The sequence below is a fragment of the Dendrobates tinctorius genome, unplaced genomic scaffold, assembly GCF_039654945.1.
Source record: "Dendrobates tinctorius isolate UK_male_01 unplaced genomic scaffold, ASM3965494v1 ptg000019l, whole genome shotgun sequence".
NCBI classification, from domain to species: domain Eukaryota; kingdom Metazoa; phylum Chordata; class Amphibia; order Anura; family Dendrobatidae; genus Dendrobates; species Dendrobates tinctorius.
Window position 1 is genome coordinate 33,532,863 of NW_027361687.1, and position 72,089 is coordinate 33,604,951.

The following is a 72,089-nucleotide window of genomic DNA, read 5'->3' on the forward strand; positions in this document are numbered from 1 at the left end:
ATTTCTGTCTCCCTTTCTGTCTCCCTATGATGAGGACCATGTTTGTGCTTTGGGTAGTTAAGGAGGGAGGACAAGTAAGGGAGGGAGGGAGGAAGGAAGGAGTGAGGGAAGAAGGGAGAAAGGAAGGAAGAAAGGTATGGAGAGAGAGGGAGTGAAGGAGGAAGGAAGCAGGGAAGGAGGAAGAAGTGAGTGAGGTTATCAGAATAGTATAACCTGGTATTTTGAGTCACCATCTCCTAACTGGGGAGTAAGGAAGGAGAGATGAAGGAGTGAGGGAAGGGGTCATAGGAAGGAAGGAGGGAGGGGGTTGGAAGAAGGATGTCATCAGAATAGAATAACGTGAGTGAGGGAGGAAGGCAGAAAGAAGGAGGGAGGGAGGAGGAGGTCATCAGAAGAGTATAACTTTTCTGGGATTTTGAGTCACTCTGGTTACTTGCCAGGAAGGAAAAAGGGAGTGAGGAAGGTGGGAAGAGGTAGGGAGGAATAAAAGAGGGAAGATGGAGGGAGGAAGGAAGGAAAGAGGTAAGAGGGAGGGAGAGGAGTGAGGGAGGAAGAAAGGTGGGAGTGACAGAGGGAGGGGAGAGAGGGAAGATGGAGGGGAGGTAGTCAACACCTGACCATTTCCTTCAGCATTCGGAGAGATATTTAACCCTGTTCTCAGTTCAGACCTTTCCTGTCTATTGCAGTTGTGTTGTGGAGGAGAGTGGTGCTTGCAGTCTTGATTGCTCTCTATCAGGCTTGGACTTAGGGTTCATTTCCCTCTCTCTTCGTGCTACACTCGCAAGGTTTCACGCAGATTTACTGTACCTACCTGATCTCGGCTAGGCTCCGACCATATCAACAGATGCCCGGCGACAGCGGAACTGAGAAGAGCTCTGCTAAAGTCCCACTCCCATTTTCTGGGAGCTGGGTGAAGACTATCCTGGAACCAAAGAAAAGATAGACCCTTAAAATATAACTTTTAATGACATATTAAAGTGAAAATTACATTTTATACTTAAAAATGGAGCTCAGGACAAATAAGGGCCTTCAGATAAGGCAGGAATATGTAAGAATTCCAAATATAGGGATCAAATGTGGAAATATAAACTAGTCTCTCCCTAAAATGCCCTGAGAGTCACCCTACCTATCAGCGGCGGTCGGCACCGTAGTTATTGTCGTGATGGCGCCCCCGCTCAACGTCAGTAGCCCTGAGGACCCTAGTGCACCCTTAACATCCCTTCATTTATCTATAACCTACGTTTTTTTCAGGAAATGGGCACATTGTAGAGGATACAAACTTATGCTTTGATATTCATACTGCTGTACACCTCGGATCTATTATACACTGGGTATAGAGCATCATATTATTCTTTAGATATCTGGGACTACAGTCTTTGACCTCCTTCCCCCATGAGACTGTTTTGTCTCCCAATAGAGGTATCTTGACTGTTTTTTTCTGTGTATGTGTTTGTTTTTTTTCTACTTGGAAGAAGCGATAAAGCAAAACGCGCGTAGGGGTTTCTCCTCTCCCTGCAACCACAGCATACAGGTACTGTCTGCATTAGCAGTGCTCTCTTCTCCTATGGTCCTTGGATGTCATTATCTGGCTTATGGGGTGTCACTAATTAACATATTATAGCACTTTGACACATTGTACTTTTTCCATGTGGATTATCCCTTATTGACCCTATATATGAAATTCATCACTCCTTGGTTTTTTTTTTTTGAATCAGATCTTTTTTATTAAACATTCAGGAATCAATACAGAAAGAATATGACATCTTATATAGCTAGTAAAAATTACATTGAGAGCAGATATTATTTAAAGGGTAAAACTCTTCCTGTGTAAGAATAAATAAAAAGAAGAAATCTCAAAACACAGATATTTGCATAAAATTGAGCCTATAAACAACATGGCTCCACAAATAAACAAAAATCAAAATTATACATCAGTGCCTCATTTCAGCGGGAAAACCATCCCCGCCAGCCGCGCCACTCCGCATCATATTTCGCCCCCCCCGCCCCCCACGGATATCAGGTCCAATCCACCCCAGCCCCCTCCCACCGCGCCACTCAAAATCTACTTCGCCACAAAGGGCACTAGACTTTATTTTCACCCCCCAAGCATCCCCTCATCGCAAGCACAACAGCAACTGGTCCAACATCGCATCCCGTACCAGTGCGCCCGAGGGGAGACCCGGTGACTCCATCCATGGCTGCCAAATTTTGTAAAACTTTCTTATTGCATTTCTTTTTAAATAAGCCCCCCTTTCCAATCTGATGACTTTAGTTTATTTTTAAGCTCTGACAATGTTGGTGGCATAGGATCCAACCAATGATATGCAAGTATCTTTCTTGCCTGATACAGGATGCGTGCTATTCCCAGGGCCACTGCAGAGTCCGGGTCAACCCCCTCCTCCCACAAATTCAACAAACATAGACGAGGTGACGGTCGTATTGTAATATGGTATACCTGGGCTATGAGTCCCAGGGTCTGCCTCCAGAAATCCCCAATGTGCCCGCACTCCCACATAACATGCATCAAGTGGGCATCATCCTGCCCACACCTAACACATTGTGTATTGGGCCTAAGTCCCATTTTAAATAATAAGCTGGGTGTTTTATATACCCTGTGAATGATATATTTGCGAAAGCCGCTGGCACTCAGAAACCGCCATTTTAGGGACCTGTTCTAGAATATCGGACCACTGGTCCTCCGTCAGGGGGCCAACGTCCCGTTCCCACTTATTCTTAGCAGCAGTCAGTGGATATGTCTCCAGATGGGCAGGCAATAATCTTTTGTATAATTCAGAGATAAGTCCCCTAGAAGACTCAGATGTAAGCAGCATATGTAGTGTTTGATTATGTGTCACTATCACCGGATTTGTCCTTCTCTGTTTTTCCAATGCATGTCTTAGCTGTAAGTACTGATAAAAGAAGACGTGCGGGAGGTGAAATTCTGTTCTCAATTGTTCAAAACTCTTAAGAGTATTATTTTGCAAAATTTGTGACACCAGATAAATCCCTTTATCTTCCCATCTTCCGAACCCCACCAGTTTTTTGATCTCTTGCAAATCCGGATTCCGCCACAATGGCCAGAACTCCGTAGGCCCATTTATCTTCAAAAGAGACTTACCCCTATCCCACACCTTGAAAATCATAGCCAACGTGGGGTATCGTGCCCCATTTATCTGCCGTCTTCCCACCTCCAACCGGCACCCTGGATATTTCCATACCGATCCTTCCCTCACAATATCACCACCATTGTCACACGCCCCGTCTCTACCCCAACCCTTAAGATGTTGCATCTGGGAGGCTATAAAGTATATGAATGGGTTTGGCACCGCCAATCCTCCCTCCTCCTTCCCCCGCTGCAGTATCTCCAAGCGAATCCTAGCCTGTTTTTTCTTCCAAATTAATTCCCGGAATAATGTATTTATTTTTGCAAAAAAGTCCCCACAGATCCACACCGGAGAATTATGTATCAAATATAATAATTGTGGCATCATTACCATTTTGATTACGTTAGATCTACCAATATTCGACAACGGCAGGCGACACCAAGTATGTACTTTTGCTCTAAATCGCTGCAACAGGGGCTCCAGATTCAGAGCCCGAAAATCCTTCGGGGCAGGACTAACAATTATACCCAGATACTTAAACCTCCGAACTACAGGGACCGGTATCTGCAAATCTGAGAAATCCGCCGGGAGAGGGTCTATCGGCATTAAAGCTGATTTGGACCAATTAATCCGAAGACCAGACCTCAGCCCAAATTCTCGAATGACCTCCATTGCCGGCAAAATCGAGGAATGTACCTTATCTAAATATAGAAGTAAATCATCCGCGTACAATGATATCCTCAACTCCACAGTTCCACACCTGAATCCCATTATTTCTCTGGACTTCCGAATTACAACTGCCAATGGCTCCACCGCAGTAGCAAATAGCAAGGGCGAGAGCGGGCACCCCTGTCTAGTACCTCTCCCAAGAGGAAAAGACTCAGAGACCCTGCCATTAGCCCCAACCTTCGCCACCGGCAAGCCATACAACAGCCTCACCCAATTTATAAATGTGTCCAAAGCCCATTTTCCGAAGTACCGCCCACAAAAAACCCCACTCCAGACTATCGAACGCCTTAGCGGCGTCTAAGGACAAAATTGCTCTTCCCCCCTACTCCCCAGAACTAAGTTGAATCCCCAAGTATAGTTTCCTAAGGTTCATAGATGTGGCTCTGCCTGGGATAAATCCCGTCTGATCCTTCTGTATAACAGATGAGATAACTCGGGACATCCTATTGGCGAGTACCTTGGCCAATAATTTAACATCTGTTGATAATAGGGAAATCGGGCGATATGAATCCGGAACCCCTGGATCCTTTCCGGGCTTTTAATATTAAAACTATCAAAGCTTCCCTCATAGATGGCGGGAGGACCCTCTGCCTTTCAGCCTCTTCAAATACCTTAAGTAGCTTAGGTAGCAGTAAGGGTGCATAGGTTTTGTAAAACTCGCCAGGCAGGCCATCCATTCCTGGAGCCTTTTCATTTTGCATCTGACCAAGCGCCTCCTCCAACTCCTCCAACAGGATGTCCCGATCCAATGAATCCCTATCGCTATCAGCCAATGCAGGGAGAGAGAGAGCATCCAGGTACTGCTCAATCTCATTCTCTGTGAGACTGCAATCTGATGTGTATAGTCGCATATAATACCTCCTTATCTCACTCACTATGTCCGCACTGTCCGTCACAAGACCACCCGAGTCCGTTTTTAGCCTATTGATATATGAAGATCTGTCCTGTGCTCTAATGGCTAATAAATGTCCTACTCCCTCCCCCTCTATAAAATATTTTTGTTTGAGGAAATAACGTTTATTTGCTGCCGCCGACATGAGGTTTTCCCTGAGCGACCCCTGTGCCTTCTCCAAAGCTTTTTTAGTTTCCTCTGTCGGGTTGAGTATCACCGCAGCCTCCGCAACAGACACCTCCTGGATCAGGCCCCGGGTGTAGCGTCTATTTTGGCTTTTTCGTGTGCATATTTCTCTAATATATAAGCCCCTGACATAGGCTTTCATGGAATCCCAGACTATGTGTGATGATGCAGAGTACTCATTAAGTTGAAAATATTCTAGAATGGCATCATGCAAACATCCCCCTATAAGCTGGATCCAGAAGGGATTAAGCTTCCAGATAGGTCTAGACAGGGTGAGGGGGTGTCCCCATGAAAGTGTGACATGTAGCGGCGAGTGATCAGATACACTTCTAGGCAGGTAGGCCACCCCTCGTACATATGGGGTCATGAGTGTATTCCCAATGGCCAGGTCTATCCGTGACATAGCGTGGTGGGAGCTAGAGTAGCAGGAAAACTGTCTGGCTGTGGGGTTTCGGACACGCCAAAGATCTACCATACCCAGCTCCACTAACGTTCTAGCAAATGAGGTTGAGGCTGCATCTTCTGATATGTTTCCCGAATGCAACTTATCCAAATAGGGATGCAAATATGTATTAAAATCTCCTATTAGAAGAGTCAGCGCAGGGGGAAAGGAACCCAAAATAGACAAGATTCTTTTTACTGGTTCGACTGAATAGGGCGGGGGGATGTACATGGCAACCAAACTAAATTGTATACCGTATAACGTGCAAAGCAAACATACAAATCTGCCCCCAGGGTCAACCACTGATTTAGTACATGAGAAGGGGATGGACCTGTGCACCAGCACACTGACACCCCGCGCATGGGTCGAGTACGTGGAATGATATTCATGTGAAACCCATCCCTTTCTTATCCAATGAATATTATCTTTCACCATGTGGGTCTCAGACATACACAGGATAGCCGGGAGAAATTTCTGCATATTAGTAAATATAGCACATCTCTTATTTGCATCCCCGAGCCCCCTAACATTCCACTCTACAATATTAAGTGATATCGCCATAAGAGCAGACTAAAAAATGAGAAATCGGAGCATACTCCACCATCCCTCGGTACAATGAATTGGGTGACACGGCCGACGCACATCACATCCCACAGAACAATTAGGGAATACAACAACAAACGAAAAAAACAAAGGAGGGAGAGGGAGCACTGCACACCAGTGCACAGCGCCCCTACCCCCAAACACAAGTGTAATTTGCACATTTCTCTCAAATAGAGAGAATCAGGGCTAGAAAACTCGCCCAGAGTCCATGCAGGGAGAAGGGTCCACAGCTTGTCACTGTAACGAGTGTCCACAGCAATCCGGTCAGCTCCCGCCCTGAATCCGAAATGGAATGAATAGTAATTATACCAGCATAGCGTCCTAGACAAAAAGGAGTAACAACACCTGGTGGCGAAAAAAGGGAGAACTTCAAGTATTCTTCCTCCTCATGGACCTCTCATTAATATCCAGCCAGGACAGCGCCATTCCCGCCCACTCCTTGGTTTTTACTATGTCCAAATACTTCACTGTGTATTCCTACCTTATATTATACCCACATGGTTGATACGTTTGAGCAGACCTAGGCAAAGTGCAGCCCGTGGGCTAGACTGAGACAGCCAGAGGGCCGGATGTGGACTGAGGCAGCCGTGGGGCTGGAAACCTGAGGTCCGCCAGCCGCACCGTGCCCACCCGCTGTCTCCCTCCTAGACACAGAAAGCATTGGTGGAGGAGGGGCCTTCGGCCACTTCCTCCACCAATCAACGTGTGAAACAGCTGACGCGATGACGTCATTTCATCGCGTCAGCTGTGTACGCGCGGAGAGACAGCACATCGGAGACAGCAACAGAAGCAGGGCGCCTGGGAACGGGACCGAGGTGAGTATGTGGTGTTTTTTTTTTTCCATGTGTATGAACATGGGGATTCTATGGAAGTGAACATGGGGATTCTATGGGGTGAACATGGGGATTATATGTAAGTGAACATGGGGATTCTTTGGGGCTGACGTGCAGCACATGGGGATTTTATGGGGAGGCTATGGGGGTGACATGCAGCACATGGGGAGGCTATGGGAAAGCTGTATACTGTCATGCAGTATATAGGGAGGCTGTGTGGGGCTCATGCCGTATATGGGGAGGCTGTGTGGGGCTCATGCTGTATATAAGGGGCAGTGGGGGGTTTAAAGATATATAGGGGGGTGTCGGCATACTTAATTCTGCTCAATATTAAGTGATACAATTAATATTAATAAAATAATATTGAGTAGAATTAATTTCAAGCTAGTGGTTTGGCCCTCCACAACAGTCATGGTCTCTCATGTGGCCCCTCAGAAAAATTAATTGCCCACCCTGCTTCTGAGTATAGTTTCCTCTATTATATTTGGCCTTTGATCATTTTTGCAACATGTATTTGTCTCACTTGATTTCATTTTAATTCTGGGCGCTTGGAATTCACTCTGCCTTGTTCTAAATTGTATTACTTTTCACAACTCCTTCCTGGAGTAATTTTTAATTACATGTACTAATAAATTACTTATGTTATCTTGGTTGTTCACTTCCCTTTTTTGGGGTATATAATTTCTTTTGGAAGTCACCAAATATTATTTATGGTCTTTTTTGGATTTCTGTCATATTGTGAAGGGACTACGTCCTGGTCGGCCACTCACTTTGGCTAGTCTATGCTTTCCTCAGTCACTTCCAGGACTTTAAAGTCTGGTACTGAGACAGGCAATCATGATCAGGTTGTAACCTGTGGGACGATGATTGTCCAGACTGACACATTGTAACAAGCCCATCAGCTGTGTGAGCAGACTCAAAGTTTTCATCCTCCGAATGTAAATAATAAGAGGGGGTGCAGGGAAAGTGTTAACAATGATAAGGATCAAAACTGCAGCTATAAATGCTGTGTAATCCTATAAACGCACCACACACCCCCGCATCGGGCACATAGTACTGCCACCACTCACCCGTATTTGTCAATTGTGCCCAGGAGCGTCACCTCAGACATCAGGAGACACGATGGATGGATAGGCAGGTTGCAAGGTACATAGATGGACCGCATATAAGAGAGAGAAAAAAAACAAAACTAATAGTGTGCCGCCATATAATGCATTTTTGACTTCTGATTCTTATTTTGTGAGTTTTCTAGGTTTGGTTTATACACTAATGTTCTCCACAGGTTACAGTAGTTAGATTTTCATGATGACTGCACACATTACGAGATGTCACACTACAGAGCCATATACCGGAACACACCTTTATGTTCCTCTCAACAAAAAAAAAAAAAAAGACACATTTCTGATTGATACACTGGATCTGCTGGTCATGTGACAGCTGATGTTTCACCCCCTCAAGTCATCAATGGGTTAATCCTCAGTGATCTGCAATCTCTGGTATTAACTATAAGACCAATGATTTATGAATCTGTGATGTCTGGAAGAGAAAAGGAGTTTATATGAATAAAGAGATTAAAACCCCCAACATCTGCTCAGGATATTAACTACTAGTGTGCCTCATCTATCCACAGCACAAACACAAACCAAGTCTCTTCCTACTAATGGTCAGAAAATAATGTATCTAATCCTATCATGTGATACTGTCCAAGCTCAGAATCTAATCCTATCATATAGTACAAAACTGAAACTATAGACAAGAGTAAAACCACTATAGTACTGCCTCCTTTGTACAAGAAAATAGCTACTATACCACCCCTATGTAAAAGAATATAACTACTGTAATACTGCCCCTTATGTACAAGAAAATAGCTACTATAATACTGCCCCTATGTACAAAAATATAACTACTATAATACTGCCTCTATGTACAGGAATATAACTACTATAATACTGCCCCCTATATACAAGAATATAACAACTATAATACTGCCCCTATGTACAAAAATATAACTACTATAATACTGCTCCTAGATACAAGAGTATAACTACTATAATGCTGCTCTCTATGTACAAGAATATAACTACTATAATACTGCCCCCATGTACAAGAATATAACTACTATAATACTGCTCCTAGATACAAGAATATAACTATAATACTTCCCTCTATGTACAAGAATATAACTACTATAATACTGCCCCTATGTACAAGAATAAAACTACTATAATACTGCCCCCTATGTACAAGAATATAACTACAATACTGCCCCTATGTACAAGAATATAACTACTATAATACTGCCCCTATGTACAAGAATATAACTTCTATAATACTGCCCTGTATGTACAAGAATATAACTACTATAATACTGCCCCCTATATACAAGAATATAACTACTGTAATACTGCCCCTATGTACAAGTATATAACTACTATAATACTGCTCCCTATGTACAAGAATATAAATACTATAATACTGCCCCTATGTACAAGAATATAACTACTATAATACTGCTCCTATGTACAAGAATATAAATACTATAATACTGCCCCTATGTGCAATAATATAATTACTATAATACAATACAATTATGACATCAGGATTCTGTCACCAAAATAAAAATGGCACAGCTCTGTGAGCTCAGGTGGTGTCTCTCTGTATCGTGGGCACTCAGTATCCTTCTCTGCTCATCTAATCTGTGGGAGCTGCCACCATTACATAATCTGTCAGGCGTAACCACAGAGTCCTAGTAGGTAGAGAATAGCGCCCCCTACATTAGACGGTGTATTGTAGTTGTACGAGTGGTCACACATGAGGGATGTAGAAATATAAATAAAAATAAACACAAAGATATGGGCAAAATCTTTGATAAAGGGTTCGTCATCTGTCAGCAGGGTAAGAATCTACACTGTGACTGGAGCCTCATACAGTACATTATGACATTGCTGGTGGTATGATAGCAGTATTATCACGTGCCCATGTGGTGGTCAGTACATGCAGCGTGACACTCAGCCAGAGGTGTATCTAGGTTTTCCAGCACCCGGAAAAAGAATTCAGTTTGGCGCACTACTCAGTCTCTATTCTGTGCCCACTCACACTTTTCTCCCCTTATACTGTCTCCTCACATTATTGTGCTCGATAGTTTCCTCATACATATCCCCTCCCTCCTCACACTGTCCTCTCTCACATCCTCCCTATTAGCCATACTGTCTCCTCACATATTTACCCCCTCACTCTGCATACTGCCTCCTCACATATCTCCTTGATTCCCCATACTGTTTGCACCCATCCTATCACCCTCGCTCCCTATAGTGTGTCCACATATTCTTCCCCTCGCCCCTCATACTATCTCCACACCCATCCACCACTCCCCATACTGTGTCCACATCTTTCCCCCTTCCTCCTCATACTATGTTTGCACCCATGTCCCTCTCAAATATGTCCCACTTCACCCACCCCATATTGTGTCCGCACCCTTCCCGTTCTCATTCTCCAAACTGTATCATCAAATCTTATTTCTTCTCCCTCCCCCCTACTTGTACACTAAATCTTCTGCATCTTCAGTTCCACTGGAGCACTTGCGACCATTATTGTATGTGCCTCTGCAGTGCCGGTGAGTGACATCAGCAGCGTGATCATGCTGCTGACTTCACTCTGATCCGGCAGTCAGAGCTTCACTTTGACAGCTGACTCAGGGGACAGCTCCCAGTCTCGGGAGGCGGCAAAATACAGCTGTTGGGGACACATCTCGGAACCTCCGCATTAGATGGCCCAATGGCACCAGCATGCCAGGTGAGCCCTGGGCAGATTCCCCACCTGATCCCCCCTAGATACGCCTTTGCACTTAACAGCTGTCCTAGTGTTGGATGACAAGCTCTTAGGCAGTGGGCTGTCATGTTGGCCATATTTGTATTAGTTTTTGCCCATCCTTCATCAGAGGTGGACCCCGAGCTCTGATCAGGTAGTCAGAAGACGTGAAGACATGTTATTCTCATTTCTTCATCCCTTATGATAAAAGAGCAGGTAGGTATACCACATAGTGCCACTTACTGTGCCGCGGTAGTCCTGTCAGGAGCTGGCATCTCAGTGTCACTTGTCAGCGTCTGCGCTCAGCTGGTGCCGGAGTTACCGAGAGCTCCAGGAAAGCAGATTACAGGAGATTTAGGAGCGGTGGATCTCTCTACCCTCTCCAGTAACCCCATTAGTACCCATAACAAGTGCGAAGACTGAAGACAAAAGGCACACCCTCATCCTGACCCAGAAACTGCAAGGTGTTAAATACTCATAACCCTCACCGCCAGGGCATATTAAGCACAACTCCTTTATAAGAGGAACAATATCAGTCACACCTTATTTGCACTACAGTAACGTTATCCACCACTATGAATGTCTCAAGCAACGTGATACATAGTACTGATCAAAGAAGGTGGGAAAGTTTCTACACTTCCTCTCACTCACCTGCACATCAAAGTGCACATATTCCCTCCTCTGTTAGAACAGAATCCCTCTCTTGTGGTCTTCAGAATAATATCACCTTCTGGTGGTCACCGTCGCCCTCTGGTGGTCATCAGAATAGTATCTTCTGGGAATTCGCATCACCCTCAGGTAGTCATCACAATATCATTTCCTTGTGGCAGTCAACATTACCCTTTCTTTGGTACTCCGCATCAGCTTTGGAAAGTCATGAGAATAGTATCATTCTCTGGAAGTCTGCATCACCCTATGGCGCTGAATAGAATACTAGGATTTTTTGTCGCCATCTGGTGGTTATAAAAGTGGTATCATCATTTGGGGTATCCTTTGGTGGTCACTGGAGCACCATCAGCCTCTGGCGGTCATTGGACTAACATTACTGTAAAACAGGGGTGCACAACTCCAAGGTGTTGGAATCATCACCTGTGCATCTGACTAAATTATCACCTGTGCAATACTAAGGAAATCCTGAAAACATGATCTGTTGGTGGCCCATGAGGACCCTTGTGCACCCCTCTTGCAAATAAGCTTTCGGACTACAATCTTCCCATAATCGGAGTAGTAGTTGAATCCAATCCTTAAAGAGACAAGAAACTCAAAAATTTAGACCATTGGCTTTTATTTCAAATTGTACAGAAATGAGAAGCTGGGGGGCAGGGGGAGGAGGAAAGGCACTTCAAAAGCTTCTAAGGCACTTGGACGACAACCTCAACAGAAACCTACGCAACGATGGACTCTATCCAGTAGTACCAGCTATCTGGTTCACGTGTTACCGCACCGGAAGAGCCGGTCATCCCTGATCTCCCAATCACAACATTCAGTGCAGCTGGGTCTGACGCCTTTCACTGATGCCTCATCCTAAACCCGGACTGCGATCTAATCTAGAATGACATACAGGACTCCATGATATAACCCCGCTGCCGGGATTAACTCTTCGTGTACCATTATATATATATATATATATATCTCATCATCTACGATAATCAAGGCGTTCCACCCCAGGAAATATGTGCTTAGGGTAAAGCAGACTATGAAAGGCCAGTTTTAAAGGGACACCCCCACCCAAAGAGATGGAGCCTAATATATACGTGGTATTCCTTTAAATGGGCATTTTTTTTTTTTTTATCTTTCAAAAAATATAATTTGGAGTTAATAAAAAATAAATGTTAGCACCCCAAATAATCAAACAGAGCATACAATATATATATATATAGATAGATAGATAGATAAAGCAACATGCACTGTATGAATATGGCTACACGGGTAACTATGGAAAATAAGCGGCATAAAAAAGAAAGCAAGATGGCAGAGAGACCCCAAATGAATCCAAACATGTGGTCCCTGACCATGACACCTGAGTTGGGACCCCAGAAAAAAGTATTAAAGCGATAGAGGCTAGTGTTAAATGTGGGAATGACTCCCTCGCCTTACTCTGCACACACCGATAATAAACATCATCCCTAACCCTGAAAAATATCCTATACTCTGAGATTTGGCGCATAGTAGGCTGCTGCCATTTGTATGGCTACCAGAACAATGGTAGACGGAGTGCAATCATCTCAGGTCAAACCCGAACATGGCAGGACTACAACAAAATGGCGGCTGCTTACAACACTATGACAGAGGGCGTGAAAACTTCTGAAAACTGGCTAGCAATCAATCTTGTAAACACGGCTCTGTGTAACAAGCATCTTCTTTGGTTCTTCAACCTGTGAAGCAAAAGTCGCCAACTTCGTGCCCGTCTTTCGTATTGTGTCCGGGAGTGTTCAGTTTTCTTACTCATAGATTTCTATGAGTATTGAGTGAATACAAAAAAAAAAAGTGTTCAAAAAGTAGAAAAAAAAATCTTTTATCTCTAGAACTATTGAGGGTTCTGCGACAGTGGCATCACAGTGCAAAGTCAACAGGAAGTAGGCGCATCAACAAACGGCGGGGAGGGAAGACATTTTGGTTTTAGCTTTGGTTTCATTTAAGAAAAAAAATGGCTGCCTTCAAAAAGAAAGAAAACATTCTTCCTCTATATAAAATTCCTGATATAAAAAAATTAAAAAATGTAACAAAAAAAAAAATTCCCACAGGAAAAAATAAAGCTTCGCAGGGTGAGCACTGGAGTCATGGTGTTCTTACATGATGCCACAGCTCTCCGGGGATACCTGTGTGTATAAAGAAGGGGCAGAGGTCAGGAAGATCGCGTGTGGCCGACATTTATGACTTGTTACTGGTTATAACTGGAGGGTGACTTACCTTGGTACGTTGGTTGTCCCCCACGATGAAGGATCGAGGTGTCAGGCTCTCGCCCAGGGTGCTGCCCCCGCCAGTTCCTCCAGTGCTACGGAAGGTACGAGTGACCGTGGTGTAGGAGGAAGAGGAGGTGCCCGCACCCTGGGCACCCGCTAACCCCTTGTCAGCCGGCTGTCCGCAGGTGGTGCAAGTGATGTTGCGGGAACGCAGGTTGTACTCGCCAGGGTCTCCGGTAGAGTTCTGCCCGTCCTGCAGTGAATATGAGAAGATGTATTCAGTCCTCCAGAACCAGGGGCAATAGAGATACTAAAGCAGGTGTCATCCTTTACTTACATGATGATGGTGGTGGTGGTGGTGCCCGCTCTCATCATCCTCATCATCATCTTCATCATTCACTATTGCTCGGACAAGCTTACGCATAGCAACTTCCTGCAGGAATGAGGCAAGATCACATTGTTGACAGGAGAAACAGTACACCCCAGCTGAGTACATGTAACCCTGCACCTCTATCCCCCTCAGACTAGTGGGTACTCACCTCATTATTGGAGGTAAGCAGGGCCGTACGGATACTGTCCCCAGTCCCCCAGGAAGCGTGCGACTTATTGACAAAATCAGAGGGCGGGTTATGAGCAACGCCGGCCCCAGAGGACCAAACCTGAGTAGAGAGGAAAGATGTAATTAGCCTAATATTACATCATCCAGCACCAGGGGGTGCTAGGAGGGAAGAGGACACTTCAAATCACAAGACACACTCACCGTTAGAGTCTGCCCCGCCTTCAGCAGGGTCCTGGGGGGGAAGCGGAATATGATCGGCTTGTCATCTCCGATCTGACGTTTTATCTGCCAGTTCCCCATGGCCTGATCCTAGAATACAATAAAAATAGCGTCAAGAGAAACAATACACAACCGCCGCACCGAAGACATTACTTAGTGGTCGTCACCTCGTTGGACTTGTTCTTCAGACGAACAAATTTTCCCTCTGGATCAACCTCCTCAACGGCCACTTTACCGGTGGTCCTGGCGTGCTGTTGGTAGCTGATGACCCTAGAGTCGGCCTCCAGCTTCCTCTTCTTGGAGGTAGAAGAAACGTGCGCCCCGGAATGTCCTGTTCGCGAGACCCTCTTCTGCCCAGTGGGGCTGGGCGACAGCCGCAACCTGCAGGTACAAAACATCTCAGTTTGTCCATTGAGACTCTAGAAGGATCCCACCCTCTGGGTAACCCACCTCTCCTCCTCGCCCTCCAGGAGTTTGCGGTAAGCGTGGATCTCCATGTCCAGGGCCAGCTTGATGTCCAGCAGTTCCTGGTACTCATCCAGTTGTTGCTGCATACGAGCCCTCATCTCTGCCATCTCCCGGTCCTTCTCTGCCAAAACCCTGCGGTTGGAGTCCCTCTCCCTGGTCAGAGCGTCTTCCAGGTCCCGTATCTTCGCCTCCTTAGCAGACAGCTGTAGCAGACACAATGGTAGTTATCAACATCTTGTACCACCGCCATCTTTTCCATATAAATGATAGTCCCACTCACCTGTTTCTGCAGCTGACTAAGCTGAGCACTCAAGCTGTCTATTCGGATCCTACTCTGCTGAATCTCCTCATGAGCCTCACCGACCATCGAACTGTTCCGCTCTGCCGACAACTTGGCATTTTCCAGCTGTTAAAAGATCAAACGGTTATGTTATAATGAGATTCACCTCCACATGACAGCCCACAAACGGAAGTATGATAGTAGTTATATTCTTGTACATAGAAGGCAGTATTAAAGCAGTTATATTCTGGTATATAGGGGCAGTGTTATAGTATTATAGCAATTATAGACGTGTACAAGTCTATAATAAGTATTATAAGTTATATTCTTGTACATAGGGGGCAGTATTATAGTAGTTATATTCTTGTACATAGAAGCAGTATTATACTAATTATATTCTTGTACATAGGAGGCAGTACTATAGCAGTTATATTCCTGTACATAAGGGACAGTATTGTAGCAGTTATATTCCTGTACTTAGGGGCAGTATTATAGTAGTTATATTCTTGTATATAGGAGACAGTATTATAGTAGTTATATACTAGTACATAGGGGGCAGTATTAGGCTGTGTTCAGACACAGCGTTTTTTTCGCGTTTTTCCCGTGGATTTACCAAAAAATCTGCTCAAAAAAACGCTTAAAAGAAGCTTCCCATTCATTTTAATGCATTTTGCACTTTTTTTTCGCAGTAAAACATGGATTTTTGTGAGTACTCACTGTAAAATCCTTTTCTCCGAGACGCTCATTGGGGGACACAGATACTGTGGGTGTATGCTTCTGCCGCTAGGAGGCTGACACTAAGTGAAAAAAAGAGGTTAGCTCCTCCTCCGTCGTATACACCCTCGCCCCTATTGCGGGCGGAAATCAGTTTAGTGCCAAAGCAGTAGGAGGACAACAAAATCAGCCTTAATACAGGTACAACATATCCAAAACACCACCCTTATATCAAATTAGTAAATGCATATAAATTTAAACAAAACAAGAGCCAACTGGCTAATAGGGTGGGTGCTGTGTCCCCCAATGAGCGTCTCGGAGAAAAGGATTTTACGGTGAATACAAACAAAAATCCATGTTTCTCCTTCGCCTCATTGGGGGACACAGATACTGTGGGACGTCCTAAAGCAGTCCCTGGGTGGGAGATTGACTCACCGATCAAAGCTACATGCATCTCTTGTTTAAAGGTGCGCCACCGTTGCTTGGAGAATCCTTCTACCCAGGCTCGCATCCGCCGAGGCCTGAGCATGGATATTATAATATTTGGCAAATGTGTGCAGGCTGGACCAGGTTGCTGCCTTGCAAACCTGTTCCGTCGAAGCCTGGTGCCAAAGAGCCCAAGAGGCGCCCACTGCCCGGGTAGAGTGCGCTCTGATCCCTGCTGGAATCGGCGTGCCTCTAATGCGGTAGGACTCCTGAATAGTCAAATGAATCCATCTGGCTATGGTCGACTTTGAGGCAGTGAGTCCCTACCTGCGCTCTTCAGGGAGCATGAACCTCGTGTCCGTCGACGAAAGGGTGCCGTCCGCGACACGTACCTCCGGAGGGGTCTTACCAGGTCTAACGTGTGAAGAGCCTTTTCCACACGGTGCACCGGTGCTGGACAAAATGAAGGCAAAACAACATCTTCATTAATGTGAAATGAGGACACGACTTTCGGCAGAACAGGAGGGGCTGGTCTGAGGACCGCCTCATCCTTATGGAAAGTGAGGAACGGAGCTCGGCAGGATAGAGCCACCAGCTCTGAAACCCGCCTGATGGAAGTGAAGGCCACTAGGGGAACAACTTTCCAGGAAAGGTACCTCAAAGAGATATCCTGAAGCGGTTCAAAATGGAGCTTCCTGCAGAACACCTAGGACCATGTTAAGGACCCAGGCGTCCATAGGCGCCTTATAGGGAGGTATCCAGTGGGAGACTCAATGGATGAAAAGTCTTCACCTGCAAATTGGTAGTAATTCTGCACTGGAACAGGACGGATAAGGCCGACATTTGTCTCCTGCGGGAACTTGGGGCAAAGCCCGAGTCTAAGCCCAACTGGAGAAAAGCCAAGATGTTGGGGATCGAGAATCTCAGCGGAGAAACACCGCGGCCTCGACATCAAGCACAGAACACCTTCCAGGTGTGGTGGTAAATTCATGCTGAAGCAGGCCTTCGGGCGCTAATCATTGTAGCGACTACCTCGCTCCCGAACCCTGCCTGGGTTAGAACCCAAGATTCAACGGCCATGCCGTCAAACACAGAGTCCCTGAGTTCGGGTGGCAAATCAGCCCTTGAGACGGTAGATCTGGGCGCTCTAGCAGGCGCCCAGGCACGTCGGCGAGCAGCTGCATTAGATCTGCGTACCACGCTCGCCGGGGCCAGTCTGGGGCCAGCAGAATCGCCGGCCCCCCTACCGTCTTGATCCCTTTGCTGACTCTCCGGAGTAGTGGTAGTGGAGGAAATAGATATGGGAGGCGAAACTGGTTCCATGGCAGAACCAACGCGTCCACCGCAAATGCCTGCGGGCCCCTGGTCCGAGCGACATATGTGGGCACCTTGGCATTCACTCTGGAAGCCATAAGGTCCACATCCGGAGCTCCCCACAGTTGACAACTCTGCTGAAGAACTTCGGGATGTAGAGACCACTCTCCGGATGCAAGACCCTGCCGGCTGAGGATGTCTGCCGCCCAATTTTCCACGCCCGGGATGTGGACAGCCGAAATCACCGATTGGTCTGCGTCGGCCCACTGAAGAACGTGCCCCACCTCGTGCATGGTTGCTCTGCTGCGGGTGCCCCCCTGACGAATTATGTAAGCCACCACCGTGGCGTTGTCCGATTGAATCCAGATGGGGCGGCCTGCTAGAAAGTGATGAAACTCCTGCAGAGCCAGCCGAATTGCTTGTCTCTCCAAAAAGTTGATCGGGAGGCGTGCCTCCTGTGGCGACCACCGTTCCTAGGTTGTGTGGTGGTGAAACACCGCTCCCCATCCGAGGAGACTGGCGTCGATTGTCATTCGCAGCCCATGACCTGGGGGGAAAGGTTTCCCCTAGGCCAGAGAGGAACTGGTTATCCACATCCGAGCGACTGCCTGACTTGAGAGGACAGTTGGTACCGCCGATCGAGCATGAAAGGATTCTTATCCCAGGCTGACACGAGGCGTGCTGCAGGGGGCGAAGATGGAACTGGGCGAAAAGGTATCGCTTCCATTGCTGCCACCATTTTCCCTAGGATCCTCATCCCGGATCGGATGGTATGAGGGACTGGTTGGCGTAGTGTCCGGACTCCCTGCCGGAGATTAGCGCCTTTTCCTGAGGAAGAATTACCAACCCTCGGCAAGTGTCGAAGATCATTCCTAGGAAGGAGATCCTCTGAGCTAGCACAAGGGATGACTTCTTCGTATTGACCAACCATCTAGGCAGGCAAGAGTATCTAGCGTGATGTTGACACCTTCCTCGCATGCCCGTATTGACGGGCCCTTGACCAAGAGGTCGTCCAGATAAGGCAAAACGACTATGCCTCGAGAATGCAGTGTGGCCATGATAATTGCCATAACCTTTGTGAACACTCTGGGAGCCATGGCTAGCCCGAAGGGCAGCGCTACGAACTGAAAATGTTGAACGCTGATGGCGAAGCGTAGAAACCTCTGATGAGGAGGAAACATGGGAATATGCAGAAATGCGTCCTGGCTGTCTATTGAGGCAAGTAGTCTCACTGCTCCATGGCCGATATGACTGAACGGAGAGACTCCATCCGGAAATGTCTGATCCTGCTGAATTTGTTCAGAAGCTTCAGGTCCAAAACAGGCCTGACAGACCCGTCCTTTTTGGGGACCGCAAAAAGGTTGGGATAGAACCCTGAGCTCTTCCATGTTCCGGCACTGGAACAATGACTCTGTTGTGCAGGAGCGATTTGATGGATCCTAATAGAGCCCTTGCCTGGGTATCCAACCTGGGAAGCCGGAAAAGAAAAAAAACACCTTGGAGGGTATCAGACAAAATCTATTTTGTAACCTGAGGCCACCAATTTCTTTACCCATGCGTCGTGAGCGACATTGACCCAGATGTGGTGAATCCAGAGTAGGCGGCCAGCCACCTTGCCTGTGTCGTCCGGTAAAGGCCTCGAGTCATTTGGCCGACGATCTTTGGGATCTGGATCCGCACGATCTGAGCCCCTGAGTATGCAACCTCCCCAATGGGTTGGATCTATATGAGACCTGCCGCCCCTATCCTGGCTGGTGCGGCCTGAGGCGGCGGCATTGGCTGCTGTAGTCCACCCGGGGTTGCGAAAGGCCCAAAAACGTGCCTGAAAACGGGTGACGAAAAAACGTTTTGACCCTTTGTTGAGGGAGAAACCCGCTCTTTCCTCCTGTGGAGTCGGAGATAAGTTGATTCAACTTCTCCCCAAATAGATGGCCACACTGATAAGGCAGGGAAGTCAAAGACTTCTTAGAAGTAGAGTCGGCTCGCCATGTCCTTAACCATAGGGCTCTTCTGATAGAAATTGCATTAGCGGCAGCAAGTGCCAAGCAATTGTCCGCATCCAAAGACGCATCGATTACATAGTCTCCGGCCATCGCCATCTGACCTGCGACCTCCGAAATCTCTGCAGGTAGATCCTGCTTCTGCGCGACCTTGTTTAATGCTTCTGACTATGATATCATGGCCTTGGCCACCCAAGTTGCTGCGAATGAGGAAGCGAGCGCTGACCCCGACGCCTCATATACTGAGCGAGCTAGGCTCTCTATAAGGCGATTCGTGGGATCCTTAATCGAGGATACACTAAGGACGGATAGCAGGGCCTTAGTGGCTAGGCGTGAAACCGGAGGATCCACCATCGGGGATTCCATCCATTTTTTACGGAGACCCGGAACAAACGGATACCCTGTTTCAAGTGCCTTTTGACCTGAAAAACACCTGTCTGGACGTTCTCTGTGCCGCTGCACTATGTCCTCAGACTCCGGGTGAGAGGAAAAAAATTCTGTGCGGGCGCTTCACCCGCTTAAATGCCACTTTATGCCCCGTAGCCACTGCGGGACCATCTTCAATCCCCAGGGTCTGATCGACGGCTTCTATGAAGCTGTCCACTGTTTCACGTGATCCTGGAGTGTCCAGGTCAAGGGGCTCGTCTGAGTCGCAATCTGAGGTCTACTCGCTATCAACCACTGGTGACGGGGAACGAGAAGCAGAACTTACGGATGCCTAAGCATCGGATGGACTGGGCGACACCGTGTGGACTCTTTTCCCCCGGGTCTGCCTGGAATGAGAGCGGCCCCTGCAGGCCGAAGGCTCTTGTGAGGTGGAGGTTCCCTCTAAGGCCGGCGAGCCACTGTCCCTGCCCCTATCTGGGGTCCGAAGGGACTCGACTGCCCTCGTCAGCGATGTCATGGACTGTGATAGAGATAGCCCACTCCGGGGGGTCCGGGACCTCAGTCGCGGTCGCAGGGGAGGGCTCCTGGGCACGTTCGGAGTCACAGGCTTCGCATAATTTTGGCTCTGTGCTCGTGGAAACCTAACTCCAGAAGAAATGCATGCGGCATAAAGGAATGTGTGCCCTAATTTAAATGAGGGTTGAGGGGACGGGACGTCTAAACGCCCATAGCGCGTCTCTAGGGTCGAGGTCACACTTACCCCGTCCTGTGTCCCCACGTCCGCTGCCTCTGCGCTGCCATGCGCTGTTTTCCTCTGGGTAGGCCGGGACGTTCCTCTCCTGGACGCGGCCTACCCTGCCTTGAAACCGGGGGGCTCAATTTGCTCGGCGTCCGCCCTAGCCCGGGGGGCGGCGCCGGAAAAAATGACGTCATACCGGGGGCGGGACTTCCGCCCCCCACGGCCTAGTCACAGCCGAAGCCGCGGGCTAAATTTTACATGCCCGCCTGCCGCGAAAAGACGCCACACCGGGGGCGGGACTTCCGCCAGCGACCTAGTCACGACCGAAGCCGCGGGCTAAATTTTGCATGCCCGCCGCGGGGGAGGGAGGGGGTCGCGCTGCTGATCCCTGCCGCCGGAACCCGGCATCCACGCCAGGCGGAAAGAGGCAGGAGGGAGGAGAGGGAAGGAAGAATGCCTTACACTTCCTAAGATGCCTGGAGCTTCAGTGGATTCCCCGGAGCGCTGCCGCAGGGCCCTCCCCAGCCCTCCTTAATTGACTCCGGATCTAGCACACCAGGTAGAGGGGATGGGGTTAATTTCTGGACAGTGCAGGCACCCTAGCTCCGTCTAACCCCTTCAGGGGGTGAGAAGAGGGACCGTCCGCCGCCTTGCAGCACCGCCGTCTAGCGTTGGTGGAGCAGTGGGGGCCGCACAGACTAGTCTTGTGCCTCTGTACAAGCCCATGGTTTCAATACCTAGGGGTAGACAGGGCTAAGTCTGGCATAATGTCCCACGTCGCGGGAAAGGATACGTGGAGGGACACTCGCACGTGCTCGCCCGTTGATGGTTTGGGGAAATCGGATCCTTTCAATAGGATGCGTTGCCCCTGTCTTATCTTCATAAAATAACAAACAAAAATAGAAGTCTGGGGAAAAAGGCTCAGATATGTCCCACATTGCGGGAAAGGATATGCGGAGGCGATACTCAACGCGTGCTCGCCCGTTGATGGTTTGGGGAGATCGGCCCCTTTCAATAGGGTCCGTCGCCCCTGTCTTATCTTCATGGAAAAAAAGAAAAGAAAAAGAAGTCTGGAGAAAACCAAACACGTGTGCCTCCAAAGACACTAAGCATAAAACTGATTTCCGCCCGCAATAGGGGTGAGGGTGTATACGACGGAGGAGGAGCTAACCTCTTTTTTCACTTAGTGTCAGCCTCCTAGCGGCAGAAGCATACACCCACAGTATCTGTGTCCCCCAATGAGGCGAAGGAGAAAAACGCAGCATGCTCATTAATTTCGCGGTAAATTCCGCATTTCTGGCTATTTTCTGTGTGTCTGGGGACGCGCGGAAAAAAAATCGTGGCAAAAACGCACGGGAAAAAAAAAGCGCGCTTTTTGGGAAGGAGTCCTGTTTTTATGCAGAAATTTTCTGCATACGTGTGCACATAGCCTTATAGTAGTTATAATCTTGTACATAGGATGCAGTGTTATAGTAGTTATATTTCAGTACATAAGGGACAGTATTGTAGTAGTTATATTCCTGTACATAGGGGCAGTATTATAGCAGTTATATTCTTGTACATAGGGGCAGTATTATAGTAGTCATATTCTTGTACATAGGGGGCAGTATTTTAGTAGTTATATTCTTGTACATAGGAGGCAGTATTATAGTAGTCATACGCTTGTACATAGGCGCAGTATTATAGTAGTTATATTCTTGTACATAGGGGGCAGTATTATAGTAGTTATATTCTTGTACATAGGAGCAGTATTATAGTAGTTATATTCTTGTACATAGGGGGCAGTATTACAGTAGTCATACGCTTGTACATAGGAGCAGTATTATAGTAGTTATATTCTTGTACCTAGGGGCAGTATTATAGTAGTTATATTCTTGTACATAGGGGCTGTATTATAGTAGTTATAATTTCTTGTACATAGGGGGCAGTATTACAGTAGTCATACTCTTGTACATAGGAGCAGTATTATAGTAGTTATATTCTTGCACACATGGGAAGTACTACAGTATGATATGATTAATAATTTGCCATATATAGGCCACAAGAAGCTATCCACAAGCAGTTCCTCCATGTCACCTTGGCATTGTATGTCTTCTCCAGCTCCTCTTTGTACAAGAAAATCTGCCCCTCATGTTGGGCCCGGAGTTCCTGTAGAGCATCAGCCAGTCTACTTTCAAACTCACGCTGGCGGCCGCTATCAACTTCTACCAGTCGTGTTTCATGTCGACTCCTGGTCTCTCGCAGTTCCTGAAATAAATAGGATGGTGAGGTTAACGTCAACTACGAGGTCAGAGACACTGCATATACAACAGTATACAGCGCGATCGCCAGGTATAAAGTGCTGCAGTGATCATGTACCAACCTCACTGTAGATGTTCTTCTGAAATTCTAGCTCTTCTTTCAGGGTTTGGTTACGGTTTTCGGCATCCACGCGGCGCAGCATCTCATCCTGGAGCTGCTTCTTCGCATCCGTGAGGCTTCCTTCCAGCTGTAGAGATAATTATTCAGTATACAGCACATGGTATAGACAATATCCACCACCCTTAGCAATATGGATGCCTGACCTTGGCGATTTGGCCCCTGAGTTCCCGCACTTCTGCCTCCAAATTTCTCTTCTCCCCGAGAGCGGTGGACAGTGCCGCATCCTTGGAGTTCAGGAGTGCCTCTAGATCCTTCAGCCGGGCCTGAGCCGCCAGGAGATCAGCCTCTTTCTTCTTGTTTCTGGAAAAGACAAATACCACTGTAGATTAGGTCTTGGCTCCACCCTCGCGAAGCTGGCTTTTGACTTTGCTTCTAAGCCACGCATCGTGAAGGTGGCAAATAAACCATATAATAGTGCCATCACCCAACATACATACATAGACCTCAGACCACCCCATAATATACAGAAATGAGAAATTACACACACTGTATACAGCCCCTGGCCACTGTTTACAGGCCCCAGACCAGAACTCTCTGTACGTAGACCATACCCCCTGTAAACAGACCTTCACAGAGTACAGATCTCTGCCCAAACCTCCTCCGTTTACCGCCTGCAACAGACCACCCAGGTCTAAAACTTGCCTATAGTGGAGGGGAAACACAGGGACAAGGAAAATTGAGTATTTAGGCACCCAAGAGATTTGCAGGCTCTACGGGGATCTCCCCATATTGCCTATTACCCAGCTTTCCCAGAGTCAGTTATAACAGGATTGCACAGCAGCTGTTGCACATCAGACTTTACTTGTCAGAAGCACTAAATCCTCTATAAACTTTGGGAGACGCATTTTGGAGGTCCCTGTATAAGTCCTGGACGTGGCGGACGCGGAACATGTCTGGTATTTTTATCTCTAAACTAAAAAATAAAAGGTTTGATCGCAGTAATGCGCTTGATGGCGGCGCTCCAGGAGCAGCAGCCACTTCCATGCACACTCGCTCCAAGTTTCCAGGCTCAGTGTTTATACAGGAGTCTCCCTCGGGTGGGAGGGGGTGCCGTTACCCATTGTCAGCAGGAGCCCCCGTCAATGTCAGGACTTTTATTACATGAAAATGTTAGAAAATCTGTTCTAAATTTCATTTTCACAATTCCAGGATTAATTTGCAGGAATGGTGTTTAAGCTATTTTTGCAGAGAGTTAGATTTTAGCCAAACCACCCCCCCCCCATGGATTGTCTGCCCTCCATTCTTAGCTTTACGAGATGAAGGGAACGCCCGGATCTAAGGTAACATACACTGACAGAAATCCCCTGAGGGCGCAACCAATCCGGGGGGGGGGGGGGGGTTGGGACTTGTCAAACCAGACAGGAAAACACAAGGTGGAGGGGGATCATACACATAGGCCAGTGAAAGGAATCACTACCTGCGCTCTTATATGACAACGGTGAGAAACAGATCACCTAATACCACTTTGGACCCAGCGGCGTCCCTACATGCGCACAATGACCTGGCCCTGGCGGGGTTTCTACACACGTTCAACGACCTAGCGGCATCCCTTCATGCGCAATGACCTGGCCCAGGCGGCATCCCTACAGGTCATCACCTTCCCCTAGGTGGCTTCTCCGAGGCCCAGCGTGCCTCATACCTCAGTGGTATCAGTAACTCTACTAGTCCATATGGATTTCGGTGGAGCTAATGCTGTGCTCCGGCTCTGCATACACAGGGTGTATACACTTGGCACATTATAAGGTTATTACACTCCTGGCCAGGAAAGGCTGACATGTAAAGCTGCCACGTTGCTGCCGCCTGTCATATCCTTTTCTTCCTTACTGTGCATTCGCCAAGTTTTAATTCTTTTAAATGCCAGATTTCCGCCCAGCACTCTAGGGAAACCTAAAAATTGTAAACCAGACCGAAAACACATGCATCTCCTCTATCCAAACACATGGCTCATAGGCTGCATGCAGGCGCCATTTTTGGGGAGTCACAATAGAGCAGCACTTATTTTTTGTGCACCTTGTTTTCCCAAGTGTGGTAGACGGATGGAAAGGAGATCTGACCCCAGGCAGTCACATGTGCGGACTCAGCAGTGGCACGGTTAATGCTCCTGCAGATTCTTCCTCCTCTTAGGCCACATCACATGAGTCATCACTCCAGTATGGAAACCCCACAAGGAGGGGGCACAGTTTGTGTCTGTGTTTCTATGGCAACAGACATGGGCTTTGGTGCGTCCCCGTGCCTATTTCCTCTGCACAATGGATACTAGTCTGACTTGTATCAGGGAGGGGAAATCGCTTACATGACACTCCGGCGACGCATCAGAAGGGGATGACTAAAAATAACAGGCTTAAAGAGACACTCCACCCAAAATTTGATAAATATCTACATCCCCAACCGCTAATATTATTATATACCAGACTCATAAGCAGCGACATCAGGGAAAGACACGCACCGCAAAATATGCAGGACACCCCCAAAACACTCCCCAACTCAGTGTCATGACTAGTGCACATCGTACCTATGAAACAGGTGTGGCCCCCCGCACAGTGTCCAATAGGGCACCCTCACAACTAGAGACAGCCACGGCGCACCCACAGTGCCCCCCCCAACAACAGTGACACCCAGCTTCCCCCCCACAACAGTGACACCCAGTTTCCCTCCCCCACAACAGTGACACCCAGTTTCCCTCCCACACAACAGTGACATCCACAGTCTTCCCCCACAAGTGACACCCAGTGTTCCCCCCCCCGACAGTGACACCCAGTGTTCCCCCCCCCGACAGTGACACCCAGTGTTCCCCCCCCCGACAGTGACACCCAGTGTTCCCCCCCCCGACAGTGACACCCAGTGTTCCCCCCCCCGACAGTGACACCCAGTGTTCCCCCCCCCGACAGTGACACCCAGTGTTCCCCCCCACGACAGTGACACCCAGTGTTCCCCCCCCGACAGTGACACCCAGTGTTCCCCCCCCCGACAGTGACACCCAGTGTTCCCCCCCACGACAGTGACACCCAGTGTTCCCCCCCACGACAGTGACACCCAGTGTTCCCCCCCACGACAGTGACACCCAGTGTTCCCCCCCCACGACAGTGACACCCAGTGTTCCCCCCCACGACAGTGACACCCAGTGTTCCCCCCCACGACAGTGACACCCAGTGTCCCCCCCACAACAGTGACACCCAGTGTCCCCCCCCACAACAGTGACACCCAGTGTCCCCCCCACAACAGTGACACCCAGTGTCCCCCCCACAACAGTGACACCCAGTGTCCCCCCCACAACAGTGACACCCAGTGTCCCCCCCCACAACAGTGACACCCAGTGTCCCCCCCCACAACAGTGACACCCAGTGTCCCCCCCCACAACAGTGACACCCAGTGTCCCCCCCCACAACAGTGACACCCAGTGTCCCCCCCCACAACAGTGACACCCAGTGTCCCCCCCCACAACAGTGACACCCAGTGTCCCCCCCACAACAGTGACACCCAGTGTCCCCCCCACAACAGTGACACCCAGTGTCCCCCCCACAACAGTGACACCCAGTGTCCCCCCCACAACAGTGACACCCAGTGTCCCCCCCCACAACAGTGACACCCAGTGTCCCCCCCACAACAGTGACACCCAGTGTCCCCCCCCACAACAGTGACACCCAGTGTCCCCCCCCACAACAGTGACACTCAGTGTCCCCCCCCACAACAGTGACACCCAGTGTCCCCCCCCACAACAGTGACACCCAGTGTCCCGACATACCAGTGACATCCACAGTGTCCCTTCACCCCCCCCAGCCGTAAGACTGTCTCATTGTTGTATAGAATTAGGCAGGAGGTGTCTCGGATGTGGTGACACATTAGTGCCGCACCCTATTTCTCAATACTTTCCCTGTGAGACAGACTGGGATAATAGGATGAGGACACATGAACTTCAATACAGTAGCTCAGCAGGTGCGCTCTCATCACGGTCCAGCCACCATAGGAGAAGATGTAATATTGGGAGACATCATTGAGGCACAGAGGCATCTTCATAGAGAAGTAGCTTGTCTTTGTAGTCATTTTCTCCTTTTTTGTATTGTGGGCTGGGTCACAACATTGCCACCATCTCATCATTCTTATGACTGGAAGAGTAAGAGTGTAATCCTCTTGCTGCAATGAATGATATAACATCTTAGGACACACCACCCCGTATTTATCTATGGCCAGCACAGGAAGCTGTGCCAGAATAGCTGGCCACTTCATCATCTGGCATCACTGATAGGACAAGCTGTCACTTCTTACGAAAAGCAGCTCGAAAAATCCCCAGAACACATCCGACTGACCGAAGTATGGCGGCCGTTCAAACTAACCAAAACTATGACATAGAACAGCCGCTTTTCCCAGAAGTGCACATTATTGTTGCATCCCATTAATTAACGGTGTAACAAAGCTCCTAGGCCCCAATACAGAATCTATATGAAGGCCCCTATGAGCCATCTCTTATGACAACAAACCAGGTCCCAGATTCCCAGGTACAGCAGTGACCATGCACTACAAACGTGCCACACCCTATCCTCCCTTTCTAAACCCTTTCTACAAATTTCCCGAGTAAAGTCCCGCAGCCATCTTATCTCCTGCTACAATAGCAGGTTCATACGTCATGATGAGTGAGGAGGGACTCAACCACTGGAACTGACATACAGTGGGGAAAAAAGTATTTAGTCAGCCACCAATTGTGCAAGTTCTCCCACTTAAAAAGATGAGAGGCCTGTAATTGACATCATGGGTGTACCACAACTATGAGAGTCAAAATGAGAAAACAAATCCAGAAAATCACCTTTTCTGATTGGGCAAGATTTGTTTTGCAAATTATGGTGGAAAATAAGTATTTGGTCATTAACAAAAGTTCATCTCAAAATTTTGTTATATATCCTTTGTTGGCAATGATAGAGGCCAAACGTTTTCTGGAAGTCTTCACAAGGTTGGCACGCACTGTTGGTGGTATCTTGGGCCCATTCCTGCAGATCTCCACTAGAGCAGTGATGTTTTGGGCCTGTCGCTGGGCAACACGGACTTCAAATCCCTCCAAAAGTTTTCGATGGGGTTGAGATCTGGAGTCTGGCTAGGCCACTCCAGGACCTTTGTTTCTTACGAACCGCTTCTTCGTTGCCCTGGCGGTGTGCTTGGGATCATTATCATGCTGGAAGACCCATCTACGTTTCAACTTCAATGCTCTTGCTGATGGAAGGAGGTTTGCACTCAAAATCTCACTATACATGGCCCCATTCATTTTTTCATGTACACGGGCATCAGTCGTCCTGGTGCTTTTGCAGAGAAACAGCCCCAAAGCATGAGGTTGCCAGTCCCATGCTTCACAGTAGGTATGGTGTTCTTTGGATGCAACTCAGCATTCTGTCTCCTCCAAACACGATGAATTTTGTTTCTACCAAACAGTTCTACTTTGGTTTCATCAGACCATTTGACATTCTCCCAATACTCTTCTGGATAATCCAAATGCTCTCTAGCAAACTTCTGACAGGCCCAGACATGTACCGGCTTACGCAGGGGGACACGTCTGGCACTGCAGTATCCGAGTTCCTGGCAGCGTAGTGTGTTACGGTGGTCCCAGCTCTATGCTGGTCATTCACTAGGTCCCCCCCGGTGAGGTTCTGGGATTTGTGCTCACTGTTCTTGTGATCATTTTGACCTCACGGGGTGAGATCTTGTGTGGATCTCCAGATCGAGAGAGATTATCAGTGGCCTTGTATGTCTTCCACTTTCTTATTATTGCTCCCACAGTTGATTTCATCCACACCAAGCTGCTTGTCTATTGTAGATTCAGTCTTCCCAGCCTGGTGCAGGGCTACAATTTTTTTTCTGGTGTCCTTCGACAGTTCTTTGGTCTTCACCATAGTGGAGTTTAAAGTGTGAATGTTTGAGGTTGTGGACAGGTGTCTTTTATACTGATAACAAGTTCAAACAGGTGCCATTACTACAGGTAATGAGTGGAGGACAGAGCAGCCTCTTAAAGAAGTTACAGGTCTGTGAGACCCAGAAATCTTGCATGTTTTTAGGTGACCAAATACTTATTTTCCACCATAAATTGCAAAATAAATCTTGCCAAATCAGACAAGGTGATTTTCTGGATTTTTTTCTCATTTTGACGCTCATAGTTGTGGTCTACCTATGATGTTAATTACAGGCCTCTCATCTTTTTAAGTGGAAGAACTTGCACAATTGGTGGTTGACTAAATACTTTTTTTTACCCACTGTATCAGGACATTTTGTAAATCTATAGGGTTTTGTTTTTTTTACTTCTATTTTTGTATATCCCCCTTTGTGGCAATTACAGCAGGATCTATATAAGTAAAGAAGGGTTGTCCAAGCGCACATATAGCACAAGTTTATCGCATCACATAGGTCAGGTGACATGCGCCATTTGCTGCTCTGACCAGCAGGTCCAGGGATCATGAAGTTGCACTATGCATTACATGTTCTTTAGGAACCGCAATGGGGTTGGCAATCACCCAATGTTCACACAGACTGTTTTTCAGCCTAAGATGCCACACTTTAGTGACTCCTGGTGTAGGAAGGAAGTCTGTTGTGTACGGGAGTGAAATCCGGATGTCATTTATCCTTACAATACTCATCAAGAGAATGAGTTCACAGTTTTCCTCTACATCTACATCCATATCATCCTGGGTAGAAGAGCCTTAAATTTAAAGGAAGTCTCAAGAAAACCGTTATAGGCTATGTTATACGTAGTGCACAATTAGAAGACTGAATATGACAAAAACAGGGAATCCTTGTGTCATAATCTGCCCCCTGTACAGTATCATTTTAACCAGGTGCATCCCTTTACATTTTTTAGCTTAGTGGTAAAATCCAGAAGATTTAAAAAAAGACTGGTTCAATGGAGAAAATCCAATTGACTACTTTGCAGTTATGATAATCAAACAAATATATATTTTGTATTAAATTAAAACAGTACATTTTGACAATATTTTACTAAAGAAATACAATTTCCCAAAAACTTGAAAGCAAAAGCTGGGATTTTCGGCAGTCACCACATGATGCCCCTTCAGTTGAGTGCACATGCTGCGGATTCACCTGCGGATTTTTCCGTGCGGATTTGCAGGTAAAACCGCAGGTAAAGTGACCTGCAGTTTTTCTGCGGATTTGCCAGCGGGTTTCCCCTGCGGATTGACACCTGAACAATGGAACAGGTGTCAAACCACTGCAGAATCCGCAGAAAGAATTGACATGCTGCGGATTTAAAACCGCAGCAAATCCACGCGGCAAAATCCGCAGCATGTGCACTGCGGATTTGAAATCCCATTGGCTAACATTATACTGTACACTGTCTGCAGAACTGCTGCAGATCCGCAGGGCCGGATCCACAGCGTGTGCACATACCCTTACCCTGTTTTTTTACGCTGCGCGTTTTGCTGCGTTTCCTCAGATCCCCATCCTTATAAAACACAAGCGACTGCTGATGAAAGCTAAGACGTCTCCCCCTCCAGTCATTATAGGAGGGTGCATATCCAGAGATGGTGGCTGTCACCTCCCCAGGCAGCTACAGAAAATACATTGGAGGCGTCCCGAGCAGCTGCACGAGGAACATGCCTTCTGCAAATCCCCATAAACATGCAACAACCAAAATGGGAAAAAAAAACAAAAAAAAAAACACGCCTCCAGAGACCGTTACAGAACAAAGAATTGCTAGAAATTATAGAAAAAAAAATGTTTTACCAAATTTACGAGCCACAAACTTGAAGAAATATTTTCTGGTTGTGAGTCATGAGCTGGGCGGCAACCAAGAGTGAAATAATAATGTAATTATAACCACAGTGGAAACTTCTATTCCATCCCCCACCACCTCTGCTCCAGGGCTGCTCCGATTTATGGGATAAAAGGAAAAAAAAAAGGAAAAATTTACAAGCCGTATCGTCTTTGCACAAGCTGTTCTTTGTTAGCGAGATCTGCAAGACGATAGAAATTGTTAAGGGAGGTGTCTGCCATTGGAAAACAAACTAAGGGAATTTATTTTTATGTTTTAAACAGTTTTATTATATATGTTTTACTTTTTATCTTTACTTTCATTTTTTTAGTACGGTATATCTTATTTTTTTTATTATGTTTTATGCATTTATTCTTTAAGCATATTTAATATTTTTTTTACCTTTTTAAGATTTTCGTTTTAAATTTTAGATATTCTTTATAGATCTATTTTTAGCATTTTTCTTTTTTTTATCCTCATCTTATTAATTATTTCAGCATAATTTTTATTTTAATCTTTACCATTTTATATTTTATTAGATGGTATCTATCATGGGATTTTGTTTTCACACAAAATGATCTCCCATGGATTTAAATATCGTACACGGTGTGTTTATAAAGAAAAAAAAAAAAAAGGACACAGATCTGTAGCGAGTTCCTGCGTGAGACATTATGGGCGAGCTGAGACCGCACTGCTAGGACATAGGGAATTACTTATGTAAATTAAGGTGTCACACCCCTTTAAGAAGCTGCTTAACCAGGTCTATTAACATTAGCCGCTAACCGACTACCAAGTGATAGGAATATTACGGCCTGTGGTCCCTGAAGCTTCAGGGTACAATTCAGGAAGCAATTGCCAGTCCTTATTTAACTAGGGCTGGGGGGTCAGTTCCTGTTTTCACACCATTTATCAAGGGGAATGGGTCTGACCACAGAGAGGGAAGAAGAAATATGTGCTCACAATAGCGCACTTACTGCACTTCAAAATGGCGGCCAAAATTCATCACCTAGATCGCGCCAGAGATACAGACGATCCTCAACGCAACGGTTTTTGTGTTTTTTTTCTTTACTATGAGGATGTAACCCGATGACCGCAACGTAGAAGACCACGAACGTGAACCTCACATCTACCCACGTGGGCATCCAATCACTGCCGAGGAAATGGTAAACAGGCATGTCTGCCAGGTGCGATGACCTTATGTATGGGAGCAACGTTCTGGATGAATGCCGGGTAACTTCGACAACCTCCGGTGATCCATTTGGAGAGGTGCCATCTTTCTTTACTCATTACACACCAGGACAAAATGCTTTCGCTTCATGCAAGAGTCAGGAATTCAAAATATGCAAGAAAAAAGTGCACCCTGTCCCACAGGGAGCAGCCCGCAGATGAGAAGACACTACTGTGCAAGTCTAGAGGACAATGGGCTGACTTACAGCATTTTCCTTAGCAACCTTTACGAAAATGATGGCGTTACCATAATAACCAGTTTTTGTTCAGCAAGTTGAAAAGTAAAAGCAGTGATCTTATTGGTTAGGGGACAGACGCAAGCACTGGCTGCTAACAGAAAAATTCTACTCTTACATTGGTTGCTATGGGCAACATATTATTTGTCAGCAGCTGATCCATAACATGTTCCTCGAAAATGTCAGCCTTGCCAGTCACTGGGTATTTTGTGTGACTGGCACAAAGGCGGTTAACGGGCACAAGATTAGGGGCGATATGCCAGCCTTAGTAGCTATAGCTACCGGCCGATTGTCCGGACAAAGAGACTTTTATCATGGCTACGGGAGTGGCTGCTGGGAAGAAGCAATGTAGACGACATGTGGAATTTCAGACGTCGGCGCGTGGGATGCCGGCTGATGCCCGGCAGTCACATGGGTCATTGCCCAGAATGATAGTGCTCAAATACACACCTCCTTAAATACTCTGTGCTCAATAACAAAAGTAGGGTCCTAAAATCCTCTGTGCTGCAGGCCAGCTGTTTCACAGCGCGATACCTATTCATCCCTTTTGTGCTGAATTATTTGTGATTAGAATACGGGTGCGGCAGAGCACATAAGCCGTTGCCAAGGTGTGCGACGGTCATGATACCCAACACGCCGCCGAGCTATGAAGCATTATGCAAGAGATGAGCTGCACATTACTACTTTATGAGCTGGCAGGTCTTGGCCTTTGATCCACCATGGAAACAACAGGTAAAATATCAGCGGCAAGCGTGGGCCTGAAAGTGAGAAGAATTCACCACGCCAAAAACTTAGGTGACTTCAGACACGGAAGGAATTCATCTCATGCGACACCCTGGGACAACAATGCGTTTACTCTGTGCATTCACTAAAGGAATGTGTGGGGCTGAAGACATACAGCCCACAGTGGCAGCAACCTGCATCCTTCACCCCACACACTATACCCAACCTTTAAGTAAAGACTACGTTGTCATATGTGTCGGAGCTACGAGAGAGATAAGTGTTAAGTAAGACGGGTGGACGTCCCTCAGAAACCTCCGACAGGTAAAGAATGAGATGGTAAATATACCTCAGAACATCAGGCGGCCATATTGCTTTGCACGTGTTCCCAGCCTGTTGTGGTATGCATTGTCGCTATGCCAGACAGGTGGTGCTCCTCAGAAACCACAGACTGATTTATTTTAACCGTCCGATAAATTTACCTCAGAACATCAGGCGGTGGCCATATTGCTTCGCAAGTAAATAAGAACAATGCTATTGTACGTGTCTCGAAGCTATGCAAGAGATACAAGTTACATCAAATGGCGAGTGCCCCTTAGAAATCACTGGTTGGTTTATGAATGGGCTGACTGTACCTGGCTGATATATTTACCGCAAAACAATAGGTGGCGACCATATTGCTTTGCACGTGTTCCCTCAGGAGGGACGCTCGTAACAATCCATGTGGACCCATCACACCCTCTTTGCTATGTACGTATTAAACTTTATAGGTTACTGACTTCATTATAACCACAGGTTTTACCCTCAGTGTGGCGGCCATCTTGCAGCCATTGTGAAGGATAGTGAAACCCAATTAATTATTTTAATAAAACACATTTTTAGAGTTTTATTGTTTTATCTTCACATTCTGAGTGATGCCCTGGTGCTGATTACTCGCATTGTCACAACAAAAAAACAAAACAAAAAAAAAACAAAAACGAGACAACAAGATGACAGGCACAAGTTTTAAGGGTTTTTTTTATATGTGATGCTGGGGAATTTGTGAAAAGCGAGACTTCCCAATATAGGCACAACTCGTTACACAACGTCTCCCGCTCGTTTCGTGCGAAGCACCCAATTCTTATTATAATCACCCCCCTTTTTAATGCATGTTGGGACCTCAGCGCCAACGGCTATTCCTGACAATTTAAAACTAGGTATGGTGCAAGCGGCCATGTTTTTATGATCAACCAGTTATAAGATCAAAGACACATTCCCTATATTTTAAGATGGAAATTCCGACAACCATGAAAAATGAAAAAAAAGTCTTGTTTGCCAACTCCGTCCCACATGTGTATGTAATTGGGGGGAGGGGGATAATTACGGATAAAGGGCAGAATGGGGAGGAGGATGGGTTGGAAAATTAAAAGCAGAATCTAGGATGTTGGCAGGACACCATCTTTTTCCCGTCATCGGAGGGAAGATGCCATATAGGGAGCTGAAGCTCACCCGCCCTGACTTTCTCTGCCGATAGCGGGTGGCACGCTGGGTGTGCCCAATATCAGTGTACAATCGGCTGCCCAGACACAACACATGGCCGAGGAGAACAACAAGACAAGGCTACAGTCTGTAGGACGTCGGTGCCACAGCAGGCGGGCACAATAGGCTCAATGGCAGATAAAGATGACAGCTGCAAAGGAAGCAGCTGCCAGTCTCCGTGTGACCCGATATCTTGAGCACAGAGAAGCTTAAATACTCTGTGCTTCAATGCCAAGTACAACACATAAAAATGGAGGGGGCATGAAAACATTAACCAGATGGCATCGACTATCAGAAATGGCACTGCCAGTAGGCATAGAAATCAATACCAGATGTTGGGAGCTGAATGTCGGGCACCATATTATAGGGTGGATGATAAATAGTCAGTTTGGGGGGTATAACACCAGGCAGTAATGGGAGCACAGTACCGGGCACAGGGGTGGGGTGAAGCATTCAGCTTTCCTATGAGTCAGTCCTCAAAAAAAAAATCCAAAGTCAGATTATTTCTGTCTGCAGCAAAGGCTATTAATACAGGAGCAGTGGAGGGGGGTGAAATCCGGAGAGGACAGGAATTTCAGCCCCATATCCGCGCCTGGAGAAAGTGAAAGTCATGAACAGGAGAGAAGCCGCAGCAAGATTAACGGATTCAAACCAAAACAAGATCCAAAGGAGCAAAGTCTGTGGCATACAAGGTGTTAAGTGGGTGATACAGTCCACATCTCATGCATATGCCCTATATATCCCCCACTCCATATCCTCGAATATGAATACCCCGGTAGTAAATACCTACAGTATATACTTTGTTTTCCTTGAATTTACTGAATATCCAACACCTCATACCTCCTATATTATTATTATAGCGCCATTTATTCCATGGCGCTTTACATGTAAGGAGGGGTATACAGAATACATACAAGTACAGTAATCTTAAACAATACAAGTCACGACTGGTACAGGATGAGAGAGGACCTATATATTCTGTCCTAGTCCATATGTCCCTTATATTTTGCCTCTAAGTCTATATATTTGCCCACTATATCCCACAGTTTGTATCATTTGCATATAACGTGCCAGTCAAGATACCCTATAAGTACCTCACCCCAACATACACGACCCCATATTCCCCATACATATATTCCCTACTCCTTACCGTGCCTTCAGCTCGTTGTGCTCCTCCCGGATCTTGCTCAGTTCTAGTTGGAGTCGAGCCCTCTCTTTGGCCACAGAATCCAGGGTTTTGCGTGCGTCGGCGAGCTCTGTCTCGTAAGCGGACTTGATGCTGGACGCCTCGCGACTCACTTCCTCCTCTGACTCGGTGATCCTCAGTCGCAGCCCCGCATTTTCCGACTCCAGGGAGCGCACCTTATCGATGTATACGGCCAACCGGTCATTGAGCTCCTGCAGGTCTTCCTTCTCCTGCAGGCGGGTGATACGGGTCGGGGACAGTGGCGTGGACGAGTGCCCCCGGTTGGTCCTCCGGTTCCCTGGCGTTTCCATCGCAGCTTTGTCTGGAGTAGAATGAAGGAGAGAGTATGGTGATCTGAGCTGTACTCTCCCGGCTCTCTATCTGACTGTCTGACACTGAGGAACTATAATAACATTCCCTGGGAGGAGCTGAGGAAAAGCTGCAGCTGCCCAGATCCTAGCCAGTCCCACAGTAGTGCCTTCTAACCATCCCACCTCTGGCCAGTCCCACAGCAGTGCCTGCTAACCATCCCACCGCTGGCCAGTCCCACAGCAGTGCCTTCTAACCATCCCACCTCTGGCCAGTCCCACAGCAGTGCCTGCTAACCATCCCACCGCTGGCCAGTCCCACAGCAGTGCCTGCTAACCATCCCACCGCTGGCCAGTCACACAGCAGTGCCGGGCTGCTGGCTATTCATCCCACAAGTACCAGATCCTGGCCAGTCTGCTTACTAATTATCCCACCACTACACAGATCCTGGCCAGTCGCAGAGAAGTGCCTGCTAATTATACCATAGCTATCAGATGATGACAGTGCCTGCTAACTATCCCACTGCTGCCCAGAAGATCCTGGACAATCCCATAGCAGTGCCTGCTAACTATCCCACCGCTGCCCAGATCCTGGACAGTCCCATAGCAGTACTTGCTTACTAAATATCCCACCGCTGCCCTGATCCTGGACAGTACCATAGCAGTGCCTGATAACTATCCCACCGCTGCCCAGATCCTGGACAATCTCATAGCAGTGCCTGCTAACTATCCCACCGATGCCCAGATCCTGGCTAGTCCCACAGCAGTACTTGCTTACTAAATATCCCACCGCTGCCCTGATACTGGACAGTACCATAGCAGTGCCTGCTAACTATCCCACCCTTGCCCAGATCCTGGCTAGTCCCACAGCAGTGCATGCCTGCTAACCATCCCACTGCTGCCCAGATCCTGGCTTGTCCCACAGCAGTGCCTGTTAACTACAACCCCTGGGAAAAATTATGGAATCACCCACCTTGGGAGGATGTTCATTAAATTGTTTAATTTTGTAGAAAAAAAAGCAGACCACAGACATGGCACAAAACTAAAGTCATTTCAAATGGCAACTTTCTGGCTTTACGAAACACTAAAGGAAAACAAGAACAAAAAATGTGGTAGTCAATAATAGTTACTTTTTTAAACCAAGCACAGGGGAAAAATTATGGAATCACTCAATTCTGCGGAAAAAATGATGGAATCACCCTGTAAATTTTCATTCCCAAAACTAACACCTGCATCAAATTAGATCTGCTCATTAGTCTGCATCTAAAAAGGAGTGAGCACACCTTGGAGAGCTGTTGCACCAAGTGGACTGACATGAATCATGGCTCCAACAAGAGAGATGTCAATTGAAACAAAGGAGAGGATTACCAAACTCTTAAAAGAGGGTAAATCGTCACACAATCTTGCAAAAGATGTTGGTTGTTCACAGTCAGCTATTACTAAAATCTAGACCAAATACAAACAACATGGGAAGGTTGTTAAAGGCAAACATACTGGTAGACCAAGGAAGACATCAAAGCGTCAAAACCGGAAACTTAAAGCAATATGTCTCCAAAACAGGAAATGCACAAGAAAACAAATGAGGAACGAATGGGAGGAAACTGGAGTCAACGTCTGTGACCGACCTGTAAGAGACCGCCTAAAGGAAATCGGATTTACATACAGAAAAGCTAAACGAAAGCCATCATTAACACCTAAATTGAGAAAACAAGGTTACAATGGGCTAAGGAAAAGCAATCATGGACTGTGGATGACTGGATGAAAGTCATATTCAGTGATGAATCGCGTATCTGAATTGGGCAAGGTGATGATGCTGGAACTTTTGTTTGGTGCCGTTCCAATGAGATTTATAAAGATGACTGTCTGAAGAGAACATGCAAATTTCCACAGTCATTGATGATATAGGGCTGCATGTCAGGTAAAGGCACTGGGGAGATGGCTGTCATTACATCTTCAATAAATGCACAAGTTTATGTTGATATTTTGGACATTTTTCTTATCCCATCAATTGAAAGGATGTTTGGGGATGATGAAATCATTTTTCAAGATGATAATGCATCCTGCCATAGAGCAAAAACTGTGAAAATATTCCTTAAAAAAGACACATAAGGTCAATGTCATGGCCTGCAAATAGTCCAGATCTCAATCCAATTGAAAATTTTTGCTGGAAGTTGAAGAAAATGGTCCATGACAAGGCTCCAACCTGCAAAGCTGATCTGGCAACAGCAATCAGAGAAAGTTGGAGCCAGATTGATGAAGCGTACTGTTTGACAATCATTAAGTCTTTGCCTCAGAGACTGCAAGCTGTTATAAAAGCCAGAGGTGGTGCAACAAAATAGAGCGATGTGTTGGAGTGGTTTTTTTGTTGGTTTGTTTTTCATGATTCCATAATTTTTTCCCCAGAATTGAGTGATTCCATAATTTTTTCCCTATGCTTGGTTTAAAAAAGTAACCATTACTGACTACCACATTTTTTGTTCTTGATTTCTTTTAGTGTTTCTTAAAGCCAGAAAGTTGCCATTTGAAATGACTTTAGTTTTGTGCCATGTCTGTGATCTGCTTTTTTTCTACACAATTAAACAACTGAATGAACATCCTCCAAGGCCGGTGATTCCATAATTTTTGCCAGGGGTTGTATACCAACGCTTCCCAGTCCTATACAGTGCCACAGCAGTCCTTGATAATACCACCACTGCCCAGATTCTAGACAGTGCCACAGCAGTGCCTGCTAAGTCTGGTTTCACATTAGCGTTTTTGTGCACGTCCATGCGCATGCGTACCTATGTTTAACATGGTGTGCACATGGTCTTGCCTTTGCACGCGTTCGTATGCATGCGTTTTTTCAAAGTGTGCGCCTAGGCGCGTCAGAAGCAACCTGTTGCATTTTTAGGTCCACCGAAAGGCGTAAAAAAACGCATGTGCACGGAATGCGACAAAATAACGCATTACAGTCTATGGGAATGCAGGCTTGAGCATGGACATGCGTTCGTCTGCGTTTTCGTGCGCATACGTTTTTGGCGTAATGATGCGTTTTTTGCATGCATTTCTATTGTGCACGATGCGCTGCGCAAAAAAACACTAATGTGAATTTAGCCTAACTATACCACCACTACCCAGATCCTAGACAGTGCCCCAGCAGTGCATGATAACGATCCCATTTCTGCACAGATCCTAGACAGTCCCATAGCAGTGCCTGTTAACTATCCCACCGCTGGCCAGATCCAGGCTAGTCCCACAGCAGTGCTTGCCTGCTAACTATCCCACCGCTGCCCAGATCCTTTCTAGTCCCACAGCAGTGTTTGCGTACTAAGGGTATGTGCACACATAGTTTTTTGTCTCTGCGGATTTTGTAGAGAAAACCGCAGGTAAATCCGCAGGACAAAGACCTGCGGTTTATCTGCGGTTTTGCCCTGCGGTTTTACACCTCATAATGGATGAGGTGTAAAACTGCAGCGTTTCTGCACCAAACAATTGACATGCTGCGTTTTGAAAACTGCAGCAAAACCGCGCGGAAAAAAACGCAGCATGTGCACAGCTTTTTTTTATTTCCATAGCAAATAAAGGTACTGTACAACGCAGCAGAATCTGCTGCGTTTCTGCAGAGCCAAAAACGCTGCGAAAACGCAGCAGAAACCGCAAAGTGTGCACATACCCTAAATATCCCACCGCTGTCCAGATCCTGGCTAGTCCCACAGCTGTGCCTTCTTACTAAATATCCCACCGCTGCCCAGATCCTGGCTAGTCCCACAGCAATGCCTGCTTACTAAATATCCCATCGCTGCCCAGATCCTGGCTAGTCCCACAGCTGTGCCTGCTTACTAAATATCCCACCGCTGCCCAGATCCTGGCTAGTCCCACAGCTGTGCCTTCTTACTAAATATCCCACCGCTGCCCAGATCCTGGCTAGTCCCACAGCTGTGCCTTCTTACTAAATATCCCACCGCTGCCCAGATCCTGGCTAGTCCCACAGCAATGCCTGCTTACTAAATATCCCATCGCTGCCCAGATCCTGGCTAGTCCCACAGCTGTGCCTGCTTACTAAATATCCCACCGCTGCCCAGATCCTGGCTAGTCCCACAGCTGTGCCTTCTTACTAAATATCCCACCGCTGCCCAGATCCTGGCTAGTCCCACAGCAATGCCTGCTTACTAAATATCCCATCGCTGCCCAGATCCTGGCTACTCTCACAGCAGTGCCTGCTTACTAAATATCCCACCGCTGCCCAGATCCTGGCTAGTCCCACAGCTGTGCCTGCTTACTAAATATCCCACCGCTGCCCAGATCCTGGCTAGTCTCACAGCAGTGCCTGCTTACTAAATATCCCACCGCTGGCCAGATCCTGGCTAGTCCCACAGCAGTGCTTGCTTACTAAATATCCCACCGCTGCCCAGATCTTAGCTAGTCCCACAGCAGTGATTGCTTACTAAATATCCCACCGCTGGCCAGATCCTGGCTAGTCCCACAGCAGTACCTGCCTACTAAATATCCCACCACTGACCAGATCATTGCTAGTCCCATAGCAGTGCTTGCTTACTAAATATCCCACCGCTGCCCAGATCCTGGTCAGTCCCACATCAGTGCCTGCTAACTTTACCATGGCTACCCAGATTCTAGATAATGCCACAGCAGTGCCTGCTAACCATCCCACTGCTGCCCAGATCCTGGCTTGTCCCACAGCAGTGCCTGTTAACTATACTACCGCTTCCCAGTCCTATAAAGTGCCACAGCAGTGTTTGATAAAGATCCCACCACTGTACAGATACTATACAGTGCCACAGCAGTCCCTGATAATCCCACCACTCCCTGATAATCCCACCACTGTCCAGATTCTAGACAGTGCCACAGCAGTGTCTGCTAACTATACCACCGCTACCCAGATCCTAGACAGTGCCACAGCAGTGCATGATAACGATGCCATTGCTGCATTGCTGAACAGATCCTAGACAGTCCCATAGCAGTGCCTGCTATCTATCCCACCGCTGCCCACATCCGGGCTAGTCCCACAGCTGTGCCTGCTTACTAAATATCCCACCGCTGCGCAGATCCTGGCCAGTTCCACACCAATGCCTGCTAATTTCACATGGTTACACAGATTCTAGATAGTGCCACAGCAGTGCCTGATAACTATCCCACTGCTGCCGAGATCCTGGCTTGTGCCACAGCAGTGCTTAATAACGATCCCACCACTGTACAGATACTAGACCGTGCCACAGCAGTCCCTGATAATCTCACCACTGCCCAGATTCTAGACAGTGCCACAGCAGTGCTTGCTAACTATACCACCGCTACCCAGATCCTAGACAGTGCCAAAGCTGTGCATGATAATCCAATTGCTGCACAGATCCTGGACAGTCCTATAACAGTGCCTGCTAACTATCCCACCGCTTCCCAGATCCTGGCTAGTCCCACAGCAGTGCATGCCTGCTAACTATCCCACCGCTGCCCAGATCCTGGCCAGTCCCACAGCAGTGCATGCCTACTAACTATCCCACCGCTGCCCAGATCCTGGCCAGTCCCACACCAGTGCCTGCTAAATTTACTGCGGCTACCAAAGTTTCTAGATAATGCAACAGCAGTGCCTGCTTACAAACTATCCCACAGCTGCCCAGATCCTGGCTAGTCCCACAGTAGTGCCTGCTTACTAACTATCCCACTGCTACCCAGATCCTGGCCAGTCTCACAGCAGTGCCTACTAATTATACCACTAACCAGATTCTAGATGATGCCGCAGCATTGCTTGCTAACTATCCCACCGCTGCCCAGATTCTGGTTAGTCCCACAACAGTTATTGCTGACTATACCACCGCTTGACAGATCCTATACAGTGCCACAGTAGTGCCTGATATCAATCCCACCACTGCCCAGATTCTAGACAGTACCACAGCAGTGCCAGCTTACTAAATATCCCACCACTGCCCAGATCCTGGCTACTCTCACAGCAGTGCTTGCTTACTAACTAATCCACCACTACCCAGATCCTGGCTAGGCCTACAGCAGTGCCTGCGAACTATACCACCGCTACTCAGATTCTAGACATTTCCACAGCAGTGCCTGATAACCACCCCACTGCTGCCCAGATCCTGGCTACTCTCACAGCAGTGCCTGTTTACTAACTATTCCACCACTGCCCAGATCCTGGCTAGTCCCACAGCAATGCCTGCTTACTAACTATCCCACGGCTGCCCAGATCCTGGCTAGTCCCACAGCAGTACTGTTAGGAACGGCGGAACGCACTAAATAAATAATAAAGTGCGTTCGCCGCTCGGCGTCCACTGTGCAGTAGATGTTAAAACCACTGCTAATTAATGGCAGACGCGCTTTATGGCGGTATAATGTGCACGGGTTCAACGTCACCCGACGTGCGCAGAGCGGGCTCTGTTAACTCACAGAGGCGCTGTAACATAAACACCGAGCCTGTTAGACTCACAGGTCTCGGTGAAATTGCACGCACGGTATCTGGTCACGGGTCCAAGACAGGGAGCGGTGTCCGTCTAGACCTGCCGTGCGTGCAGCGTCGCTACTGCGGACGCCGGTAAGTGCTGCTGAATGCAGCGCGGCGGCAGACACAGCCGCTGTGCGATAGTGCCGTGAGAGACGTGACACCACCGAACGCTAGTGTAGAGGTGCGGTGTGCACAGTGGCCTAAGGCTTGCCCCTGACTGGCGCTGACTCTTTCTATAGTTCCCTATCCACATGCATAATATCAGAGGGAGGGGAATCTTAATAAGTCAGTCACCAGAATCATACATCCATCACCATTCACACATGTAGCAAGAAGAGTCTGTACTAGCGCATGGCCAAGCGGCCATGCGGGCCTTTTATAGCCGTGCGCTGCCGGGACTTTCCAGATCTCTGAGATGGACCAATCAGATCTGGAGAAGGACCTGAGCACGTGACTCCCGACCTTCAATGGGAGATCGTCTCGTGAGCATGCTCAGTGGAGTGGCAGAGGGACTTAGCCTCAGGAATCGCTTGCTGCAGAGCAGCATGTGCGGCTCTGGATTCCTGTTGTGTCGCTGCAGGAATCCGACGCCTAACAAGTACTTGCGAACTATACCACCGCTACGCAGATTCTAGACATTGCCATAGCAGTGCCTGATAACCATCCCACCGCTACCCAGATCCTGGCTAATCTCACAGCAGTATAAAACCTAAAAAGACTACTTAACCAATAATCTCTAGTGTTTTTTTGTTATCAATTATATAATTTTATTTAGTTATAGAGACACAACAAGGATTTTTGATTAAAATAACAATAAAAAATTCCTATGAAGGAAGCAGCTTGATCACTCTCTGATGAAGCAACGTGTGAAACGCACGTTGGAGTGCGAAGTGGCAACGTTTGCATACACAGTATGAATCCAGGTGGGTAGCATTGTTTAACCCTGTATTTTGATGGCTTAGTTATTTCTGATTATTGAATCGGCACTATGCACTTTATAATAATTTTTGTATTAACTAAAATGGTTTGGTCATGTCAATATGACTGATAATGTGGATTCCTGGCATCATGGTGAAAGCTAATTTATGATTATTGATATGCACATATGCACTGCACTTTATATGGAATATTAGATGACTATATTTTTCTGCTTTCCAAACATCTCTATATATTTTTCTGGGGATGTTAAACCCTCTATACTTTTTGTAGTGTATGCTGAGCTGCTTCCTTCATAGGAATTTTTTATTGTTATTTTAATAAAAAATCCTTGTTGGTGTCTCTATGACAAAATAAAATTATATAATTGATAACCAATAATCTCTAGTGTTTTTTTTGTTAAGTAGTCTTTTTAGGTTTTATATTCTAGGTGTCTACTTAATCTAATGTATTATAATTTAGGGTAAATATCTAGTATTCTCCTTTGTTTGGAATAAGTGTACAGTCTCACAGCAGTACCTACTTACTAACTATTCCACCACTACCCAGATCCTGGCCAGTCCCACAGCAGTGCCTGCTAACTAATCCACCACTGCCCAGATCCTGGCCAGTCCCACAGCAGTGCCTGCTAACTAATCCACCACTGCCCAGATCCTGGCCAGTCCCCCAGCAGTGCCTGCTAACTAATCCACCACTGCCCAGATCCTGGCCAGTCCCACAGCAGTGCCTGCTAACTAATCCACCACTGCCCAGATCCTGGCCAGTCCCACAGCAGTGCCTGCTGACTAATCCACCACTGCCCAGATCCTGGCCTGTCGCACAGCAGTGCCTGCTAACTAATCCACTACTGCCCAGATCCTGGCCAATCCCACAACAGTGCCTGCTAACTAATCCACCACTGCCCAGATCCTAGCCAGTCCCACAGCAGTGCCTGCTAACTAATCCACCACTGCCCAGATCCTGGCCAGTCCCACAGCAGTGCCTGCTAACTAATCCACCACTGCCCAGATCCTGGCCAGTCCCACAGCAGTGCCTGCTAACTAATCCACCACTGCCCAGATCCTGGCCAGTCCCACAGCAGTGCCTGCTAACTAATCCACCACTGCCCAGATCCTGGCCAGTCCCACAAGAGTGCCTGCTAACTAATCCACCACTGCCCAGATCCTGGCTACTCTCACAGCAGTGCCTGCTAACTAATCCACTACTGCCCAGATCCTGGCCAGTCCCACAACAGTGCCTGCTAACTAATCCACCACTGCCCAGATCCTGGCTACTCTCACAGCAGTGCCTGCTAACTAATCCACCACTGCCCAGATCCTGGCTACTCTCACAGCAGTGCCTGCTAACTAATCCACCACTGCCCAGATCCTGGCCAGTCCCACAACAGTGCCTGCTAACTAATCCACCACTGCCCAGATCCTGGCCAGTCCCACAACAGTGCCTGCTAACTAATCCACCACTGCCCAGATCCTGGCCAGTCCCACAGCAGTGCCTGCTAACTAATCCACCACTGCTCAGATCCTGGCCAGTCCCACAGCAGTGCCTGCTAACTAATCCACCACTGCCCAGATCCTGGCCAGTCCCACAACAGTGCCTGCTAACTAATCCACCACTGCCCAGATCCTGGCCAGTCCCACAACAGTGCCTGCTAACTAATCCACCACTGCCCAGATCCTGGACAGTCCCACAATAGTGCCTGCTAACTAATCCACCACTGCCCAGATCCTGGCCCGTCCCACAACAGTGCCTGCTAACTAATCCACTACTGCCCAGATCCTGGCCAGTCCCACAGCAGTGCCTGCTAACTAATCCACCACTGTCCAGATCCTGGCTACTCTCACAGCAGTGCCTGCTAACTAATCCACCACTGCCCAGATCCTGGCAAGACCCACAGCAGTGCCTGCTAACTAATCCACCACTGTCCAGATCCTGGCAACTCTCACAGCAGTGCCTGCTGACTAATCCACCACTGCCCAGATCCTGGCTACTCTCACAGCAGTGCCTGCTAACTAATCCACCACTGCCCAGATCCTGGCTACTCTCACAGCAGTGCCTGCTAACTAATCCACTACTGCCCAGATCCTGGCTACTCTGACAGCAGTGCCTGCTAACTAATCCACTACTGCCCAGATCCTGGCCAGTCCCACAGCAGTGCCTGCTAACTAATCCACCACTGCCCAGATCCTGGCCAGTCCCACAGCAGAGCCTGCTAACTAATCCACCACTGCCCAGATCCTGGCTACTCTCACAACAGTGCCTGCTAACTAATCCACCACTGCCCAGATCCTGGCTACTCTCACAGCAGTGCCTGCTGACTAATCCACTACTGCCCAGATCCTGGCTACTCTCACAGCAGTGCCTGCTAACTATCCCATCGCTGCCCAGATCCTGGCTAGTCCAACAGCAGTGCATGCTAACTAATCCACCACTGCCCAGATCCTGGCTACTCTCACAGCAGTGCCTGCTAACTAATCCACCACTACCCAGATCCTGGCCAGTCCCACAGCAGTGCCTGCTAACTAATCCACCACTGCCCAGATCCTGGCTACTCTCACAGCAGTGCCTGCTAACTAATCCACCACTGCCCAGATCCTGGCTACTCTCACAGCAGTGCCTGCTGACTAATCCACTACTGCCCAGATCCTGGCTACTCTCACAGCAGTGCCTGCTAACTAATCCACCACTGCCCAGATCCTGGCTACTCTCACAGCAGTGCCTGCTAACTAATCCACCACTGCCCAGATCCTGGCCAGTCCCACAACAGTGCCTGCTAACTAATCCACCACTGCCCAGATCCTGGCTACTCTCACAGCAGTGCCTGCTAACTAATCCACTACTGCCCAGATCCTGGCCAGTCCCACAACAGTGCCTGCTAACTAATCCACCACTGCCCAGATCCTGGCCAGTCCCACAGCAGTGCCTGCTAACTAATCCACCACTGCCCAGATCCTGGCCAGTCCCACAACAGTGCCTGCTAACTAATCCACCACTGCCCAGATCCTGGCCAGTCCCACAGCAGTGCCTGCTAACTAATCCACCACTGCCCAGATCCTGGCCAGTCCCACAGCAGTGCCTGCTAACTAATCCACCACTGCCCAGATCCTGGCCAGTCCCACAGCAGTGCCTGCTAACTAATCCACCACTGCCCAGATCCTGGCCAGTCCCACAGTAGTGCCTGCTAACTAATCCACCACTGCCCAGATCCTGGCCAGTCCCACAACAGTGCCTGCTAACTAATCCACCACTGCCCAGATCCTGGACAGTCCCACAACAGTGCCTGCTAACTAATCCACCACTGCCCAGATCCTGGCCCGTCCCACAGCAGTGCCTGCTAACTAATCCACTACTGACCAGATCCTGGCCCGTCCCACAACAGTGCCTGCTAACTAATCCACTACTGCCCAGATCCTGGCCAGTCCCACAGCAGTGCCTGCTAACTAATCCACCACTGTCCAGATCCTGGCTACTCTCACAGCAGTGCCTGCTAACTAATCCACCACTGCCCAGATCCTGGCAAGACCCACAGCAGTGCCTGCTAACTAATCCACCACTGTCCAGATCCTGGCAACTCTCACAGCAGTGCCTGCTAACTAATCCACCACTGCCCAGATCCTGGCTACTCTCACAGCAGTGCCTGCTAACTAATCCACTACTGCCCAGATCCTGGCTACTCTGACAGCAGTGCCTGCTAACTAATCCACTACTGCCCAGATCCTGGCCAGTCCCACAGCAGTGCCTGCTAACTAATCCACCACTGCCCAGATCCTGGCTACTCTGACAGCAGTACCTGCTAACTAATCCACTACTGCCCAGATCCTGGCCAGTCCCACAGCAGTGCCTGCTAACTATCCCATCGCTGCCCAGATCCTGGCTAGTCCAACAGCAGTGCATGCTAACTAATCCACCACTGCCCAGATCCTGGCTACTCTCACAGCAGTGCCTGCTAACTAATCCACCACTGCCCAGATCCTGGCCAGTCCCACAGCAGTGCCTGCTAACTAATCCACCACTGCCCAGATCCTGGCTACTCTCACAGCAGTGCCTGCTAACTAATCCACCACTGCCCAGATCCTAGCCAGTCCCACAGCAGTGCCTGCTAACTAATCCACCACTGCCCAGATCCTGGCTACTCTCACAGCAGTGCCTGCTAACTAATCCACCACTGCCCAGATCCTGGCCAGTCCCCCAGCAGTGCCTGCTAACTAATCCACCACTGCCCAGATCCTGGCCAGTCCCACAGCAGTGCCTGCTAACTAATCCACCACTGCCCAGATCCTGGCTACTCTCACAGCAGTGCCTGCTAACTAATCCACCACTGCCCAGATCCTAGCCAGTCCCACAGCAGTGCCTGCTAACTAATCCACCACTGCCCAGATCCTGGCTACTCTCACAGCAGTGCCTGCTGACTAATCCACTACTGCCCAGATCCTGGCTACTCTCACAGCAGTGCCTGCTAACTAATCCACCACTGCCCAGATCCTGGCTACTCTCACAGCAGTGCCTGCTAACTATCCCATCGCTGCCCAGATCCTGGCTAGTCCAACAGCAGTGCCTGCTAACTAATCCACCACTGCCCAGATTCTAGACATTGCCACAGCAGTGCCATCCCACCCACCACTGCACAGATCCTGGCTACTCTCACAGTAATGTCTGCTAACTATACCACCGCACCCAGATTTTTCATTCACATCCAGGTAAAAAACAGTCAAATCTGGGACTGATAAACAAACGGTAACACTCCAGCAGGGGCTGGTGAGGTGACAAAGCTGCAGTTGCATACTCACAATTATTTATCATTGCATATCTTGACATACATGCCAAACAGGAGCCTGAAAGAGCAGAGTGGCAGATGTAGCAGGTATACTACTGGTCACCCAGCTTTCTAACTGTACTAAATAGCGAGTCTCCTGATTTTTGTAGCTGCATAATTCTAATTCTATTGCACAAAATTGCCACTTGGAAATGTGGGAAAGAGTGGCTACCCCAGTATAAGAGGGGCCATATTGCTCCTCACCAAACTTTCCCAAGACTGATTGAATGTTTTAAAGCCAGTCAAGGGAAAGATAGAGAGTTATCAGGAAAATACACCTATAGGCGACACCCTCACCAATCACATTGGTGGCATCGCCATGGACACTGGGGAAACTGCAACAATAACTGCATGATGGAGCAATTACCCAAAACCAAGCATTTAAAGGCCACAAACTACACAAACAAGGGCTATAAAGCTCATTATAGTTTATCAGCTACTAATATAAAATAATTCAGCATCAACATAATGAATGCACATCCATAACATGCAAAATAGGTAAAAACTTGCAAAATACATTAGCTAATAAGACACACAAGTCTGACAATGACCCACCTGTCCTGTGCTGCACATAGGACACCACACTGAGCTCTCTTCACTGCCCCCAGTGCTCAGAGTCCAGCAGTGCAGAAACGTTCCTACAGCACAAAGAACTACCCAATCATCACAGCGCCCTCTGTAGGCACCAGCTCTAATATGCAGGATACAGTGTTAAAGAAAGTGCACAATCACTGCACTGTAATTCTCAGTATATGCATTATTCTGTATATATACTCTGCACAGTACCACTTCTCTCCTGTATACTTGGTGTATTTCTCAGTATCTGTATTATTCTGTATATACACTGCACAGTACCACTTCTCCTGTCCTGTATACTGGGTGTAATTCTCAGTATCTGTATTATTCTGTATATATACACTGCACAGTACCACTTCTCCTGTCCTGTATACTGGGTGTAATTCTCAGTATCTGTATTATTCTGTATATATACACTGCACAGTACCACTTCTCCTGTCCTGTATACTGGGTGTAATTCTCAGTATCTGTATTATTCTGTATATATACACTAAACATTACCACTTCTCCTGTCCTGTATACTGGGTGTAATTCTCAGTATCTGTATTATTCTGTATATATACACTGCACAGTACCACTTCTCCTGTCCTGTATACTGGGTGTAATTCTCAGTATCTGTATTATTCTGTATATATACACTGCACAGTACCACTTCTCCTGTCCTGTATACTGGGTGTAATTCTCAGTATCTGTATTATTCTGTATATATACACTAAACATTACCACTTCTCCTGTCCTGTATACTGGGTGTAATTCTCAGTACCTGTATTATTCTGTATATATACACTGCACAGTACCACTTCTCTCCTGTATACTTGGTGTATTTCTCAGTATCTGTATTATTCTGTATATACACTGCACAGTACCACTTCTCCTGTCCTGTATACTGGGTGTAATTCTCAGTATCTGTATTATTCTGTATATATACACTGCACAGTACCACTTCTCCTGTCCTGTATACTGGGTGTAATTCTCAGTATCTGTATTATTCTGTATATATACACTGCACAGTACCACTTCTCCTGTCCTGTATACTGGGTGTAATTCTCAGTATCTGTATTATTCTGTATATATACACTAAACATTACCACTTCTCCTGTCCTGTATACTGGGTGTAATTCTCAGTACCTGTATTATTCTGTATATATACACTGCACAGTATCACTTCTCCTGTCCTGTATACTGGGTGTAATTCTCAGTATCTGTATTATTCTGTATATATACACTAAACATTACCACTTCTCCTGTCCTGTATACTGGGTGTAATTCTCAGTATCTGTATTATTCTGTATATATACTCTGCACAGTACCACTTCTCTCCTGTATACTGGGTGTAATTCTCAGTATCTGTATTATTCTGTATATATACACTGCACAGTACCACTTCTCCTGTCCTGTATACTGGGTGTAATTCTCAGTATATGCATTATTCTGTATATATACACTAAACATTACCACTTCTCCTGTCCTGTATACTGGGTGTAATTCTCAGTATCTGTATTATTATGTATATATACACTGCACAGTACCACTTCTCCTGTCCTGTATACTGGGTGTAATTCTCAGTACCTGTATTATTCTGTATATATATACTGCACAGTACCACTTCTCCTGTCCTGTATACTGTGTGTAATTCTCAGTATCTGTATTATTCTGTATATATACACTGCACAGTACCACTTCTCCTGTCCTGTATACTGGGTGTAATTCTCAGTATCTGTATTATTCTGTATATATACACTGTACAGTACCACTTCTCCTGCCCTGTATACTGGATGTAATTCTCAGTATCTGTATTATTCTATATATATACACTGCACAGTACCACTTCTCCTGTCCTGTATACTGGGTGTAATTCTCAGTATCTGTATTATTCTGTATATATACACTGCACAGTACCACTTCTCCTGTCCTGTATACTGGGTGTAATTCTCAGTATCTGTATTATTCTGTATATATACACTGTACAGTACCACTTCTCCTGCCCTGTATACTGGATGTAATCCTCAGTATCTGTATTATTCTATATATATACACTGCACAGTACCACTTCTCCTGCCCTGTATACTGGATGTAATTCTCAGTATCTGTATTATTCTGTATATATACACTGCACAGTACCACTTCTCCTGTCCTGTATACTGGGTGTAATTATCAGTATCTGTATTATTCTGTATATATACACTGCACAGTACCACTTCTCCTGTCCTGTATACTGGGTGTAATTCTCAGTATCTGTATTATTCTGTATATATACACTGCACAGTACCACTTCTCCTGTCCTGTATACTGGGTGTAATTCTCAGTATCTGTATTATTCTGTATATATACACTGCACAGTACCACTTCTCCTGTCCTGTATACTAGGTGTAATTCTCAGTATCTGTATTATTCTGTATATATACACTGTACAGTACCACTTCTCCTGTCCTGTATACTGGGTGTAATTCTCAGTATCTGTATTATTCTGTATATATACACTGCACCGTACCACTTCTCCTGTCCTGTATACTGGGTGTAATTCTCAGTATATGCATTATTCTGTATATATACACTGCACAGTACCACTTCTCCTGTCCTGTATACTGGGTGTAATTCTCAGTATATGCATTATTCTGTATATATACACTGCACAGTACCACTTCTCTCCTGTATACTGGGTGTAATTCTCAGTATCTGTATTATTATGTATATATACACTTCACAGTACCACTTCTCCTGTCCTGTATACTGGGTGTAATTCTCAGTATCTGTATTATTCTGTATATATACACTGTACAGTACCACTTCTCCTGTCCTGTGTACTGGGTGTAATTCTCACTGTATTATTCTGTATATATACACTGCACAGTACCACTTCTCCTGTCCTGTATACTGGGTGTAATTCTCAGTATCTGTATTATTCTGTATATATACACTGTACAGTACCACTTCTCCTGTCCTGTATACTGGGTGTAATTCTCAGTATCTGTATTATTCTGTATATATACACTGCACCGTACCACTTCTCCTGTCCTGTATACTGGGTGTAATTCTCAGTATCTGTATTATTCTGTATATATACACTGCACAGTGCCACTTCTCCTGTCCTGTATACTGGGTGTGATTCTCAGTATCTGTATTATTCTGTATATATACACTGTACAGTACCACTTCTCCTGTCCTGTATACTGGGTGTAATTCTCAGTATCTGTATTATTCTGTATATATACACTGCACAGTACCACTTCTCCTGTCCTGTATACTGGGTGTAATTCTCAGTATCTGTATTATTCTGTATATACACTGCACAGTACCACGTCTCCTGTCCTGTATACTGGGTGTAATTCTCAGTATCTGTATTATTCTGTATATATACACTGCACAGTACCACTTCTACTGTCCTGTATACTGGGTGTAATTCTCAGTACCTGTATTATTCTGCATATATACACTGCACAGTACCACTTCTCCTGTCCTGTATACTGGGTGTAATTCTCAGTATCTGTATTATTCTGTATATATACACTGCACAGTACCTCTTCTCCTGTCCTGTATACTGGGTGTAATTCTCAGTACCTGTATTATTCTGTATATATACACTACACAGTACCACTTCTCCTGTCCTGTATACTGGGTGTAATTCTCAGTATCTGTATTATTTGTATATATACACTGCACAGTACCGCTTCTCCTGTCCTGTATACTGGGTGTAATTCTCAGTATCTGTATTATTCTGTATATATACACTGCACAGTACCACTTCTCCTGTCCTGTATACTGGGTATAATTCTCAGTATCTGTATTATTTGTATATATACACTGCACAGTACCGCTTCTCCTGTCCTGTATACTGGGTGTAATTATCAGTATCTGTATTATTCTGTATATATACACTGCACAGTACCACTTCTCCTGTCCTGTATACTGGGTGTAATTCTCAGTATCTGTATTATTCTGTATATATACACTGCACAGTACCACTTCTCCTGTCCTGTATACTGGGTGTAATTCTCAGTATCTGTATTATTCTGTATATATACACTGCACAGTACCACTTCTCCTGTCCTGTATACTGGGTGTAATTCTCAGTATCTGTATTATTCTGTATATATACACTGCACAGTACCACTTCTCCTGTCCTGTATACTTGGTGTAATACTCAGTATCTGTATTATTCTGTATATATACTGCACAGTGCCACTTCTCCTGTCCTGTATACTGGGTGTAATTCTCAGTATCTGTATTATTCTGTATATATACACTGCACAGTACCACTTCTCCTGTCCTGTATACTGAGTGTAATCCTCAGCATCTGTATTATTCTGTATATATACACTGCACAGTACCACTTCTCCTGTCCTGTATACTGGGAGTAATTCTCAGTATCTGTATTATTCTGTATATATACACTGCACAGTACCACTTCTCCTGTCCTGTATACTGGGTGTAATTCTCAGTATCTGTATTATTCTGTATATATACACTGCACAGTACCACTTCTCCTGTCCTGTATACTGGGTGTAATTCTCAGTATCTGTATTATTCTGTATATATACACTGCACAGTACCACTTATCCTGTCCTGTATACTGGATGTAATTCTCAGCATCTGTATTATTCTGTATATATACACTGCACAGTACCATTTCTCCTGTCCTGTATACTGGGTGTAATTCTCAGTATCTGTATTATTCTGTATATATACACTGCACAGTGCCACTTCTGCTGTCCTGTATACTGGGTGTAATTCTCAGTATCTGTATTATTCTGTATATATACACTGCACAGTACCACTTCTCCTGTCCTGTATACTGGGTGTAATTGCTCAGTATCTGCATTATTCTGTGCATATACAATGCACAGTGCCACTTCTCCTGATCCCCTTCACTGACTCACATATCACCCCCCATTCAAACCTGTGGGGTTGAACACTTGTCACCATACAGAGAGCCCATGACATGGCATCTGTATTCCCTTGCACCTTCTCTGCATGATGTTCCACGGTGAAATTTAAATTTTGGAGTGACAGGAACCATCTGGTGATACGAGCATTCTTCTCCTTGGCATTATGGGCAGGCAGATCAGGCAGCTGCCTAGGGCCCCCGCTCCCCCAGCTAGTGGCACATCAAACAGCTGCTATGGGGCCCCTGTGAGGTAGGGGGGGCCCGCCTGCCCCCAGCGCCGACTCCCCCCGCTGCATTGAGGTATACCGGCGACTGCAGGTACAGTTCAAAGTAATAATGGAGGAGAGAATGTCAGCCGACGCTCCCGCTCCCATCATTCCCCGCTCAGCCTCTGACACAGCGGGTGCGCGATGACGTCATCGTGCACTCACTCACTGTGTGCTGGCAGAGCAGGAGACAGGAGCAGCCAGCAGCACGGGCACGAGGAGAAGGTGAGAATAGTGTTTTTTTTAATATATCAGTCTGAGTACTGATTCGGGGGGGGGGGGGGGGGGGGGACGGCTATATGCCATGCTGGGCTGTATACTGTGCTTGGCTATATACTATGGTTGCATTGGAGGGCTATATACCAGGCTGGGCTTTATACTGTGCTGGGCTATATACCATGGTGGGCTGTATTCTTTGCTGGGCTATATACTGTGCTGGCTGTATACTGTGCTGGGCTGTACTGTACTGGGCTGTAAACAGTCTGTCTGTCAGAATTTCAACACTTCAGTCAACTCATGGAAATCATTATAGAACCGTAATGATCCGTCCGGCTTCAGGATCAGTACAATGGGGCTAGCCCACTCACTCCGGGACTTCTCAATTACTCCTAGCTGGAGGACTTGTCTTACCTCACTGGTGATGGCTTGTCTCCAGACTTCGGGTACACGGTACGGTTTAATTCGCACCCTGAAATGAGGCTCGGTAACAATGTCATGCTGGATTACAGAGGTAAGGCTGGGTAGTCCCAAGAATACATCCATATTCTCTTGTACTAATTTCCGAACCTCTTGACTCTGCTGTTTAGAGAGTGTCTCCTATCTTTACCTTTCTCTCGGCCTCTGTCCAGGCCGATACCGGTGGGTCCCCAGATGATACATCTGAAGACTCATCAGTAAGCATACACTCCTGGTCCTTCCAGTCTTTTAAAGGGAACCTGTCACCCCCCCCCCCAGGGCATTTTTAAGTAAAAGAGCCACCTTCAGCAGCACTAAGGCTGCATTCTGTGAAGGCGGCTCTTCTGTTTCTGACCCCCATTAACGCCAAAATATTGACTTTTATAAATAGGTCCCCATACCTGTATTGCGTCCCATAGGTATGTTGTGTCCCCGTTTCAGCCGCCTCCCAGCTGTCCATCATGCCCCTGTTGTGCCTGCGCCCGCCTCCCAGCCGTCCATCATGCCCCTGTTGTGCCTGGGCGCCGCCTCCCAGCCATCCATCATGCCCCTGTCTTGCGTCTGGGCGCCGCCTCTCAGCCGTCCATCATGCCCCTGTCTTGCGCCTGGGCGCCGCCTCCCAGCCATCCATCATGCCCGTCTTGCATCTGGGCGCCGCCTCCCAGCCGTCCATCATGCCCCTGTTTTGCGTCTGGGCGCCGCCTCCCAGCCGTCTATCATGCCCCTATCTTGCATCTGGGTGCCGCCTCCCATCCATCCGTCATGCCCCTGTGTGCCGCCGCCTCACTCTGTTGTTGTATGTCGGCGTCTGCGCTGTGACAACAGTTCTCGGGCAGCGCGCACTGTCCCCTTCTATCCTTTTTAATATGGACTTGAGGGTTTTGTTGAACCACTCGACTAATCCGTCGGTCTGAGGATGGTACACCGACGTGCGCAACTGCTTTATTTTGAGAAGTTTGCACATTTCCTTCATCACCTTGGACATAAAAGGAGTCTGCTGATCTGTAAGGATCTCTTTAGGTAGCCCAAGTTGACAGAACATGGCAAACAACTCTCGGGTGATAAGCTTAGCCGAGGTGTGCTGAAGCGGAATAGCCTCGGTGTAACCAGTGGCGTAGTCTACGACCACTAATATGTGTTGGTCGTCACGGGCGGATTTTACTACCGGCCCTACCAGATCCATTGCAATCCACTCAAAATGTACACCTATAATGGGTAGAGATACCAACAGACTCTGGTAGTTTGCGGTGGGTCAGGTCAGTTGGCACTCAGGCCACATTTCACAACACCTCTGCACCTCGGTGTAGACGCCATGCCAAAAAAAATTGTAATATTTGTTCCTGTGTCTTTTTAGTCCCCAAGTGCCCCACCAGCATGTGGGTGTGAGGCATTTCGAGCACCGCCTCACGGAGGGATTGGGGCACAACTAGCTGTTCTACCACCTTATCTCGGATTTCATCAACCTCCTGGTTGACCTCCATGCATGGGAACACCGTCTCCACACCCAGTTGCTGAGCCACCCCATTTACCTCGATTATTTGTTCCTGTGCCCAGGTCAGTGTGGGATTCTGTAGCTGGGGGGTCCTAAAAGTTCCCCGGGGCACTTCTAACTCGGGGATTGTCGGGGTCTTCTCAACCTCTCCTGCCATCACCTCTAGGGGAAACCTATTGGGTTCACACTCTTTCCCTATGGGGGTGACTCCTACAACAAGAATCCCTATGTCGGGATCTTCGGGCTCTGAGTCCGTGAAAATATTTGCCAAGGGAGAGTTAACTTTATTTTTCCACAGCGGCAAGTTCCTTCCCAGGACAGCCTCGTAAGGAAGGGTCTCCACTACCCCCACCACATGTTTAACCACGCCAAATGAAGTAAAAAATGTAACCTCCACCTCGGATACTCGCGACATTCACCGTGAATACACACGACACCCACATTTTTCCAAGTGAGTTCTAAGCCCGAGATTAATGACCCATGCGAAGTGTCACTAGGCTCCCTGAGTCCAGGAGGGCCTCGGTCGGGTGTCCATTAACACGCACCTGGCAAAGATGCGGTTCACCTGCTGGGACGAATGGATTCGCAGTGAAAACAGCCTGGGCGTACATCGACATACGAGTATACCCGCAGTCCATGGGTTCAGCTGTCAGGGGGCAGTTGACAGCAATATGTCCTGGCCCTGGGCACCGCCAACACCCAATAGCTGCGGGTCGACTAGACCCTGGCACCAGTTTTGAGGAAACAGGTCTTTTGTCACTGTCACTCTGTGGTATTCCATCAGTATGGGCTCGGTCCTGATTGTCCCCAGCAGAGGGACTCATCTTCCTCAGGGCTGACCGGACTTTGTACTGGGCCTCAGAACGAATTGGGGTCGCTGGTGTGTCTGCCTCTCGCAGAGCCGCAATTTGTTGCACAATGAGATCATTAGTCTTCTGCTGCTGCTGGAACAGCAGCTGCTGCTGATTGTGCTAGTGTTGCTGCTACTGCTGCTGCCGCTGAGTGAGAGGGCCAACTGTTTCAGGAATTCCTGCATCTTGTTGACAGGCATGGGCTGCAGCATTGCAAGCCTAATAATTGAGATGCAGCTCGCTTTGGGTATTCATCCACCATATGTAGTGCAGGGGGTTGGTGCAGTGCAACAGATAGGCAAAGACCACGGAAAGTTCAACATAAACAGTGTTTTTATTTTCAGACTCACATACAGGAGTGATATCCTCCAGATCGCAGCCGGTTTCCACCAATACAGTCCATGTTCAAAATCCGTTGTGGTGGACAATGGCACCACACCTCCGTGTCTCTTGGGCGCATCAGCCGCCTTAAAGTTCCTGGCTCTGTGATAGCTCCACACAGACCTGGGATGAACAAAGCCTCCTGCTCTGCAGCTTGCAAACTCCCAAACAACCCACCCAAGGCACACTGACAAATTTAAATGGAATCGTGGGCATAGAGCCACTTCCAAAACCCGGAATGGAGAGAGGGATTCTCCCCACTGCCAAACCTGCAAATCCCTCTAAAAATGAAAGCCCTTGATGGGTTTTCTTAAGAATCTGACTGGGTCAACTACCTGAACCCAATCCACTCTTTCTTTTATTTTGCATTGTGATTCCCAGGCATTGTGCTGTGAACACAAGGTGCTCCAGTGGGTTTAAGAAGCCTCAGTCCGCATCCTGGGGAACACATATCGACCCTTGCACATGATCCCGATCACTGCCTCACAATAGACTCACAGGACCACTTCTCCTGTCCTGGGGTGTAATCATCAGTATATATTAATAATAATAATAAATTTTATTTATATAGCGCCGACATATTCCGCAGCACTTTACATTTCAGAGGGGATTTGTAAAGACAATAGACATTACAGCATAACAATAATCACATAGATTATAACAAATATCAAGAGGAATGAGGGCCCTGCTCGCAAGCTTACAGTCTATGAGGAAAAAGGTAAACACGAAAGATGGGTGGTAACAATTACCCTGATTATTTGGACCAGCCATAATGTTAAGTGTGTAACAGTACAGACACAGAGGGCTAATGGATGCATAAAGCATGTGGGAACATGATGCGGGGAACCTGGTTATGGTAAAACTTTTGACTGTGCCACCCAGGGATAGATTAGGTTAATGTGTTGAGGCGGTAGGCCAGTCCAAATAAATGCGTTTTCAGGGAACGCTTAAAATTGTGGGGATTGGGGACTAATCGTATTGACCTGGGAAGTGCATTCCAAAGAATTGGCGCAGCACATGTAAAGTCATGGAGATGGGAGTGAGAGGTTCTGATTATTGAGGATGATAACCTCAGGTCATCAGCAGAACGGAGGGCACGGGTAGGGTGGTATGCTGAGACGAGGGAGGAGATGTAGGGTGGTGCAGAGCCATGGAGGGCTTTGTGGGTGAGGGTAATAAGTTTGTACTGGATTCTGGAGTGGATAGGTAGCCAGTGTAATGACTAGCACAAGGTAGAGGCATCGGTGTAACGATTGGTGAGGAATATGATCCTGGCTGCAGCAGTCAAGACAGATTGGAGAGGGGAGAGTTTGGTAAGAGGAAGACCGATTAGAAGAGAGTTACAATAGTTGAGACGAGAATGAATAAGAGAAAGAGTAAGAGTTTTTGTGGAGTGAAAAGTAAGAAAAGGTCGAATTCTAGAAATGTTTTTGAGGTGCAGATAACGAGAGCGAGCCAGTGATCGTATGTGGGGGGCAAAGGAAAGCTCGGAGTCAAGTATGACCCCAAGACAGCGGGTATGTTGCTGGGGAGTAATAGTGGAACCACACACGGAAATGGCAATGTCGGGTATAGGTACATTAGTAGAGGGAGGAAACACAAGGAGTTCAGACTTTGACAGGTTCAGTTTCAGATATAGTGAGGACATGTTAGTAGATCATTAGAGACTTTAGTTAGGGCAGTTTCAGTAGAGAATAAAGAGCGGAAACCGGATTGGAGAGGGTCGAGAAGAGAGTTATCAAAGATATAGCGGATAAGACTGGAGTGGACCAGGCATTCCAGGAGTTTAGAGATGAAGGGAAGATTAGAGACAGGTCTATAGTTAGCGGCACAGTTTTGGTCGAGGGATGGTTTTTTAAGTAGTGGATGCATGATGGCATGCTTAAATGAGGAGGGAAAGATACCAGAAGAGAGAGAGAGGTTAAATATTTTAGTTTGGTGAGGGGTGACAACAGGACAAAGGGACTGGAGGAGATGTGACGGAAATGGGTCACTGGTGCAAGTGGTTGGGCGAGAAGATGCAAGGAGCCTGCTTACTTCTTCTTCTGTGACTGGTTCAAAATCAGAGAGTGAGCTAGATGCAGTGGGGGAAGGAGGACAGTGCATGGTATGAGGTGATTGGGAGATAATTTCCTGTCGGATCTGGTCAATTTTTTCTTTGAAGTAATTGGCCAGATCGTCAGCTCAGAGCTCCGTAGTTGAAGCCTGTACTCTTGGGTTGAGTAGAGAATGAAAAGTGTCAATGAGACGTTTAGGGTTATTGGACAGTGAGGTGATGAGGGTGTTGAAATAGGTTTGTTTGGAGAGGTGAAGGGCAGTGTTGTATGTTCTAAGTATTAACTTATAATGGATGAAATCTTCGTGTAGATTGGATTTTCTCCACAGACGTTCGGCGCACCTGGAGCACCACTGCAGGAAACGTGTTTGCAGGGTGTGCCAGGGTTGTCGCCGTCTGTGATGTGGTGTTCTATTTATAGGGGGGTGCAAATTCATCGAGGGCACTTTATTCTGTATATATGCACTGCAAAGTACTACTTCTCCTGCCCTATATATTAGGTGTAATTCTCAGTAACTGTATTTTTCTGTATACATACACTGCACAGTACCACTTATCCTGCCCTGTATACTGGGTGTAATTCTCAGTATCTGTATATATACACTGCACAGTACCACTTCTCCTGTCCTGCATACTGGGTGTAATTCTCAGTATCTGTATTTTTCTGTATATATACACTGCATAGTAACACTTTTTCTGCACTGTATACTGGGTGAAATTATCACTATCTGTATTATTCTGTATATACACTGCACAGTACCACTTCTCCAGTCCTGTATACTGGGTGTAATTCTCAGTACCTGTGTTATTCTGTATATATACACTGCACAGTACCACTTCTCCTGTCCTGTATACTGGGTGTAATTCTCAGTATCTGTATTATTTTGTATATATACACTGCACAGTACCACTTCTCCTGTCCTGTATACTGGGTGTAATTCTCAGTATCTGTATTATTCTGTATATATACACTGCACAGTACCACTTCTCCTGTCCTATATACTGGGTGCAATTCTCAGTATCTGTATTATTCTGTATATATACACTGCACTGTACCACTTCTCCTGTTCTGTATACTGGGTGTAATTCTCAGTGTCTGTATTATTCTGTATATATACACTGCACAGTACCACTTCTCCTGTCCTGTATACTGGGTGTAATTCTCATTATCTGTATTACTCTGTATATATACACTGCACAGTACCACTTCTCCTGTCCTGTATACTGGGTGTAATTCTCTGTATCTGTATTATTCTGTATATATACACTGCACAGTACCACTTCTACTGTCCTGTATACTGGGTGTAATTCTCAGTACCTGTATTATTCTGTATGTATACACTGCACAGTACCACTTCTCCTGTCCTGTATACTGGGTGTAATTCTCAGTATCTGTATTATTCTGTATATATACACTGCACAGTACCACTTCTCCTGTCCTGTATACTGGGTGTAATTCTCGGTATCTGTATTATTCTGTATATATAAACTACACAGTACCACTTCTCCTGTCCTGTATACTGGGTGTAATTCTCAGTATCTGTATTATTCTGTATATATACACTGCACTGTACCACTTCTCCTGTCCTGTATACTGGGTGTAATCCTCAGTATCTGTATTATTCTGTATATATGCACTGCACAGTACCACTTCTCCTGTCCTGTATACTGGGTGTAATTCTCAGTATCTGCATTATTCTGTATATATACACTGCACAGTACCACTTCTCCTGTCCTGTATACTGGGTGTAATTCTCACTATCTGTATTATTCTGTATACATACACTGCACAGTACCACTTCTCCTGTCCTGCATACTGGGTGTAATTCTCAGTATCTGTATTATTCTGTATATATACACTGCACAGTACCACTTCTCCTGTCCTGTATACTGGGCGTAATTCTCGGTGTCTGTATTATTCTGTATATATAAACTACACAGTACCACTTCTCCTGTCCTGTATACTGGGTGTAATTCTCACTATCTATATTATTCTGTATATATACACTGTACAGTACCACTTCTCCTGTCCTGTATACTGGGTGTAATTCTCACTATCTGTATTATTCTGTATATATACACTGCACAGTACCACTTCTCCTCCTGTCCTGTATACTGAGTGTAATTCTCAGTATCTGTATTATTCTGTGTATACACTGCACAGTACCACTTCTCCTGTCCTGTATACTGGGTGTAATTCTCAGTATCTGTATTATTCTGTATATATACACTGCACAGTACCACTTCTCCTGTCCTGTGTGCTGGGTGTAATTCTCAGTATCTGTATTATTCTGTATATATACACTGCACAGTACCACTTCTCCTGTCGTGTATACTGGGTGTAATTCTCAGTATCTGTATTATTCTGTATATACACTGTACAGTACCACTTCTCCTGTCCTGTATACTGAGTGTAATTCTCAGTATCTGCATTATTCTGTGTATACACTGCACAGCACCACTTCTCCTGTCCTGTATACTGGGTGTAATTCTCAGTATCTGTATTATTCTGTATATATACACTACACAGTACCACTTCTCCTGTCCTGTATACTGGGTGTAATTCTCAGTATCTGTATTATTCTGTGTATATATACACTGCACAGTACCACTTCTCCTGTCCTGTATACTGGGTGTAATTCTCAGTATCTGTATTATTCTGTATATACACTGTACAGTACCACTTCTTCTGTCCTGTATACTGGGTGTAATTCTCAGTATCTGTATTATTGTGTATACACTGCACAGTACCACTTCTCCTGTCCTGTATACTGAGTGTAATTCTCAGTATCTGTATTATTCTGTATATATACACTGCACAGTACCACTTCTCCTGTCCTGTGTGCTGGGTGTAATTCTCAGTATCTGTATTATTCTGTATATATACACTACACAGTACCACTTCTCCTGTCCTGTATACTGGGTGTAATTCTCAGTATCTGTATTATTCTGTATATATACACTACACAGTACCACTTCTCATGTCTGTTTACTGGGTGTAATTATCAGTATCTGTATTAATTATTCTGTATACATACAGTACACCGCTGTGTCATTTCTCTTGGTCAGTACACTCGCTCTTCCTCCTGCAGACAAGTCCGGACAATTTTTGCTGTATACATGGTCTCTCCATCCTGTAACATGAGTCCTACCACTATTTATGTCCTGGGAAGATCTACACAAGAGCTGATCCCAAAAGTTTCCTCCTATACTGCAAAAATAATATAATAGTACACTGTAGCTGAAAGGTTGCGGAATGCTCACTACAAGCAGAAGGCAGAGCAGGGGTTAACCAGTTTAACAGCCTTAATTTAACAGGGGATAAACTCTTCACAGGGAGATGAAGGGTTAAATGGGAGAATAGCAGTCTATTTCTTAAGGATTTGAAGAGTCAATTAACAAAACGACAGCAGTTCTTTGGCACACTTAGCATGCCGTGCCGGGGGTCCTTCAGGCTGCCGGTATTGCTTGGGGGGAGTTGATAGCACCGATAACGGCTGGTGCAGCGTTGATCTAAGGAGATTCTGTTGACAGCGGCGGTCCATTTTCTGGTGGCAGTGGTGGGTCTCCGGCACCTTCCGCTGAGCCCCTAGTCCAGGCCAGGGGTGGGGAATCTTTTTTTCTGCCAAGTGCCATTTGGATATTTATACCTTCCTTCGGAGGCTGTACATACTCCGCCCACAAATTACATCCTGACTCTGGCACTGGTGTCAGGATGTAATCTTTCATTGCATGCCCTTCAGTGTTCATTAGTGAACACTGCATGCGTGTGCTAACAGAGCAAGAAGAAATTAATGAGCTGGTGGCAATCAAAATACAGCTCCCTGCCCAAGAATGCGGTCCCTGAGAATCTGCCCAGGGGCCTGATAAAAGGTCATCGAGGGCCATAAATGGCCCTGGGGCCTGAGGTTCCCCATTTCTGCCCTAGTCCATGAGTATATACGTCCAGAACAAACAAGGCCGCAACACCTTCAAGGTCCACCAGGGGGCGATCAGGAATATGCCGGCAAAGTTGGCCACAGTCGTCTATACCAGTGTTCACCAACTCCAGTCCTCAAGGCCCACCAACAACAGGTCATGTTTTCAGGATTTCCTTTATATTGCACAGGTGAAGCAATTATCACCTGAGCAATACAAAGGAAATCCTGAAAACATTATCTGTTGGTGGGCCTTGAGGACTGGAGTTGGGGAACCCTGGTCTATATGGCACCCGATTCTCCCTCTGAGGCATGTGCGTTGTACTCACAGTTGCGGCACGCACAACACCCCGCTCTCTGCTAGTTACTCGGGTATACAGCACTTCTCCCTCTGTAGTCCCCACTGCTGGCAGGGGGAATCCCAGGATGCAGGCCGGCGCAGTCCCGTCGCTCAAGGGATGGACACACCTCTCTCTATTCTGTGCGCTGCCTGCTCCCGCCAAGACTGACTGTTTCTGCGCGCTGTGGCTGTAACCGCTTAGCCATGCCCCCTGCTTCCGTGTGCAGAGGTCTGTCCGGTCTCTTACTCTTTCCCCCGGACAACAGAGGAGACAGCCCCGACAGTTCCGGACCCAGAACAAGACAGGTACCCATAGCCCATTTCTTCTCCTTACACTCCCCCTTTCGTTTAGCTCGCCATTCCACGGGCGAGAGTTCCTGCAGCAAACTACATCTCTTGGATGATTCGTTTCCAAATAAATTGGTCTTGTTCGTAACGGTTGGGGGGTACTCCAACTGTGGTTCGTTCTGTACAGCGTAAATCTGGTTAAGTAGTGGAGTCAGGTTGAGGGGGCGAGGGTGGGGATGCGCCCAGGTTCAATGGAGCAGTCAACTCAGGAGGTTCAGGCTCCTGTGTTTCTTCTGGGTCGATTAGTAGCGAGCCAGAGGATTCTTCTTATTCAGTCGAAAACTGTAGGATGGGATGTTTCACTCTCTCTCTCCACAAGGTTGGGGTCTCGTGACAAACAAGGGAGTAGCATATTTCGATGGACCACTCGAATGGGGGCGCCTTCGTCACCTTCGGGTTGAATCTCACAGACAGGACCTTCGGATCCAGTCCAGCATTTCACCCTGTAAGGGGTCTTCTCCCACAGATAATCCAACTTGCCCCCAGGTCGCTTGTCTCGAACCAGTACTCTGTCTCCGGCCTTGAGAGCTGTTCCTTGTAGGAGTGTCGTCTCATGATGTTCAAGCTCCCGAAACTTGGTGTCACTAACCGGTGATGTGCACACAGCACAGATCTCGTTAAACCTGAGACGAACGGGGCCGGGTTGCACCCCGCAGGCTACCCGTAGTGAGCGTACCCACAGGGTCACAGGACCTACGGCACGTGACCGCAGGGGGCGGGACTGGGGCGGAGTCCGCCACAACGCTCACAAGTTAGACAGCGGAGAGTGCCGGCAGGAAAAGGTCAGTCAAGCCGAGGTAGGGACCGAGAGTGCAGCAACGGTACCAAAGTGAGTATAACAGAAGAGGAGTTAGATGCAGGCCAGGGGTCAGAACTGTGGAGGGCGGACGAGGTACAAGAGGGACGGATGAAGCAGGCAGTCAGATTGGAGCAGGGGTCAAGTACCAGGCAGACAACAAACAGTACAGAATCACTAGACACAAACCAAGATGGGAGGACGGACCGGATCAGCAACAGGGAATCAAACACAGAGCAGGTACAAGGCACAATCACACAATGGTCAAACTACTCAGCCGAGGGCAAAAGTATAAATGACAGAGTTTGGAGTTTCTCAGGGCAATAAAAAGACCTCCCTGATCCAAAGAGAGGCCACAACCATTAACCCCTGATGTGCAAGTCCAAAACCTGCACTAGGATCATGACACTTGGTCTGTAACCATCGATGCAAAGTCTGTAAATAGTGTCAATGTTCACGGACCCAGGTGGACACCCATGTCCGCAGGTAGTCCACCTCAGGATCCAATTCCAGCTCAGTGATCTCTCACCTTTTTCGTCCAAACAGCAGGGTGTATGGCGTGGATCCAGTTGTGCCGTGCACCCGGTTATTATACACCCAAACTCATTTGGATATGACGCTCCCCAAAGGCCGTGGGGTACTCAGTGCCGGGCCTGTTAAGTTCAATGGGAAATGTCACAGTGGCAGTGACCCGGTCCGTGGCCTCAGGCGGTCATGTAAAAGGGGTAGAATTGAATGGGGATAAAGTCTATGTAGTGATTTGTGACGCCACCTGTGGTTTCTGGTCAGAATGACCAGCGCTGCAGTGTTGCTTCTCTGGGACAGATGTTGTGGTGCAGCAATGATGTTGAGCTCTCCACAGGTAGAGCTGTAGTCCCAGGGCAGTAGTGATGAGTTGGTAGATGTCGAGGTGATGTAGAAGGAGGATGTAGCAGTGCTGGATGAGTGTCGCAGAAAGAATGCGGAGGACACTGTGCATGTAGTTCAATGGGCTTTACTCACAGTTCTTCTCGCGATACAGATGCCCGCTTCAGTGCTGCTTCCTCCAGGTGAGGGATCCAGCCAACTTCCAGATAAGATGAAATGCACCTTTTCCAGCTTTCCCAGTCAGTGTGTGCCTTTCCTGGCCGTCTCCAAACGATATGCTGCTTTTCCTGCCTTACTTCCACTCCAACACTTCACAGTTATCGATCTGGGCCGGCAGCTGTGAATCCTGTTCAGACAATGCCTCATCGTTTCTGTGACTCAAAATAGCCCCCTTTAAAGTTGGACTAACTGTGGTAGGGGCGATGGTCCATAAAGTAATCAACCTATCGGCTTGCTAGTGGCACCCAAAGGAATGCGATCTAGGCTAGGGGCCGTTCCCTTTGCGACCAGTCTGGTTCCTTCCTCCACCTGATGGTGGTCAGCGTGGAACGAGACCCATGGGATAACTTTCCAACCGTGTCCATGGAAGAACCAATCCTTCCTAATAAGAATCTGCTGTTTTTAGTCCAATCCGTCTGGCAACTCCTCATTCAAGTCAGGAGCTGCTCAGACCACGTCGTCCTTCACCTTCCCTCCCTCTGAGGTGACTCAACCTAACTTCAGCCTAGATTCTCCCTCCTAAACTACGCTCCGCCCACCTCCCAGCACTCTTCGTGTTCCAAGCAGGGAGCCATAAAGGGTGCTCTGCTACACTACTGGTGTGTGGAATGTGGGTGTTGGAATCTGGACGGGGCACCCACCATACCTGGTCGTGGGGTACCACACCTCTGGTTGAGGTGCAGTACCTCTGTGGCGACTGGACCTTCAGGGGTGCCACAGATACATACTTAGGGCAATGGACTTTCCGTTCGTCCTCAGCATCTGAATCAGCGTCTGATTGAAGCGCTCACAAGGCTCCATTTCCTTGTGCATGGTAGGGCGTCGTTCTGGATTTCTCAATCTGATACAGGCGATGCAGTTCTTCCATTACCTTTCCTTGGAAACAGGCGCCTTGGTCAGAGTAGATTCTCTTTGGACATGCGTATACTCGGATAAAGTCTCTGCAAATGACCTGTGCCGCCGATTCAGCAGTCTGATCCCGGGTCAGAGTTACCACAGCAAATTTTGTAAAATGATCGGTCATCACCAGACAGTGTTCATATCCTAGGTGAGCTGGACCCACAGTCAAGTAGTCAATCATCAATACCTTTAAGGGAGCAGAAGTCACGATGGTCCGCGTAGGGGCGCTCTGTTCTGGAGGTTTGACCAGTTCGCATTTCCTGTACCGGTGACAAGCTTCATCTACTGCCATCTTTAGCCGAGGGTAAACCAACTTCTGCAGCCACTGGAATGTTTTCTCTCTAATGAGCTTTGGTGGCCACCTCACTGATCAATCTTTCGGGAAGCATCACTTGCCAGGCGACCTCCAGCTCCCGTGCTAGCTGCACTTGCCAGTACAACAAGCCATCTTCCAACTGGAGCCTCTCCCATTGCTGGAAGATCTGCAAGGTTCCCGGGGACAAGACCTCCCTCTCTTCTCTACTTGGAAGTTGTTTCAACACCACTCATCGCCTCAACTGAGCAAGTTCTCCATCCTCTTCCTGCAGCCGGACCCAATCATCGCGGTGCCGTCCCAGGAGGTGTTCTTCGGGCGCCTCCCCGATCTGTCCCTGTGTTGCCGCCAACGTGCTGTCAGGGTGCCAAAACCCAGGGATCTCTTCGGCCTCCAGCTCTTCATCCCAATTACGCTCAGGTCGCTCATGAGTCACTCTGGATAGAGCATCAGCATGCGTATTCTCAGCTCTAAGCGATATGTGATCTTGTATTGATACTTTGCCACACGGGCCACCCATCTCTGCTCCAGAGCCCCCAGTTTCGCATTTTCCAGGTGGGCCAGAGGATTGTTATAGGTGCGTACCAAGACTTCAAATCAGGACAGATACTCGGCGAATTTCTCGGTCATTGCCCACACTAAGGCCAGCAGTTCCAGCTTGAAAGACCTGTAATTATCTGGGATTCCTTCAGAGTCATGGAGCGACCGACTCGCGTAAGCAATCACTCGCTCTTTCCCGTCCTGCATCTGGGACAGTACAGCTGCTAATCCATGTAGACTTTCATCAGTGTGGAGAATGAAAGGTTGAGTGAAATCTGCATAAGCCAGGACGGGTGCCTCTGTCAGGGGCATTTTTAGGGCTTCTTCTTGACTTTCGCCCCACTGGATGGGCCAATTTTTTTTGCACCAGACGGTATTCCCTTTAACAGCTCCAACAACGGATTCACTATATGAGTAAAGTGTCATGATACAGACCGGGTTTTGAGTCCTGTCTTTCCATGTTCCCAGTCTGGTCATTTCAGGGGTTAATTTATCTCAGCCTCAGTCTGGTCTCAGGTTTGTGTGGCGCCCCTGAGTGTTCAGTCTCTACAGAGGTACTGCACCTCCTCCTGAGGTGTGGTACCCCACCATTCAGGTAAGGTGGAGACCACACTCCAACACCTGCATCCCTTTGGTGGCTCCCTGCTTGGAACACGAAGAGTGCTGGGAGGTGGATGGAGCTTAGTCTGCACAAGAGAGCAGGAGTTCTTTAGGACTAGGTCAGTCTGACTAGGTCAGTCTGTGAGAGAAGATCCCCTGAGTGGGATGAATTGAAGGAAGAGCTGCAGCAGACCTCAGTGACCTGAGTCTGCTGGCACAGGAAAGAGATATTCGGAAAGCCTAATTCTCCATAAGAAAGATAGTTTTGTACGGAACATGAGGAGAAGAAGAGAACTAAGGACTAGGGTTAGAGCAGAGCCCTTCCTCAAGTTCTAAGCGCAAGGCCGGGGTCCGGTCCCCGAGGTTGTATGGATACTAATGGTCCTGCGACAGACACCGGAGGAATAGAAGTTGTCACCACTTTATTCCCACACAAGACTTGGGGGCACAACAGCAACGAGAGTGAGCCGGGACTTAGTAGCAAGGAGTCCCCGAAGCAGGCTACAGCTGTCTGCCGTACAAGTAGAGTTCTAAGTTCATCTGAAAGGAGGAACTCCAGTGTAACTCAGTACTGTGAGTACTTCATTACGAGCGCTAAGTAGGGAGACGTTCAGAAAAGGCACATGTTGGCGGAGTGGTGGAACGGAGTACTTCATCTTGCCTGGAAGGTGGCTGAGCTCCTGACCTGGAGGACACGGCACGGATGCGGGCACCTGTACGCACAACAGACTATGAGTAAAGCTTTGGAACTACATGTCCTGGTGTCCTCCACTTATTCCTGCGCCAACACACTCAGCACTGCTACATCGCCGTGCCTAACACTGCACCATCTACGTCTCCTCACTCTCTCTTCATCTACACTGCCCTGGGACCGCTGCCCTGCCTGTGGAGGACCACAACATCATTGCTGCAACACGCCATCTGTCCCAGAGGATCTGTCTGCAGCGTCGGCTTAACATCTTCATTGCCGAACACCACAGGTGGCGTCACGAATCATTCACTAATAAACTTTAATCATCATCCACACGTTCAAACATCCTCCCTTTTACAATGGATGCCCAGGGCCACGGACCGGGTCACAGCTGCTGTGACATCTCCCATTGAAACCCACGGGCCCAGTACCGAGTACCCCACGGCACTGGCACGGGGCGATCCATTTCCTATTTAGCTCTGCTGCATCCTGCAGAGTTCTGCCTTCAGCATGTGTATCTGACTCTGGTATATCCTGATTTGTCCTGCTGTGATCCCTCACTTGCCCCGTGTCTGTTTATTCCCTCTGTCTGTCCTGACTCAGTGTTTTCTTGTAAGTTTGTTGACTCCCTGGTTTTGACTTGGCTTGCATTCAGACCTGCTTCTGTCTTCTTCTTATCAGCTTCAGACTGTTGCTGACCCCCTGGCTTGTTTCTGATCACGTGTACTGCTGTGACCTTTGGTACTTCTGCTCCTGACTGTTTCTGACTTGGCTTGTCTGACCACTCTTTCGCGACCTGGTGGCGCTTGTGTAAAACTGCACCAGGGTTGTAGTCATGTCAGCACAATTCATACTCACTGTGCAGGCCGCTGCTTCTTTCCTGCTGTGTCCCCGATTCTTCCTTTGGTTCAAAAGACAAGAAGAAGAGTCCAAAGCAACTTTAAACAAAACAGATTTATTTTCTTCAGGGCACAGCACATCCATAACACTTCCAGCACACTTGTCACAGTACCAGCTATGCATTTTCTCAGTCTTTCCCTAACTTCTTCTTCTTCACAGGAATAGGCCACAAAGATATAATGGGACGAGGAGCCCGGTGAAAACGCCACTTCAATACATCTCCCTGGAACAGACTTCAGCCCAGACACGGAAATCTACTGGGTCGTCCACTCCCTTACGGTTATCCTGCCCGCGCACTTTCACGGTCGCTCACTCTTACATCTTCTGTACCCAAGCGTCTTCTGTAACTTCATCACTACGTTGCTGCATATACTGTGCTCTTAACTCTTCTCTTCTTCCTTAATACTCCCACTCTTCCCTTGGATGCCTGGGCTTCTGCTTCTATTGTTATGTGATAGCTGGGCAGACCAGGCCAGAGACCACCTGAGCACATACAGGGGTCTGCCCCTGACTGACTATATTCAGGAAGTTTCACTACCTTATTCCCCAGCTATCCCTCCTAGTATTAACCTCTAAGTGTCCTACAACTAAACCATAACATGCAGTGTACTCAGTGCCCCCATCTAATGGCCCTTTTCCCTAACTGCACTGTCCCTATCTTACTTATTAGTATAAATCAGCAATAAACATATGAAAACATGTCACAATGAAATATATAGCAATTATGTACAGAGCAATATAAATAACAGCATGAACATTTACAGGGGCTAAGCCCTGACCCCATTACACTTCTGCTGCTCAGTGTTGCTACACTGTGTGTGCAACCTCTCTTCCCTCACCAGCACCCCCTGGTGGAGGTTGCGCTATACTGCACTGCAGTAGCATGACATAGTTTTACAAGAACTGCCAATAATATCCGGTAAGTCGCAGAAAGGCCCAGACATCCTTCACGGTCTTCGGAGTGGGCCAGTCTTGTACTGCGGCTATTTTCTCACGGGCCGGTCTCACCCCTTCAGTGGATACGACATGTCCCAGGTATTCAATCTGCTTGCGAAAGAGATGACACCTCCGAGGTTTCACTTTCAGGCCGTGCTTCTGCAGCCGACTCAGCACCTGTTCCAGCCATTGCAGATACTCCTCAAAGGTGGCAGCATAGACGATGATGTCATCTAGATAGATGCGTGAATAAACTGGGAAGAGATAAAGCGCAGTAGGGTTTTATCCAATGATAATGGAGTGTAATAAAACGTGAGATACACTCACCTTGCCAAGTTGCTTAATGGCAACTCATGAACAATATGTGACAGCTGCTGCACAGATACCGGTCATGAGGATAATCACTGGTACAATGGAAAACGAAGGGAGGTATCACTTATGCGCTGTTAGTGACATAGTGAAGTATAGCTCTCTTTTTATACTGTGCTTCTTGAAAAAAACCCTGAAAAAGTACTTTGACACGCCATGTGCCATGTTTGGCAGTTTTTTCAAGAAGCACAGAATAAAAGAGAGCTATACTTCACAATTCACTAGCAGCGCATAAGTGATACCGCCCTTCATTTTCCATTGTATCCTGATAGATGAGGGTTGCTTCAAAGTTCAGGTCCCCCAAACATCTCTCCATCAATCGTTGAAAGGTCCCGGGTGCATTGGTAAGGCCAAAAGTCATCCGATTGAACTTAAACAATCACATAGGCAGTATGAATGCAGTCTTCGCCCGATCCTGCTTGGACATGGGCACTTGCCAGTACCCACTGGCCACATCCAGCGACAAGAAATACTTCGCTTTTCCCACAGCACACAGACTCCTCAATTTTTGGTAGCAGATACAAGTCTCACACGGGGCAGATATTCAGCTTCCAGTAATCCACACAGAAACGCAAGGTCCCGTCTTTTTTTCGTACTAGAACAATGGAGGGTGGCCCATAGGCTTTGGCTCTCTCGGATGACCCCACGCTGTAGCATATGCGCCAACATCTCCTTCACTTCCTGGTACATTTGTGGTGGGATTTGTCAATATCGTTCCCGAATGGGTGATGGCTGTGGTGCAGCCAAAATCATCGTCATGACGGGCTAAAATGTATTAATACCACTCTAGAACTGCTTCCACTTGTTGTACCTGTTATGGTGAGAGCTCTGTTAGTTCAGCCCGCATTTGCTCCAGGAGTTGGCGTCCTTCCTTAAGGTGATTAGGAGGTGGTTCAGGGGACACCGCCACAGCCACTGTCCAGGGATCTCCTTGTTTCACCGTCAATTGGACGGTCTCTGGGAGTATCAACTCTTCTGGCATACCCATTATCTGTGCTACTTCACTTTTGGGCGGGAGCGT

General features: G+C 47.3%; 1 protein-coding gene across 2 annotated transcripts; it reads right to left on the minus strand.

Moving 5' to 3' along the window:
* Window positions 1-11,864: 11,864 nt before the first annotated feature.
* LMNA (lamin A/C) lies at window positions 11,865-48,810 on the minus strand. Of its 2 annotated transcripts, none has more exons than XM_073566862.1 (13): window positions 48,706-48,810; window positions 35,619-35,976; window positions 23,170-23,326; window positions 22,968-23,093; window positions 22,682-22,852; window positions 15,026-15,151; window positions 14,728-14,948; window positions 14,445-14,658; window positions 14,260-14,367; window positions 14,039-14,158; window positions 13,837-13,932; window positions 13,507-13,752; window positions 11,865-13,415 (listed from the first exon to the last, which is right to left on the minus strand). In XM_073566862.1, exons 2-13 carry the CDS (start codon window positions 35,963-35,965, stop codon window positions 13,386-13,388), a joined length of 1,962 nt encoding a protein of 653 aa, XP_073422963.1. In that variant the 5' UTR covers window positions 35,966-35,976; window positions 48,706-48,810; the 3' UTR covers window positions 11,865-13,385. The 2 variants fall into 2 exon arrangements, with proteins under 2 accessions (XP_073422963.1, XP_073422962.1); XM_073566861.1 differs by lacking the exon at window positions 48,706-48,810 and adding an exon at window positions 48,125-48,152.
* Between the last annotated feature and the right edge of the window lie 23,279 nt (window positions 48,811-72,089).

Excerpts from the sequence above, each read along its gene's own strand:
- LMNA (XM_073566861.1), bottom strand. The coding sequence starts at position 48,152 with ATGTCAAGATATGCAATGATAAATAATT. Across the intron at positions 14,659-14,727 it reads CTGGAGGGCGAGGAGGAGAG|GTTGCGGCTGTCGCCCAGCC; the intron begins GTGGGTTACCCA and ends TTGTACCTGCAG. Across the intron at positions 14,159-14,259 it reads AGGCGGGGCAGACTCTAACG|GTTTGGTCCTCTGGGGCCGG; the intron begins GTGAGTGTGTCT and ends CTCTCTACTCAG.